General features: G+C 35.2%; 2 protein-coding genes across 2 annotated transcripts; both read right to left on the bottom strand.

Moving 5' to 3' along the window:
* Positions 1–41,835: 41,835 nt before the first annotated feature.
* Positions 41,836–49,083, bottom strand: LOC138697762 (cuticle protein 2-like). Its single transcript, XM_069823250.1, has 2 exons — positions 49,000–49,083; positions 41,836–43,050 (listed from the first exon to the last, which is right to left on the bottom strand). The coding sequence occupies exons 1-2, from the start codon at positions 49,015–49,017 to the stop codon at positions 42,640–42,642; spliced, it is 429 nt and encodes a 142-aa protein (XP_069679351.1). The 5' UTR covers positions 49,018–49,083; the 3' UTR covers positions 41,836–42,639.
* Positions 49,084–57,590: 8,507 nt separating this feature from the next.
* On the bottom strand, positions 57,591–60,557 carry LOC138697761 (cuticle protein 2-like). The gene is made up of 2 exons (XM_069823249.1): positions 60,420–60,557; positions 57,591–58,367 (listed from the first exon to the last, which is right to left on the bottom strand). The coding sequence occupies exons 1-2, from the start codon at positions 60,432–60,434 to the stop codon at positions 57,957–57,959; spliced, it is 426 nt and encodes a 141-aa protein (XP_069679350.1). The 5' UTR covers positions 60,435–60,557; the 3' UTR covers positions 57,591–57,956.
* Positions 60,558–72,089: the final 11,532 nt, after the last annotated feature.

The raw sequence follows: 72,089 nt of genomic DNA, 5'->3' as shown, positions 1-72,089 counted from the left end.
GTTAGGTAACCTTCTTTACAGAAAACGTTGACAGTACATCCTTCTTGCAGCACTAGAATTACGACGACTTTCTCCATAGATTAATAACATATCATAATATTCCCGAATTGTGAATGACATTGTAAGTTATTTATCGAATACCCTGTACTGAACTGCCGTCCGCTCGGGAGGAGACCTATGGACAGGGAGCTTGAACTCAGCTGAGCTGTACGTCTGTGCAGAGTACTGTCAGCTGCGTGAGCTCTGCTGAACATGTTGCCACGCCTCTCACGCCAAAATATTAACAAATTTAAGCATGCATTATTATTTAATTTCACGAAAACGCAGTAGAACACACAAATATTTATTTAAACTAATATTAACTCTTTGCTAGATATACTTACTGATGTAATTGTTTTTGTAATTTTATAATGATATAAGCAATATAACGCAAATGAAATAAGGAAAGAAATATTTTTTTTCTGGAAAAACTATCAAGTTTTGACTCTACAGTATGTTATATGAACATTTTTTGATCCTATAGACCGTCCCCGAAGACTGTGAAAAGGACAGCACTTACATCCCTTACATTCTGTATATACAGAAGAGTTTTGCAATATACTAATACAACACAAGGGGTTAGTACCTATACTTAATACAGGACAGAAATATTCATGCAACGTTGTTTAATGTCATAAATTCAACTACAGAATAGAAGACGTGAGAAATTAGGTACTTCTTTAATTTGGCGCCAAATAATCTCATGTTTTCTGTTTGATTTTTTATATCCATAGGAAGGCTATTAAAATTTTTTACTGCCATATAACGCACTCCTTTTTGATAGTACAATAAGGGTGCAATGTAAAGATGTTTTGGTTGTGGAATTCACTGAAAATCAAATTCATTTTGTATATAACGAATTAATTAGGTAAAGAATTTATCACAATCAATTAAACATTTCGCAACCGTTCCTATAATGTAATAGATATTTACGACACGTGACTCAAATTGTAATTTAAGTAGTTAAAAATCAATTCTAGTGTCCCTTGTCATTAGTTTACTTCTTTTATGTATAATTTTAATTTCAGTATATGAAGAATAGCTTGTTTAATCTAATACCTTCGTAGCTTATACTCTTATTATCATTATTTTGATTCTAGTTAAGTGTAAAATAGCTACAACTTTTGAGATTTGAATCTACCATGTCATTTATTCCTACCTGATAAGACAGACTTTCAAAACACCAGATTAAATTCCGCTCTCTTCAGAAGTCATACACCTGATGGTATTACAGATAAAGACTAACTAAGGAAATATAGCTTATACTAAAACGATCTGTAAACAACACCGACAAATATTCCAAAAATGTCATTAAATTAACACTTGAATAATCTCTCATAAGTAGGGCTAAGAATTGTATGCCGTTACATCGCGCTTCATGCGGCTCTGACTTTAGGTACCAGTACGTAATTGCGTTGGGGTGGGGGGTTTCAGTGTGTTTCGTTCAGCAGTGAACTTTAGTTGATCGGTTACATTACGACCGAATACTGCTATTCGTAACAGGCAACATTCAACGTCTTGTAAAGAAGAATAACAGCAAGATGCCGAGGACGAAATTTGTGACTTGATTTCAAATGGGGAAATGTTTAATAATGATACATATTTTGAGATAAATAATGCTTGTGAAAAATATTTCAAATATGCACCCATTGTTTCTGCAGAAGTGGAACGAACTTTCTCTAGATATAAGGCTGTGTTTTCTAGCAACAGGCAATCATTCTCCTTTGAAAATTGGAAAATATGGTTTGTTATTCACTGCAACAATATATGAAATGAAAAATTATGTAAAACAAAAACGTAATAATAATAATAATAATAATAACAACAATAATAATAATAATAATAATAATAATAATAATAATAATAATAATAATTTATTTAACCTGGCAGAGTTAAGGTCATACGGCCTTCTCTAACACTCGACCAAGAGTAAAACTGCGTTACAAAAAACACTACAAATTTACAAAGTACACTACAATTTTACACACAAAACTGAATAAGATAATAATAATAAAATGTAAACAAAAAGTAAGTAGAAATCAGACATAATATAACATACAGAAAGAAAGAAAAAAAGCATAATAAAATGTGAACAGCAGGTCAAAATAAATGAGACATACAAAGTATAAAAAATAAGACAATTATTGATAATAATAATAATAATGATAAAAATAAGAATAATAATGATAATAATAATAATAATAATAATAATAATAATAATAGTAATAAAATAGTGCAGTACAAAGCATACAATGAATACAATATTTTAATGTGCACACAATAAGGAAAATTATGATTATATATAGCTCAACTTATTACATTATATACAGAGTGTTTAAAAAATACGGGGCATAATTTCAGGGTTGTATTCCCCACATGTAGACAATCAAAATAGTTCATTACAACATGTGTCCGGAAATGCTTTATTTTCGAGTTATGGCCTTCACAACATTTAAATTCACCGGAACGTTTTTCTTTCCGCAGGTCGTTGCCGTCAAACGAGACATTAAGAGGGCGCTCTGACAGTTCATTCCGAGGCGAAGGTTACATTCAGTGTTGTGTAGGCGTTAGACTGTGCGACATGTATTCAAATCAAGAGCTGGCAGAGATACACTTCATGTATGGTAAGGCGGACGGCAATGCTGCGCTGGCTCGTCGTTTGTACCAGGAGAGGTACCCACAGCGACAATGTCCAGATCGGAAGACATTTGTACGTCTCCATTACCGTCTGTGCGAGTATGGAAAATTTAACTCTCCTGGTTTGGGAAGGGGACGACCAAGATCTACAACTCCAGAAGTACAGGAGGAGATTCTGGAGGCTGTGAACATGACTCCTTCTATCAGCACACGAAGGGTAGCGTTGCAAGTCAATGTTCCTCATACGACTGTCTGGAAACTGTTGAAAGACTATCAATTGTATCCTTATCATTTGCAACGTGTACAGGCCCTGTCACCAGCAGATTACCCTGCACGAGTTAGGTTGTGTCAGTGGTTCTTGCAGCAGGTGTGGTGTAAATCCGAACTTTCCTGCCTTAGTATTATTTACAGATGAAGTACAGTTCACACGAGATGGCATAACAAATTTCCACAATCAGCATGTATGGGCGTATGAAAACCCACGTGCATCTGTTCCATCTCATCACCAGGTGCGGTTCTCCCTCAACATGTGGGCCGGTATCATTGGTGATCGATTAGTTGGACCCCATGTACTTGTAAACAGACTTACGGGGCAGGCGTACACAAACTTCCTGGAAAACACCATACCTCATGTTTTAGAAGACACTCCACTGATCAATCGTCAACACATTCACTTCTTGCATGATGGCGCTCCTGCACACTTCGCCGGTACTTGGATCGAAGGTTTCCTGATCGATGGATAGGTAGAGGTGGCCCAATTGCTTGGCCTCCACGCTCACCTGATCTGAACCCTCTCGATTTCTACTTGTGGGGCCATTTAAAATCATTGGTTTATTCGTCTCCGGTGCCTGATTTGGAATCCCTTCGGAATCGAATTGTGGCATGTTCTGAGGACATACGCAATACTCCTGGAGTTTGGGATCGTGTTCGCAGGCCAATGAGACATCGATGTGAGGTCTGTATTCAAGCAGGAGGTGGACATTTTGAACATCTTCTGTAATGACAACGACCTGCGGAAAGAAAAACGTTCCGGTGAATTTCAATGTTGTGAAGGCCATAACTCGGAAATGAAGCATTTCCGGACACATGTTGTAATGAAATATTTTGATTGTCTACATGTGGGAAATACATACCTGAAATTATGCCCCGTATTTTTTAAACACTCTGTATATACCATTATCGGAAAATATGAAAACAAAAATATAAAATAAGTTAAATATCACTAGAACGTAAAAAAAATGTGAATACGTGGAAATATGCAATACATTACTTGTCATAATAGTAAGTTAGTTTGGCAACTCGTCGCAACACAATCATATTAATTTAGTGAAATAATAAGGCTTATATGTCTAGTCAATATTATATTAGGTGTGTTTGTACAGACAGAAAATAACATATAGTCAATGATATTGTGACGAAACTGAATAGTTGAAACACGAAATAGGAAAAAAAATGTAGCAAACAAGATGAAAAAGATACTGTATAAACATTATGGATATTTAGCTCTATGTAAAACTTTTGACAATTTCAAATGAGGAAATTTATAATAATGTGTCAGATTTTGAGATACACAATGCTTGTGTAAAATATGTCAAATATGTCCTCATTGTTTCTGCAGAAGTGGAACGAAGTTTTTCTAGATATAAGGCTGTGTTTTATAGCAACAGGCAAACATTCTTATTTGAAAAATTTGAAAATGTGGTTTGTTATTCACTGCAACAATATATGAAATGAAAAATTATGTAAAACAAAAACGTAATATATCATCATATTAACATAGTGAAATAAAAAGGCTGATAGGCCTATATATTAGGTGTATTTTGTACAGACAGAAAATAAAATGTCTTTAAAATAGTGAAATTTTTCTATAACAAAGAAAATGAAGTCTTTATATGTTTCTTTACCAGATAGTTGCATTTCAAAGTCAAAGGAGAGGCTTTCAACCACTCAAACGCTGAGGACTAACTTACCGTGATGATAAGCATGAGTTCAAACGAACGAAAGACACTGCGTTAACTCACCCCAACTCTGAGACGTACTCAAAGTTAGAGGCGCACGAAGCGCACTGGTAGTATAACGGCATATACTTCTCAGGCTTACTCATAAGTCTTGATGGATCACAAATGCTTGGTGTGGTTCTACATATTCTTTCACTTATCGTCAGTTAGAATTGTATACCAACTATAAACTCTTTGTCTTTAACCATCTTTTACATAATGGAGATAATAGGTGGAGAGGATGAGGAATTCTTCAAAAGTATCGAAAAATTAAAACAACACACTGTTGTTAATAGTACACATAGATTTTATTAAATTCTGATTTATAACTAGACCTCGGGTTTTAGACACTTTAAAACTAACATTTAGGCACCTAAAATAAGCCCTGAATAATTCATCGCAATAGGCATTAAAAACATAGATTTAGGCCCTAAAAGTACAATTCCAAGCAGCTAAAAATACTATTTAATGTAGCTAAAATGTAATTTCTATCCACACAAACTATAGTAACTATAATAATACAATTAATTAGTTAATAATAAGCATTACGGTATACAGTGACAAAAACAGTAACAAATATTGCGGTTAGGGACTTCCTTTTTGTTTTCTTAAATTATGAATACCGATAGGCTACGTAATTTTTAATTAATTCATCGGCCTCATTGCTCTAAGGCTGCTAATACATAAATGCTCATAAGATAATTAAATTAATTAATTTACTAATGAATTTACAGTAAACACATTATTCAGAATCGACATTCCAATACATAACAACATTTTTTTTTCTAATTTGCTATTGTGAAACTATGTCTTTTCTTAGACAGAACCATTTTATAAGTAAAAAAAAAATTCTCCACAACGATACCGAAGCAATGCATACATACAGTCTTTAAATCTAGCAACATTTGCCATGCTGATTTCTTTAGGGAGAACTATATCCTCCAGATTAATCACATTCTTACTGTCTGCTCAAGTGCTGCACAAAACCAGACTACAGTACTTCCAGGAATTACTTTATTCCTACAAGCAAACTATTATAGGATTATGGAATAATAAAAATAGACAATTTTAGGGACCATAAAACCATTTTGAAACGTTCATATTTTACCAATCTTGTGTAAGAGAAGATGCGTATGGCCTGACTTCCTTAACGGTATGCACAAATGACCCTCAAATACTGGAATAAATTCATATTTCTTGCAGTGTTTCATTCTGTCACTTGAAATTTATAATTTGTATTGTCAACAACATTTACATAATGTCAATTAACTTAAACTGTCTTTAACCCGTAGTAATTTTAAGAAGGTTATTGACTTAATATTATGAATAATTTTCTTTTGTGGACGAAGTTCCATTTTTACTTTGATTAAAAGTGGAAAAATTCAAACCGAAGTACTTCTGAAAAGCGCACTATTGATTTTTATTTTCCTTTTAAAATAAATTTATCGAGATTATGCTTTGAATTAAAGTTCAATTGCACATTAAATATTTTGATATAGGAGTATTTATGCATTGAAATGGTTACATTATGTCTCAGGTTGTGCATTTGAGGAGCTTATTTTTAAAATGACCTTATGGGAAATCATGAAAAAAGTTTTTAGGTTTAAAATAATTTCTCACCAGCTAGCCAAGAGACATTTATGAAACCAAAGAGGTTAAGTGCATTTAGAGCATGAGACTCTTTGATTCCAAAACTGGAACTAATATTTTATCGCTATTTTACTATGGACAAGACTCAGTTTGATTACAATAATCACTTTTAACGCAAAATGAAGTAGTTCAGTGGTTGTTCTGAAGCCAAATCATGACAGTTGTATGTAGAGTTATAGTTGAAGGATGCATGGATACCTGAAAGCTCAATTTCGTTATCAGGTGGACAAATAAATGTTTTGAAAATGAGCTCCTCATTTAATTGTCTGAGTGGATGAATACATATCGTTTTACGTCTAACTGAATTGAATTAAAATGATAACGTATGTAGTAACAGCTGCCAAAAACTTGTAGAGTAATGCTAAATTCACGTCGAACATACCCACAGCGGAAAATTTGATTATGTTGCACATTAGTTGACCCGAAAATATCTGAAGCTCAATTCTTGTTTTGTCGTCAAGACGACGCTGTAGTAACGCTTTCTGCACGTTGTCCGATAGCCTTTTGGTCTCCAGCGAAATTGATTCACATGAAAAAGTAATAGCAAATTCCTTAACTAGAGAGAACATGGACCATCCTACCCAAGAGAAGAAAACGCCTTCATACTCTGCATCTTTGAACACAATGTTTATAATACAGTGAAAACTAAAAACACATGAGAGGAATGTTTGTATCAGAACTACCAAAATTGGAATTCCATACACTGAACTCCAGATATTTGATATGTTACATATCTTATTATATATACATCTGCAGTCATGAATAAGAATCCATTTATTGATTTTCAATGATATACTTTCTACTGAAGAGTGGAGTTCTTCGTCTGAACATGTAGTGCATTTCCATGTAACGATATTTGAGTTATGTTCTTCATTTCTGTAATTTACTCGTGAATTGATAGATGCGCATTGCTGTTGTTTTTTCTTGTTTCTTTCCAGAACAGTTTCAAATTTTGAGTTTAACATTCTGAGTTTATATTTTATGAAATATGCAAAGCTCAGAAACTGTAGGATCATTATACCTATAATTGTATCTGCTGTTCTGCGGATGATTTCGTTGACATAAGATTGCATTATCCCCCAAAATAATATTTCTCTAATGAAGAAACCCAGAACAATAGCTGATATCACAGTTGAAGTGACAAAAACAGAAATATATAGTTTCTTGTACGATAATTTTAGTGCACTGGTCACCATAAGCATATCATCAACTTCTTGCATCTTTCTGAGTGCTTTTATTATGTTGTTCCTGGATAAAAAGATACATGCTAATGTAATCAGGGACGAATAGAAAGCCATTGGTACCACCAATGTAAAAACGACGAAATCGTCAGGAGAATTGGATTGATGTTCATACATTTCTTTAAAGTGAATAATTGAATTTAAAAAAATAGCAACAAATATAATTAATTTCCAAGAAATTGTCACATATGATAACAAATTTGGCAGTATCCGGTTTTCTTCACTTGGTTTGTCTTCTTCTAATCGGAATGGAGCCATGCCAAATATTTTGGATACACAGTATAGAGGTGTAATTGCGTAGAATAGTTTATCCCATGTTGCCATATTGAATAATCGATTGTACTGAACACCTTTTCTGCTGTTTTGGTACGATATTCCTTTGTGTAATTTTCCTAATGGTTGACAATCGTATTGCGTTTCTTCGTGCGCCGTTTTATTTCGTAATGGTGGTTTATAACTATTAAGACGGCTACTTGACAGATGTGAAGCAAAGCGTTCATGCACGACAGATAAAGGAAGAAAATTAATTTGTAGATATTTATTGCGGCATTGAAATTCTCTCCTTCCAATTACACAAATGCAATGTATGAGGTCATTTTTTAGTAAGATTGCTTTGACAACTGGTGACACAAAGTTATACATGTCCACCGCTGTGGAGTAATGGTTACCATGTCTTATCGTGAAACGAGTTGGTCCGAGTTCAAATCCTGATAGGAGCAAGTTGCATGGTTGAGGTTTCTCCCATAAAGAGAAAAATATTGGGTGACTTTCGGCGCTGGACCCTGGACTCATTTCGCTGGTATTATCACCTTCATTTCACACAGATTCTAGTTGATAAACAGGCATTTCCCATATTTATTCAGTGTTTAATTTTCTCCAGAGTATCATTTATATTTTTTTACTGTTGCTCCCAGGTTTTTGAATTTTACCACCTCTTCAAAGAATAAATTTCCAATTTTTATATTTCCATTTCGTACAATATTCTGGTCACGAGACATAATCATATACTTTGTATTTTCGGGATTTACTTCCAAACCTATCTCTTTACTTGCTTCAAGTAAAATTCCCGTATTGTCTCTAATCGTCTGCGGTTATTCTCCTAACATATTCACGTCATCCACATAGACAAGCAGCTGATGTAACTCGTTCAATTCCAAAACCTCTCTGTTATCCTGGAATTTCCTAATGGCATACTCTAGAGCAGAGTTAAAAATTAAAGGTGATAGTGCATCTCCTTGCTTTAGCCCACAGTAAATTGGAAACGCATCTGACAGAAACTGACCTATACGGATTCTGCTGTACGTTTCACTGGAACACATTTTAATTAATCGAACTAGTTTCTTGGGAATACCAAATTCAATAAGAATATCATATAAAACATCTCTCAAACCGAGTCATATGAATAACTGATACACTGTACCCTTATACTTCCACTTTTTTCTCCATTATCTGCCGAATAAAAAATATCTGATCAATAGTTGATCTATTACGCCTAAAACCACACTGATGATCCCCAATAATTTCATCTACAAATGTAGTTAATCTTCTCGAAAGAATATTGGATAAAATTTTGTACGACGTCAACAAAAGTGATATTCCTCGAAAGTTACTACAGTTAAGGCCCATTCACAATAAAAATTAAACATAACCGTAACATAAACACAGAAGTTTGCGCCCAGGCTACCAAATGGGATCATTCACAATGATTCACATAAGCATTGACATAAACATTACCGTAAGACGTTAACATGAAAATTTGCAAACTCCAAACTTTCATGGTTATGCTTACGTGATTTGCAAACAGAACACAATCGTGGAGCGCTGAAGTATAAGACAGAATATGAGGAAATGGCGTCGTTGTTATTTCCATGGTTACCAAGTATGTTTGCTGTTATGTTTATATTCCTATCATGAATGATCTTGATTTTACCGTAACGTTTATAGTCTTAAATTAACGCTTATGTTATATTTAATTTTCCTTGTGAATGAGCCTTTAGTGTCATTGGGAGCGCATCCAGACTCTAAACGGAGACGCTTAATATTCATCAGTCACGGAATCAGCGCTGCGCGGTGTTCGGCGGGGAAGAAAGGGGATGAAGAGAAATCATATGGCTCCCCGTGAGAGAGTAGAATCCGCCCTTGCTGACCAGCCCTGGTCTAGTATATAGGTACAGTCATGAAGCTCAATATGTAGGAAATATTCATCCATAGATAGTTGCTAACCACTAGGATCACTACTGTCGCCCCATTACAGATAATGCGAAATAGTACAGGCACAGTCTATTGTTCCTAGGACCCTCAACAACTCAAGCTTCGTGACTGTATATACTAGACTGTGGTATAACGGTGTATATTGCTCAGGCCTACTCAAGTCTTGATGGATCACATGTGCTTTGTGTGGTTCTACATATTCTTTCACTTATCGTCAGCTAAAATCGTATACCAGCTATAAAAACTCTTTGTCTTTAAGCCTCTTTTACGTAATGGATTACTATTGGTGGAGAGGATGAGGAATTCTTCAATAGTATCGAAAAACTAAAACAACACACTGCTGTTAGTAGTACATATAGATTTCATTAAATTGTGATTTATAACTAGACCTCGGGCTTTAGAAACTTAGGGCCCTACTCATAGACATTCTTATTGCGGGATTCCGGTGGATGATCAGCGAACTAACGTTTTTCGTATTCATAAACCAGTGTTAGCGATATGATAAGATATGAATCCTGTACAAGTAATCAGTCGATAGCCGGGGCTAGGTTAGCACGCTCGTAGCGCGGGCTAGCGAAATGTCTATGAATAGCACTGTTTAAAACTAATCTTTAGGCACCTAAAATAGGCCCTGAATTGATCGCAATAGGCACTAAAAACATAGATTTAATTAGGCACCTAAAAATACAACTTCAAGCAGCAAAAAAAAAACTGTATTTTATGCAGGTAAAATGTAATTTCAATCCACACAAACTACAATAACTATAATAATACAATTAATTAGTGAATAATACGAATTACGGTATGCAGTGACAAAAACAGTAACAAATATTGGGGTTAGGGGCTTCCTTTTTGTTGTCTTAAATTATGAATACCGGTACGTAATTTTTAATGAATTCATCGGTCTCTAAGGCTCCCAATACATAAATGTTCATATTACAATTAAATTAATTAATTTACCAATGAATTTACAGTTAGCACATTATTCATAATCGACACTGCAATACATAACAGAATTTTTTTCTAATTTGCTATTGTGAAACGTTATGTTCTTTTAGACAGAACCATTTTATAAGTGAAAAAAATTCTCCCCAATGATACCGAAGCAATGGATACATACAGTATTTAAATCTAGCAAAATTTGCTATGCTCATTTCTTTAGCGAGAATTACATCCTCCAGATTCATCACATTCCTACTGCCTGCTCAAGTGCTCAACAAAACAAGACATCTTCCAGGAAAGTCTTCATTCTTACAATCAAACAATTACAGGATATAGGATAATAAAAATGGACAATTTTAGGCACCATAAAACCATTTTTAAACGTTCATATTTTACCAATCTTGTGTAAGAGAAGATGCGTATGGCCTGACTTTCTTAACGGCATGCAGAAATGACCCTCAAATACTGGAATAAATTCATATTTCTTGCAGTGTTTCATTCTGTCACTTGAAATTTATAATTTGTATTGTCAACAACATTTTTTTAATGTCAATAATTTAAAGTGTGTTTACCCCGTAGTAATTTTAAGAAGGTTATTGACTTAATATTATGAATGATTTTCTTTTGAAGACGAAGTTCCATTTTTTACTTTAATTAGAAGTGGAAAAATTCAAACCAAATTACTTCTGAAAAACGCACTCTTGATTTTTCCTTTCTTTTAAAATAAATCCATTGAGATATTATGCTTTGAATTAAAGTTCAATTGCATATTAAATATTTTTGTATAGGAGTTGTGCATTTGAGGAGCTTCTTTTTAAAACTACCTTTGTCTATTCCCATGACTTTGTGGGAAATCATGAAAAACGTTTTTAGGTTTAAAGTTTCTCATCAGCTAGGCAAGAGATATTTATGAAACCAAGGAGGTTGGGCGCATTTAGAACCAAATGGGAGCATTAGACTCTTTGATTCCAAAACTGGAACTAATATTTTGTCGCAATTTTGCTGTGAACAAGACTCAGTTTGATTTCAATAGTCACTTTTAACGCAATATTTTAATGGTTTAGAGGGCGTTCTAAAGCCAAATCAGGACAGTTGTAAGTAGAGTTATAGTTGAAGGATGCATGGATATAGAAAGATGAATTTCGTTATCAGGTGGACAAGAGACGTTTGGAAAATGCGCTCCTCAACTAATTGTCTGAGTGGATGGATAAAATCGTTTTACGTCTAACTGAATTGAATTAAAATGATAACGTATGTAGTAACAGCTGCCAAAAACTTGTAGAGTAATGCTAAATTCACGTCGAACATACCCACAGCGGAAAATTTGATTGTGTTGCACATCAGCTGACCCGAAAACATCTGAAGCTCAATTCTTGTTTTGTCGTCAAGACGACGCTGTAGTAACGCTTTCTGCACGTTGTCCGATAGCCTTTTGGTCTCCAGCGAAATTGATTCACATGAAAATGTAATAGCAAATTCCTTAACTAGAGCGTATATGGACCATCCTATCCGAGAGAAGAAAATGTCTCCATAAACTGCATCCTTGAACACAATGTTTATAATACAGTGAAAAATAAAAACAGATGAGAGGAATGTTTGTGTCAAAACTACCAAAATTGGAATTCCGTACACTGAACTCCAGATGTTTGATATGTTGTAGATCTTATTATATATGCATCTGCAGTCATGAATAAGAGTCCAGTCATTGATTTTCAACGAAATCCTTTCTACTGAAGAGTGGAGTTCTTCGTCTGAACATGTAGTGCATTTCCATGTAACGATATTTGAGTTATGTTCTTCATTTCTGTAATTGACTCGTAAATTGATAGATGCGCATCGCTGTTGATCTTTCTTGTTTCTTTCCAGAACAGTTTCAAATTTTGAGTTTAACATTCTGAGTTTATATTTTATGAAATATGCAAAGCTCAGAAACTGTAGGATTATTATACCTATAATTGTATCTGCTGTTCTGCGGATGATTTCGTTGACGTAAGACTGCATTCTTCCCCACAAGAATATTTCTCTGACGAAGAAACACATAACAATAGCCGCTATCACACTTGAAGTGACAAAAACGGAAAAACATAGTTTCTTATATGATAATTTTAGTGCACTGTTCACCATAAGCATATCATCAATTTCTTGCATCTTTCTGAGTGCTTTTAATATGTTGTTCCTGGATAAAAAAATACAAGCTAATGTAATCAGCGACGAACAGTACGTCATTGGTAGCACCATTGTAAAAACAACGAAGTCGTCAGGAGAATTGGGTTGATGTTCATACACGTCTTTAAAGTGAAGAATTGAACTCGAAAAAATAGCAACAAATATAATTAAATTCCAAGAAATTGTCACATACGATAATAAATTTGGCAGGTACCGTCTTTCTTCATTTGACTTATATTCTTCTAATCGGAATGGAGCCATGCCAAATATTTTGGATACATAGTATAGAGGTGTAACTGCGTAGAATAGTTTTTCCCATGTTGCCATATTGGATAATCGATTGTACTGAGCACCTTTTCTGCTGTTTTGGTACGGTATTCCTTTGTGTAATTTTCCTAATGGTTGACAATCGTATTGCGTCTCTTCTTGCGTCGTTTTATTTTGTAATGGTGGTTTATAACTATTATTGAAACCCATTAAGACGGGAACTTGACAGATGTGAAGTAATGCGTTCATACGACAGATAAAGAGAAGAAACTAATTTCTAGATATTTATTGTAGCATTGAAATTATCTTCTCCCAATTACACAAATACAATGTATGAAGTCATTTTTAGTAAGAATGCTTAGAAACCTGCTGACACAAATATATACATGTCCACCACTGTGGAGTAATGGTTAGCATGTCTTATCGTGAAACAAGTAGGCCCGGGTTCATATCCTGATTGGGACAAGTTGCATAAAGAGAAAAATATTGGGTGAGTTTCGGCTCTGGACCCTGAAGTCATTTCGCTGGTATTATCACCTTCATTTCACACAGATTCTAGTTGATAAAGCGTCGTAAAATAAACCAATTTAAAAAGTTTCTGTTACATATGAGCTCTTCAGAGCAGAAGTGGTGTAAGTTAGAAATGGGTAATCAGGGTTAAAGTAAACATTCTGTAAAATACAGCGCAAAGTAGCAATTAATATTCAATTTATTTAAACTATTAGTAGTCAGTGGATAGTAGGAAGGATATATTTTCAATCTTTATGGTTTAGCTCAACAAACAAAACCAAGTTCCATATCACTGTCTTGTATATTTACATTTGTATGAACGTTTTCACCCTCCAAAGGGATCATCAGGTAAAATAATATTAAAATATCATGGGCCATAATCATAGACATTCTTAGCGTGGGCTTCCGGTGGATGATCGGCGAACTAACATTTTTCGTATTCATAAACCAGTGTTAGCGATATGATATGATATGATATGATATGATATGATATTATATGATATGATATGATATGATATGATATGATATGATATGATATGATATATGATATGATATGATATGATATGATATGATATGATATGACATGATATATGATATGATATGATATGATATGATATGATATGATATGATATGATATGATATATGATATGATATGATATGATATGATATGATATGATATGATATGATATATAATATGATATGATATGAATCCTGTACAAGTAATCAGTCAATAACCGGGGCTAGTTTAGCACGCTCGTAGCGCGGGCTAGCGAAATCTCTATGAATAGCACCCCGTATGTCTAAAATCAAATCTATAAACATGTGCAAGACTATTTATCATGACCAGGGAAAGGATTTATATGTAAATACATATTTACTTATAAAGCTAATATAATTTATATTTTGCATTATCTTTATGTTTCACAATGTGTAGGGTTGAAAAATCCTACTTTTATTTTCCATTTTTTTCCATATTTTAGAGTTTAGTACATATTTTCGTTAATTTCCATATATTTTCCATATTTCATATAAAACAGTCCATATTATATTAGGTTTAACAATAAAACAAAACAAAATTCCATTAACTTTTAAAAATACATTTCAACAATAGAGATTTAAACACATGTTCAGTAATCCCTTTAACATCAGAGTTATTTGAAAATTAGCAGTCCTATCAACAATGGGAAAGTAAGTTACAAAACTGTATTAATTTAATTTAAAATTTTTAACAGACTTCAGTTGTGCAGCTCAACAGTTAAATGCCAGTCAGAGTACACATAGGTTCAGTTTTGTAAATCATACTATAAAGACGGTAAATATGCCAAAAGTACGTCATTCAGTCAATTTAAAATCAAAACTAACAAGTTACATTTCAGAATTTAAAGAAGATGGTTTATCAACTGACAATAAAATATTATTTTGTAATTTGTGTCAGTGTGCAGTATCATCTACACAAAAGTTCCTGGTGCAACAACACATTACAACTAGTAAACATCAGGCCAACAAACAACTAAATTCCAAGCAGAGACAATTGTTTTTAACACAACCAACAACATCGAATGTAAGATCTGAGTTTAACATCGACCTGTGCCGTTCTCTCATCTCTGCTGATATTCCTCTCTACAAACTAAAGAATAAGGTCTTCAGGGAATTCCTTGAAAAATATACTCAACATACAATCCCGGATGAGTCAACACTTAGGAAGACGTATGCTCCATCCATCTACGATGAGACAATACAGAAGATAAGAGATGAAATTAAAGATAGTTCAATTTGGGTTTCCATTGATGAGACTCCCGACAAAGAAGGTAGACTTGTTGGTAATGTAGTTATCGGTTTGTTAAGTGAACAATATTCTGAACGAATTCTTTTACATTGTGATGTTCTAGAAAAGTGCAATAACAAAACTATAGTTAAACTGTTCAACGAAGCTATGGGTATCCTGTGGCCAAAGGGTATTATGTACGATAATGTGTTATTCTTTATTAGCGATGCTGCCCCTTATATGGTCAAAGCTGGACAAGCATTATCTGTTGTATATCCTAAATTGACTCATTTTACTTGTGTGGCGCATGCATTTCATCGTGTGGCAGAAGTGGTCAGAGACAATTTCCCTAAAGTAGATTTGTTGATTTCATCAGTGAAAAAAGTATTTCTCAAAGCTCCCAGTAGAGTTAACGTGTTGAAAGAAATGTACCCTGAAATTCCATTGCCACCAAAGCCAATTTTAACTAGATGGGGTACATGGCTAGAAGCAGTTGAATATTATGCCGAACATATAGACTCTATTAACAATGTTCTCCTTGCATTGGACTCTGAAGATGCAGTCTCAATTGATACTGCGAAAACAGTTACCTGTGACATAAGTGTGAAGAATGACTTAGCTCACATTCAGCATACATTTTCATGCATCATAAAAACGCTCAAAAGTCTCCAAAATAGGCACCTTTCACTATCTGAAAGTTTTGAAATTATAAATAGTACTGTGGAACAACTGAATCGTGGTAGAGGTAAAGTTGCAGATGCAGTAAGAGCTAAGGTGGACACTGTACTTTCAAAAAACCCTGGATATGAAGAACTACAAAAGGTTGTTGCTGTGATGAGTGGTGAATCAACAGTGAAGATTAACTTGGACTTATCCCCAGCAGACATTGTGAAATTGAATTATGTACCAGTTACTTCTTGTGACGTCGAACGCTCTTTTAGTCAGTATAAATCTATCCTCAGAGACAATAGAAGAAGATTCACTTTTCAGCACTTGAAAGAAATGTTTGTAACCTATTGTTATGGTAACAGACAATAAAAATTGTGTTTTGTTGAAACTACATTGGAAGATAAGGTACGTCCATTATATTTTTTGTTTAGTTTGATTAAAATGTACCAATATTTAACGTACATAGTCATTTTTTTATAATTTTAAGTCCATATTTAATTCCATATTTTGGTAAAAATCTATATTTAATTCCATATTTTGGTAAAAATAACTACATATATATTTACATATTTCATATATTTTTAGTCCATATAAATCCGTTCCCTGATCATGACATATGTCATATGAAGAAAATCTCGTGTTATAGTATGCACAAATGAACATGTTAAAATGGACTTGTACAAATGTATATTAAAACGTATCGTGAAGAATCAGTATTAACATGCCTGAATGACTGTATCTTGTATGCTATGTACGATATCAAGAAAATGCATTAGTTAATGCTTAGTATACTTTGCGTACAAAGACGTATATTGCTGCTAAGTAATACAAAATTGTTGCAATTTGTTAATATGTAATGTAAATGACATTGTCATAGAAGATTAATAAATGTCCCATTCAATGGGTATATAATGATAAGGATAGAAAGATACAGGTTGGCAATATTCAGTTTTCAAACTTTTATAAACTTTCTATTTTATATGTACTAAAATGTAAGTTTCAAAATAATGAGAGTTTGTTATATAATATTTGCTGTACATGACGCAGAAGTATCACCAAATGTTGAGTGAAGATTGTTCAACTGTAGTCAAATGTTCGATGTAACGATGGGTTGGATAAGTTGTTTTACAATGGTCATCTGAGCCGTTCAGAGCAAAAATGGTGTATGTCAAAATTTGGTAATGATGATTAAAGTAAAATTTCTGAAAAATACAGCGCAAAGTAGCAATTAATATGGCCTTCTTGCTATCCACTGACTACTAATAGTTTAAATAAATCGAATATTAATTGCTACTTTGCGCTGTATGTTACAGAATGTTTACTTTAACCCTCATTTAAAAAATTTTTGACTTACACCACTTCTGCTCTGAACTGCTCATATAATTACCATCATATGCTCAAAATCGTAATATATTGGTGATCGTAGCTGGATGTAGGTGTCTGTTCGTGCGTTTGTATACTGTTTTAGGTTTAATTTGTGATATACGTATGTATATCTTACCAATTTAATATATTATGAATTTGTTTAATTCCATCAAATCAGTTCATATTTTGTTCGTAATGGTAGACCCTATTTAACTCTGCTTTTTTACAAATGTTGAGTTGCAGCCTTGTTTCTCCCTCATCTCTGCCACACGCTACACTAAAAAGAGTCCTCAACTACTAGATTCACAGCGATATTTGGAACCTCATTTTAATAACTTGCATATTATTTTAGCAATTTTTTTTAGACACATCATCTTATACTAATAAAACGTATCAGTGTGCAAAATTTGAAAGTCCTATACAACCTTCCAGTGTTGACCGTTCCCTTGTAAGTACAAATGTAGTAGTATTCATGTCATAATACGTCGTATTTACTAGGATTGCGTGTTTGAATACACAGCTCTATCAAGTGTGTGCAATAACAGTCGATTGTTCTGTTGTTTGTTATCTCTCGTACAACTAACTCGTGATAATATATTACCTACTGCATCACGTTTACATGTCAATGTGAAACGTATAGCTCGGGCTGTCCACATTGAACACAGCCCGACGTTTTAATTATTTCCGACTGCCACGTCAGAAGGGGCTGTTATTGTCTCCTTTGAAGTAGTCAGCTCATGGGCTATACTGCTGGACGTGCAGTATATTAAACAGTGTGAAAAATGTTGGCGGACAGCACTCTGTCAAGTGATGCTTTGATTTGAAGGAAATCAAGTTACTTTTCAACTTTCTGTAGACTACATAAATATTAAACCTTATGTTCCTCTTTCCAGAAAACAGGGGATTGAAATACCGGGAAATGTTGCATCACTGTAAATATATTAAAATGTTGCCTGTGGAAGCATAAGTTTTCCGTAAATAAAAACAAAATCTAGCCAAAAAATATAATTTCATTTTTTTCATTTCATTTATTATATTCCATAGATCTTGCATGAGCAGTGACGCTTTAAGATGTAGAACAAGTCAAAATTTTACAATATTACAGTTACAATTTTTACAAATTTTTACAATTTTTACAATTATTTTACAATTTTTACACAGTTTTGTAATTTTCTACAATTTGTTTTACAATATTTTGGCGAGATGTAGTGAGGTAAGGTGAGGTGAGGTCCGTGGATTCGCCAAAAGATTACCCGACATTTGCCTTTTGGTTGGGAAAAATCTCGGAAAAAACCCAACCAGGTAATCAGAGCAAAGGGGGTGAAATGAAGTGAGGCCGAGGACTCGCCATAGACCATCCGGCATCACTCCTACGGCTGGGGAAAACCTCGGAAGAAACCAATGAGACCAAAGGGGGATGCAACCCACTCCCGAGCGCAGCTCCGGATCAGCAACCCAGCGAGTCTGCCGACTGAGCTACATCGTTGGCTCTACTAAAAATATACAGTATATATCCAATCACATTATTAAATTTACAAACGCAAACGATTATTCGTCAGTTGAGCTATAAAATATAATACAAAACAAGTAAGTTAATTCAATTTAAGGCATAAACAATTCAATCAGTTGTGATATACAGAAACTGATAATACATATCATGCAAATTACTTCAAATTACAAACAGAAACAATTCATCAATAGAGTTATACGTTTATATCATAACGTTTATAAGGAAACAAATCTAAATAAAATTACAAGGGTGATCCCAGAAATAATGCACAGACTTACTTCATTCGAGCGAATTTTATTTTTTCAAACCACATCAAGATCGTTTAAAATAGTCCCCTTGGAGTAAGCCTATTACGACTGCTTCCCAGTGGAGTGGTGACTTTTGAATGCCGCTTAACTCTCCTTTGAAGTTTAGGTCTCGGGTGCGTTGTATCACAGATGTATTTAGATCCTGTAACATTGCAAAATGTTGACATCGAAGTGGATTTTTCATTTTCGGGAAAAAATAATAGTGAGATGGATTCATGTCCGGACTGTAGGCTGGCTGCGGGAGTTTTTTCACTTGTAATCTGTCATATGGCATTCACTACCTCGGGTCGACCTGGTTGGCAAGTTGGTATAGCGCTGGCCTTCTATGCCCAAGGTTGCGGGTTCGATCCCGGGCCAGGTCGATGGCATTTAAGTGTGCTTAAATGCGACAAGCTCATGTCAGTAGATTTACTGGCATGTAAAAGAACTCCTGCGGGACAAAATTCCGGCACATGCGGCGACGCTGATATAACCTCTGCAGTTGCGAGCGTCGTTAAATAAAAAACATAACATTTTCACTACCTCGGCATTTGCGGCTTTGCATTATCGTAGAGAAGCATCACACAAGACTCCAGTAGCTGGAGTCGGCTGGCGAATTTTGAGCGCAATTTCGTACGGGCTATATCTGCACATGTCATTCATCTGTCTTCTTCCAAAACATTGACAACAATTACCTCTGTACTGAACAATTGATATTAGAGGAGAAAAATTCGCTCCGGTGCCAGGGATCGAACCCGGGTTCTTGGTTGTACGTACCAAGCGCTCTAACCATTGAGCTATCCCGAAATTCAATCCACAGCACCGGACCGAATCCCTCTCCTCCAATGTTTTCCCTTTGTGGCCTGACTCCAAGTTAGACATGTAAGTTGACATTAAGGAGAGCACTCAATTGACTGACTTGGTGGCCGGGATTCCACATTAATACGCAATGTTGGGCGAAGAGTCTACGTAAAGATTAATTTTTGGTCCTACAGAATATATCTGTTATGGTAACAATTGATATTAGAAGAGGACCAGGTTTCGAACAGGCAATTCTCCTCGTTTCTAGGCCAGCCCCCTCCTTGCGTCGCCAGCCGGCGCTTAATAGGGATACTTCTTGACTAGCCAACACTGCAGACCTACTCCTTTGATTAACGAGGGCCATAATGCCATTGAAGGTCAAATGCTGGAGGTTTGCCGCGAAGTACACACTCTAAAAAGTCTACAAAATATATTTGATCAAAATATAGCAGCAAATAAAAAAATAATTGTGTTGAATAGTAATTTTTACTGTACATTATTTATATTTAGTATTTACTTATGCAATTTGAAGTGTATAAATGCATGCATATTTTCAGATTTTTAGTGCACAGACCTCTGTTTATCAGTTAAAGAAATATTGTTCTAACTTCTTTGCAGTTGTCTTCAAAGCCTGTACATGGTACGTATTTGCACTTTCCAATATAATTACTTGAAAAACAATAAGTCTTTATAGCAGGTATGCATTGTCTGTTGTGCTTGGAGGTTGTCTTCGTATTGATCTCATTTACTTCAGAGGTAGAGATGCAAGGTTACGGGACGGGTGTGGTCATTATTTATTGGACAGGAGTGATGTAAAGGAATGAAAAGAATATAAAGTCGACCTTGATCTTTTAGATCACACGAGTCTTTCGCTTTATTTGAAAAAGAATGCAGAAGCTTGTTATACTTGGTAATGTGGCGCTTGACATATATGTAAATTGCAGAGCGACGCTAAGAGGAAAATATTGATACTTTAGATATTAGATATAATTACTGTTTATGGATTGTAATTACTATTTCAGCATACGAGACAAATTTAATCAAGTTATCGCTTGGTTTTTACAGTTACGTCGCTATCAGTGCATGGAATTGCTGTTTATAGCAACGGAATCGTGAAATGCACATACCGCCTTAATGATTTTACTGGAGCTAATCTATATCAACCGAGATAGCAATTTTAATCAATTGTGTATTCATGCGTACAAAGAAGGATTTGGCGTGGTAAACATTTTAAATTAGAATTAAGGCTACTTTAATAATAGTTAGTCTGAAATGAGGCAATAAAATCAACCTCCAGTTTAGATTCTTGTTGTAAAAATATTTGGTTGATGCAAAAGTTCACATCGTTTTTTCGCTGTCACAAAAGTTTTATTTGAGATTATTACACTTTTACTACGTCATAATACTTTCGATCAATAAAACGGTACGAAAGGACGTTTTTCAACCAATCATGGCTGTTTATCGCACAATTTTATCGCTTCCCTAGCATTTGTTTAATTTTATCGCTTCCCTAGCATTTGTTTGTTTTTATCGCTACCCTAGCATTTGTTTCTTTGTTTGCCAACATTTCAAACTGTAAATTCTTTACGGTACTACAAAACATGCTTTGCGATCGTGATTTGTTTATAGCATAGGCAGTGAACTGAAAATGACGGCTCCGTTCAAACGTTTTGATTAGTGAAATAGAATTTCAGTAAGTCAATTAATATTTTATTGTATTCGAGTACTTTATTTCTTCTAATCTTTATATACTTACTTCTAATCGTATAATAGTCAATTAAATCCCACTCGAGTTTTGATTTTCTCTAGATAAATCAAGGCAGAAATTAATCAGTAATACTAGGGCATTCGATAAGTAATGGCAAAAATACTATAAATCAGCGCTCCTAGCGGTGAGCAACTGAATCTTTTAGTACGTAATAGGGGAGCGAAGTTGCATAAATGTGGAATATTGAAAGTCTCGAAGTAACCATATTTTGTGAGTACAGGGACTGTTTCTGATTTGTAGCACATAATACAACCCTAACAAATGTTCAGTAGGTGCTCCATAAAAATCCAAGTTGCAAGATGAAAAAATGCAACTCATTGCTTTAGAGTATTAAGAAAAGCTTATGGGAGTTAAGTTCTACCACAGTGAACTATTGCAAGATAGGTGGAAGCGAGGCATTCACTTTCAATCAACGGCTGACAACCAAAGAGCTTTAGATCAATTAATGAGAGAGACATCCAGAAATGCTACTGCAGATGGAGTCCGACATCGCCCAAGGATTTGGGAAGGAATTGTTGACATGATAGGGTACTATATTTGAATTATGTAATGCCAGAAGTAACGTAAATAAATTTAGTGTGAAATAGTAATTATGTTGCCGATACTTTTCGAATGCCCTGGTATATTCTCCTACATTATCTATGATCTCTGCTAACGCTGGGGTAGTTTTTTTCGATTCTGCGTCTGAAGAAACATGCTGGTTTGGAATTAAAAGACGTCGTAAAGCCAAGTTTGTAAAGCATCTTCGTGTTGGATAGAGAACGGAAAGTCCTGAGAAATCTCAGAACATCCAATTGGAATTTGCGGTGACAAAAAACATGTACAGTAGTGGAAAAAAAAACCAGACCGACCATTGTAGCTGATTTCAAAGCCTTGTTCACTCCAGAGTATGATAGACTGGTAACTAAGACTTTCGTGGTTCGAATCCTTCCTGAGAAGGAAACTTTTTTTTTGTTCTTTATTCAAATTTATTCCCACAATTTTTCGATTGCTGGTAAAATTCATATTCTGGGAATAATAAGTTAATTAAGTAGTAAAATATCGCTGCAATCGAAAAGTATTGGAAATAAATTTCAGTAAGGAATAAAAAAAAGTTTCCTTCCCAGGCAGGGTTCGAACCACGAAAGTCTTAGTTATCAGTATATTGTGCTCTGGAGTGAACAAGGCTCTGAAATCAGTTAAAAGGGTCGGTCCGGGTTTTTTTGCCAATACTGTACATGCAGATATTTCTAAACTGTTCAAGTCGAAAGAGTTCCATATTTCAAAGGATTGACAATGAATTTTGGAGAGTAAATGCATGACCTCCTGTAATTAAAATTGTCTGGGGCTGATACACAGAAGCACAGAGTAATTGTTGTTATGGCTTATGCTGCTACCTGTTGTGTACATGAGAAACTATAATATGTAATGCACAGTAGGACTATTGGAATAGCCTTCACGCTGCAAGCTACAACTATAGTTTTTGTTGCTGTAAGACAATTTCATATTACCAATTTATACCGCAATATGTAATTACATTTACATTAAGACTCTGCGTTATAAATTCCTTGTAACCTGTAATTGAGGGAACGACTGAAATACGAACCGAAATTATGAACTGTAATGTTGGCGGAAGAAAAAGATATAGTGAGAAGGAGAAGCTTTTAACTTCCTAACTACCACCATTATTAAAATAACCTTGAACATACCATCTAGAAAGGATAGTACACGCCTTACTACCTGCCGACGATCAAATAGTATTGACAAAAGTTCATGATGATGTGAAATACAGATGACAAATAAATTGATTGAAATTTATAAGAAGTAGATTGAAATAGATGTGGAGAATTACAAAACATAATTTCATGCAAATATTTGAGAGTCAATTTTACGATGGTACTGATCTTGATGATATAATCGACAAAATTAATAAAGGAATTGCCTATACAGAGAAACTACTTTCTGTTCTGTGGAATAATAATAATAATAATAATAATAATAATAATAATAATACTTACATACTTACTAGCTTTTAAGGAACCCGGAGGTATATTGCCGCCCTCACATAAGCCCGCCATTGATCCCTATCCTGAGCAAGACCAATCCAGTCCCTAACATCGCATCCCACTTCCCTCAAATCCAGTTTAATAGTATCCTCCCATCTACGTCTCGGCCTCCCCAAAGGTCTTTTTCCCTCTGGCTAATAATAATAATAATAATAATAATAATAATAGTAATAATAATTCATTAGATGATAAAACGGATTTTTAAGACGATGATTGAAAGCTGTGTGACCCGTGAGGCAGGAATTTGAACATTGAATGGAAGAATGTAGAAAATATTTATTTCTCTAGAAATGAATTTTTGGAGAAGGTACTTTAAATTAAATACGTTACATAGAATAAAAATGTGAGAATAAAGGAGGAGAAGCCACCGGCGTGGCTCAGTCGGTTAAGGCGCTTGCCTGCCGGTCTGAAGTTGCGCTCGGGCGCAGGCTCGATTCCTGCTTGGGCTGATTACCTGGTTGGGCTTTTTCCGAGGTTTTCTCCAACCGTAAGTTGAATGCCTGGTAATCTATGGCGAATCCTCGGCCTCATCTCACCAAATACCATCTCGCTGTCACCAATCTCATCTACGCTAAATAATCTCGTAGTTGATACAGCGTCGTTATATAACCAACTTAAAAAAAAAAGAGGAGGAGTAAATATAAAACAACCATTGTAGCAACTGTTGAGAAAAAGAATTATACCTTTATGGGCATATGAAGCGTATGGACTGAAGCAGATAGCCTAAGCAAATATGAGAGAGAATAAAATGGGTTCGAGGTCCGGTGCCTGAGACGATTTTTCTATGTCCTATCCTTATGGTAACGCAGAATTCCTGCTCGGAAATATATGTACTTCGGTACAATATAATAATATGTTATGCCTAAGTAATCACTTAGTGATTCAAGACGGCGCTCATCCCGTCGGATCCCAGCCACTTAGTCACTCGTAATGAGTGCATCTCTGTACATAGTGCGATGGACATTGTACCACTGTCACATATCTGTGACACTGAATGAGGGTAGGCCACCAAAGAGAAAACTGAAAGATAGAACTTAAACTGAAGGGATTCGATCCGGCATCGGAACTGGAATCCGGTGTGGCTTAGTGGATAAAGCGTCAGCACGTAGAGCTGAAAACCCGCATTCAAGTCCCGGTGTCGGAGACAATTTTTCTCTGTTCTATCCATCCTTCACCAAATTTTTAAAACCAGTGTTCGTCGTACCATGTTTTTATGATATTTCTAAGAATCCTAGTCATGATTAGAAATGACTCTTTGACGCCAGGGATGCTGAAAATGTGTATTTCAGCAAAAATCTAGAAATCAATATTTGAAGGAAACAATACAGGGTGAGTTTTAAGTCTACCGACAAACTTTGGGGGGTGATTCCTGACTGAAAATGGAGCACAAAAGTTCATATCACCTTGTGTCCGGAAATGCATAGTTTCCAAGGTAGATGGCACTGAAGAACGACGCAAATAAAGAGCCCTGGCACACAGTACATGGCCTTAATCCCATCCATGTCACGACAGATGTTCAAGGTAGCCTCCATGGGATGCAATGCACGCGTTCACACGTCGCATCATGGATTGCCTCACTCGTCTGAATGTTCCAGCCTGTGTCCGAATAGCAACACAGGCTATGTGGACACGCTGTTCAAGGGTCTCAACATCACCGTACACAAAGCCTTTCAGATGCCACCACAAGTAAAAATCCAGGGAGTTTAAGTCCGGTGATCGAGCAGGCCATGAACCTTTCGACCGTTTCCACATGCTTGGCCGTACACGGATACTATCTCGGCTTGTTCCTGAAATGAATATCGGACCATTGTGCTTCTAAGTTGCTTAAATCACACTATCTGCAACACACAAAACGCACACTGCAAGTTATGAGAGAACGTCGTCTACCGTGGAAACTATGCATTTCCGGACACAATGTGATATGAACTTTTGTGCTCCATTTTCAGTTAGGAATCACCCCCTGAAGTTTGTCGGTGGACTTAAAACTCACTCTGTAGATTACTTTCCCCAATGACAAAGCAAAAGGATAAAATAGAAGAAGATCCAAAGGAAGTAGGAGGGAAAAAGAAAACAAGTAGAAATGTTTGAATGTTCCGGCCTGTGTCCGAATAGCATCACAGGCTATGTGGACACGCTGTTCAAGGGTCTCAACATCAGGAACAGACTCACCGTACACAAAGCCTTTCAGATTCCCCCACAAGTAAAAATCCAGGGGGTTAAGTCCGGTGATCGAGCAGGTCATACATCTCTCGACCGTTTCCACCTGCTTGGCCATACACGAACACTATCTCGGCTTGTTCCCGGAATGCATATCGGACCATTGTGCTTCCAAGTTGCTTAAATCATACTGTCCACATCTGTGGAGTAACGGTCAGCGCGTCTGGCTGCGAAACCAGGTGGCCCGGGTTCGAATCCCGGTCGGGGCTAGTTACCTGGTTGAGGTTTTTTCCGGGGTTTTCCCTCAACCTAACACGAGTAAATGCTGAGTAACTTTCGGTGTTGGACCCCGGACTCATTTCACCGGCATTACCACCTTCATATCATCCAGACGCTAAATAATCTAGATGTTGATACAGCGTCGTAAAATAACCCAATAAAATAAAATAAAAATAAATCATACTATCTGCAACACACAAAACGCACACTACAAGTTATGAGAGAACGTCGTCAGTTCCATTTACCATGGAAGCTATGCATTTCCGGACACAATGTGATATGAACTTTTGCGCTCCATTTTCAGTTAGGAATCACCCCGTGAAGTTTGTCGGTGGACTTAAAACTCACCCTATAGATTACTTTCTCCAATGACAAAGCAAAAGGATAAAATAGAAGAAGATCCAGTCAGTGCCATCTACCGTGGAAGCTATGCATTTCCGGACACAATGTGATATGAACTTTTGCGCTCCATTTTCAGTTAGGAATCACCCCGTGAAGTTTGTCGGTGGACTTAAAACTCACCCTATAGATTACTTTCTCCAATGACAAAGCAAAAGGATAAAATAGAAGAAGATCCAAAGGAAGTAGGAGGGAAAAAGAAAACTAGTAGAAATATAGAATGAGGATATAAAAGAATGAATGAGAAGAGATGGAGAAGATGAAGAGGAACCGGAACCAGAAGAAAGATGAGCAAGAAGATAATAACGGGAAGGAAGAGATAGGGTAGCATATTGCCGATGATTCAGCAGATTGCAGCTGGGCGTGTCATGCTATTGTACTGCTCACTCTATTTACGTAAAGCTGCAAGACACTCCCTGCCATGTGCAGTCCTTGAGCAGCGTGCGATTACCGTTAAAGCTGGATCAGACATTCCTCTGAAAATGACCACTTTATCTCGCGCCTTTGTGAAAACAAGTTTTTGCTGTTACACCGATGATGGAGGAGGACCTGTGAACACGACAAATAACTAACATCCGACGTGACTCAACACTTGAGAATGGACCTTGTCTCCCAAGGTCTCGGTGCAAAAACTTTTACGGTATTATGGACCGTAATGCCTTTGTTTTTAGATACACTCCCTGCGGGCAGAATGAATTGATCTGAGGAATGTAATTGTGTGTTTTATTGTTTGTACACAGGTGTTTAAAATATAGGGTGGGTACATTTGCCAGTATAAAAAGTAATTGTAATTATTATAGTGCATTTTTTCCAAGTACATAAAGTAGAGAGCAGATTAATGGAATCGGAATTGGAGCAATGGTGAAATGAAAGTGATGGGGGGAACGAAAGTACTCGGATTAAAATATTCCGCTCTCACTTTAAAATTCAAGTCAATTTATGTGCCCATGTGATCTCAATAGTGATTAAAATTGTCCGTAAAATTTTAACAGTCTTACTAATAAACCGTGTAAACTTCTTATATGAGACTTATGCAGAGTTGAGGCAGAAAACGTTACTAATAAACCGTGAATAAGCTATGGACGTATAAACAGGCTGTAACTATACAATGGGAATTGCTTTGCAGTAGTTATATACACGAAACCCCTTGTACAAGCGTTGTATATAGAGAAAAAATGGCCGCCCCTATAACAGCTGTTCGTATCGACTGTCATTTTATGATGATGGTTACCTTGTAACCACAGAAGAACAAACCAAAGATCATAGAATTATTAGAATAATATTGCTGTACCTTGTACTCTTTGACCAAAATGTAGTGTGGTAATCGATTAGAGCCAGTTGTACTATTGATATTTAACACGCCACACTAGAGCGCTCTACCGGATGCAGTAGAGAACCTCAGATATTCTATTACCTTTCGTAACAAAGTAATGACGAAACTATGACGTAGCTGTGTAACAGTTATACTGTTATACACGACGTATATAGTGGTTATTAGTAAGGAATTTACACACGACTTATAAACGAGCTACTCATTGTATAAGTATAAGACAGTTAAACGTCTGTGTATAGAGTTTTTATTAGTAAGACCGTAAATCTAAAAATGTCTCCTTTTTACCCATATTTAAGCTTATTGATTTTGCTAAGTTTTATAGTAGTACCGGTTCTGGCATCATTAAAATAAGTTTTGCTGAAAATTTTGTCCTTATTAAGGAAATTTTAACTCATTGATTTTACTAAGTTTTATAATTGGAAACTTAGCAGTAAAAAGATGCTAAGTGCCAAAATTAAAAAAAAAAGTGATATTTCACTAGAATGGTGCAAATTTCCAAGGGGTATTATCCTAGATCACATATATAACAGATTGCTCATCCCTATGTTAAAATCGATAGCACTTTGAAGAGAACAACCGCCAGGATCGCCACCCGTCCACCGTTAACGAACACGAGATGGCAGTACCGTCGCTAATGCAATTCAAATGAGAATTATGACGTGACTTCTTATGTAACCACTAGATGGCAGCATAGTAAACCTGAAGAAAGTTGTTACCGTCAAAGTTTATCAGGCCGAGCAATTTGAGTATATGTGATCTAGGGTATTATATATCAACGGGGTTAGGTCCGAAGAAGATTGTAGAGTGTTATTAAGACCACCAAAAATGACAGTAATGCAAAGTTACCGGTCTCTTTCCTAAAACAGGTGCAATGTGCCATTCGTTTTGATTTCCCTCCGTTGTTTATTTGTCGTGTTAATAGTGAAGTTATGGCAAAATGCATTATTGATTATACCGGTATATACCGTGGTGTTTTCTACAAACAGGAAGATCAGCGTAGGTAAATCTTATATACAACATAATACATATTATGACTACGAATCACATAGAAACATGATGTATTACCTCTAGATGATATAGCTGGTTTGTTTTAAATTTTTCAATTCCTAGTGTTAAAAATCCAGAAAATGGGGGAAATGTCTTTAAATTAGCACTTTTTTCTCTATTGTAAGAAGCATGAAAATGCAGTGAACTGACACCCGAGTAGAAAATAGCTTCATTATGACCATTGGGTGTCTTTACTGTCATACCAGTACAACGACGTCAACATAGAACGTATGATAATCATGATGAAAGTCGGCGATATTCAGTTCCAAATGGTGAGGGTGATTTGCTTCTAGTAATTTACAATATACAATGAGCAAATCGATATTTTACCAGATGACACATGCATGTACGTACAGTTTTTCGAATCTGTACAGTATGTGCGAGTACAATCGTTTTATTTTATATCATATTTATCATAGCAATCAATATGTATGAATAGAATTAGCCTATTTTCACAATTGCGTTGTCAATTTTAGTTTTCAATGTATTTTCCACGTGTTTAACTGTAGTACTTAAAACATATGATGCTAGTGTTTTTCAATGGTCATTGGCGCTTTTGTAATACGGTTATTGACGCCTTTGTAAACGGAGACGGTAAATTGCCTCCCTAGATGTATTAAAATGCCTCCTATTTGCATGAGCTGGATTACATAAATTACCTCCTCTTTATCTGAGGTGGAGAACATGCCTCCCGTTTCAAAATCCTCTACATGAACCAACAATTTTCCCATTTATAGACTTAGCACCGTCAATAATATGCATGCTTACGTACTGGAACGTAAGAAAATCAAATATCGTTAATACAAAATAACAAGTTAATTTTTTGTTGTGTAATAGACCTAGTATAGAGTTTGCTGAAGTGGTGTGTCTTATTCATATTACATATTACAAGTGTGGTTAAATGTGAGGTTAGGTTCAGTTAGGAACACTTCGTCATAAAATCTGACAATGAGTGTAAAATATTAAATACTGACCTCTTTGATCAGGGCGGAATTTAAAACAAACAGCCCTAAGAAACTGAAGTTCTGTACTATTGTTTTTGAAGAACAAGCATTTTATTTAATAAAAATAGTTATTTTCGCAAAACAGTCTCATTTCTTTTGTTCTGGATTCTAAGAGACATATATAGGTGTCGTTCTGTATTTATTTTAGAACTTCAGTGAAATTATAAAATATTTGGATGGCTGACTTTGAAAAGGCTGTTGAGTTTACTGTGGTAAGATTCACAGTTTCTTGTGGTGCGTCTAATTGATGATTATTATGCCCACATCGCTAGAGAGAAAATACCGTCTTCTGAGATGTAAGCGGCCAGAATGTAGTCTGAAGTTCCTTATTCCTCCGTTGTTTGGTTGCAAAGACATTATATAGACCTATCTATGAAGCATTCATCATTATTTTCGCGTTGCACAAAATAAGTCCGAGAAATAACTTAAAAAATTAGCTCTTATTATCATCCTCCTCGATACACATTGCTTAGTCCTAGAAGTTGAATTTTGCGATACATTACTTTTGCTGTTGAGTAAAGAGTACCTTGTGAACCACTGTCAGAAAATGGCGACTTCTTACACAAATGAGAGTAAATTTAAGTATCAAATCTCCAGCAACCAGGAAAAAATTTAAGTATCACTATCTACAGTAAATAGGAGGAAATTTACGTAAAATATCTCTGGTAAACAGGAGACAATTTACATATCACATCTGTAGTAAATGGGAGAAAATTTACGTGTCACAATCTACAGTAAAGAGGAGGAAATTTGCGTACAATATCTCTAATAAACAGGAGACAATTTGTATATCACATCTCTAGTAAACAGGAGAATATTTACGTATCACAATCTACAGTAAATAGGAGAAAATTTACTTACAATATCTCTAGTAACCAGGAGACAATTTACATATCACAGCTCTAGTAAACAGGAGAAAATTTACCTGTCACAATCTACAGTAAATAGAAGGAAATTTATATACAGTATCTCTTGTAAACAGGAGACAATTTACATATCACGTCTCTAGTAAACAGGAGGAAAGTTGCATATCAAATCTCTAGTAAACAGGAGAATATTTACGTATCACAATCTACAGTAAATTGGAGGAAATTTACGTACAATATCTCTAGTAAACAAGAGACAATTTACATGTCACATCTCTAGTAAACAGAAGAAAATTAACATATCATAATCTACAGTAAATTGAAGGAAATTTACGTAAAATATCTTTAGTAAACAGGAGACAATTTACATATCACATCTCTAGTAAACAGGAGACAATTTACATGTCACATCTCTAGTAAACAGGAAAAAATTTACATATCACGTCTCTAGTAAACAGGAGACAATTTACATATCACATCTCTAGTAAGCAGGAGACAATTTACATATCACATCTCTAGTAAACAGGAAAAAAATTACGTATCACAATCTACAGTAAATAGAAGGAAAGTTACGTACAATATCTCTAATAAACAGAAAAAATTTGCATATCACATCTCTAGTAAACAAGAGAAAATTTACTTATCACAATCAACAATAAAAAGGAGGAAATTTACGTACAATATCTCTAGTAAACAGGAGACAATTTACATATCACATCTCTACTAAACAGGAGAAAATTTACGTATCACAATCTACAGAAAATAGGAGAAAATTTACGTACAATATCTCTAGTAAACAGGAGATAATTTACATATCACATCTCTAGTAAACAGGAGACAATTTACATACCACATCTCTAGTAAACAGGAGGCAATTTACGTGTCACATCTCTAGTGAAAGGCGGCAATTTACGTATCACTTCCTCAGTAAAGGGGAGGTAATTTACGTATTATAATCTCTAATAAACAGGAGGTAATTTACGTACCACATCTCTAGTAAACAGGAGACAATTTACGTACTTGAAAATGTACACGGCCTCCTCGGAGGAAATTTACATCATCCCTTTGTAATATTGGCGCTTATGCATTCGTTTCTTCCACAAATTGGTACTTATGATCGACAGATCTTTACAAGTGCTCTTCTAATTGATTTAAATTAGCGCTTTTGAATCATAATAAGGATAAGATGTGCACTTACGACGATCACTGGGTATGTGCAATGTAACTGAGAGTAAAAAAAAGTAGCAGGTAATGCGACATTGAGGCTCTTTCAGAGGCGTGGGTAAATGTCAAATAATCGAAACAAGCATTGGACGACGATGAAGTGCGCACAGTTGGAAAATAGAACAAACCCAGGGTGAACCACGTGAGGACGGGTGCATGTGGGAGGGACGCAAGTGGGAGATGGGGAACAGAGACGGAGATAGACAAAGAAAGGTGTGTCGTCTGAAGCAGTGATGTCTAACCTTTCTGTGGCTTAACGGTGCATTTCCGGCTTGTCAATATTACCAAATAAATGGAGCAGTGAAAAAACCGCATACTTTCTTGTTAGCGATCAATATGAAACAATTCTTCTAAGAAAAATTTCGCCCGTCTCTTATGAACAAGGTTAGTGGGAGTGGCGCTTGACAAACACTTCATTATAAGGTGCTTCTAGAGAGCAGGCCATGCGTAAAAAAGCGTATTATATATCACCCAAGAATTATAAGCACTTTTGACTTTTTTATTTCGGTGTGTATTTTAAGTTTAGCAGAATATAATTGAGTACTGAATATGGTAAACGATGAAAGCGTCAAAAATTTAATTTTCTGTTTCTTTACATGGAATGAGAGTATATGCCATGCTTCATAATTTGGTAAACGTAAAAAATGCGAGAACAATGTGGTTTAGCTATGCAGTTTGTTCAAAGGTTTCGCTTGTGTCGAAAGTACCAGCGCAGTGACCTGAGAAACGCTGAAAGTTGCTCTGCTAGGCATGAAACCAGTTTAATCGATACTGGCAACCAGATTTTTATTATGTGATTGGTTTGAAAAATGTTTCTGTTTACTTCCTTTTACTTCAATACACTATTTCGTGCCTAATAATATTATTTATTTCAATTTTAGAATTTAAAAAGTAAATTAAAAGTTTATTAAAGTAAAAGAAACATTTTCTTCTGAAAAAAAAAGGTGAGAAGAGGCTATAATTTTATTCATTCTTAACTCCAATGATGTTTCTCATTACAATACTGTTGCAATCTAATCCTATAAGATACATAATATATGATTTTATTACAATAAATAGGCATAAGATTTGTCTTAATAATAATATGTGGAAATGGTGAACAATAAAAGTATCAGCTTTATGGGAAAATAGAACTATTTGGCAAAATTCCTACAAGTTTCGTTTGTGATAATTTCATCATTTTACCACATTCAGTCCTCAATAATTATGAGTAAATTATATTTTAATCAAGGAGAAAGTGAAGTGAGAATGGAATTTGAATCACCTCTTTAGAAAATGTCTTCGAAGAAAAAAATTATGCCTTAAAGATTAAGTATTTATAATTGTTACAAAAAAAAAAAAGATAAATTTTCTGCAAAAAAAAAAGTTTGGCTGTGTTGAGGAAACGCCCGTGAGTTTCACGTGAACACTTCTGAGTTAACTCGAAAGATCTAGACGAGATCTTTCGTTTGGCACCAAAATCAGCACGGTAGTACATCGGAGTCACGAGATATACTTCCCAGAAATTTTCGCTCGCGACCAAAATGGCCGCCATTCGCCGCGGGTTCCACGCGCGCCTCGCGCATGCGCTGTGTAACTCAATGTCATGCTTCTATCGTATTCGTATACTCGACCGAACGAGAACACATTTATTGCAATCGCGATATTAAAGGCATCCGACAAGGAAAACTCATTGCGCAGAAACCAGCGGGCGCGACTGTCTCGCGCAGATAACGTATGCTCCTGTTCCCAACATGCTCTCACGCCTACTGCAGGGAGGTAAGAGGGAAATAGCATGCGGGCAGCGAGGAGTCCGAGCTGAGTTTTGCTTGTAGGATACCTATAGTGACGAAGTTACTGTGTTGTAATGGTTTACCCTGTAAAGTTACGCCCCCGTTGGTACCTCATGTGTTGGTTTGATTTTTAAAGCTGTATCCAAGTCAAAACGTTACGAATACAGATGGCAGGAAGGGATGTTGTAGTAGGTCCGCCGGAACCGTGAAGACATGCTAGCTGAATCGACAGATGACATCACACAGCTGAGATACGAGATCATGGTCTTTCAGATGATAGGAGTGGAAATCTTAATAATCCTACTGGAGACTGCAGTGCAAACTATCCGGCCCCTCCTCCATATCAAAGAAGAATATAGTCTATCCCCAACTTATACATACATACATACATACATACATACATACATACATACATACATACATACATACATACATACATACATACATACATACATACATACATGCATACATACATACATACATACATACAGTCGCCCTCGGAAGCGTAGTTGGTATAGCGCCCTGCTTTCTATGCTCGAAGTTGCGGGTTCGATCCCGGCTGAGGTCGATGGCATTTAAGTGTGTTTAAATGCGACAGGCTCATGTCAGTAGATTTAGTGGCATGTAAAAGAACTCCTGCGGGACAAAATTCCGGCACACCGGCGATGCTGATATAACCTCTGCAGTTACGAGAGTCGTTAAATAAACCATAATTTTAAAGTTACATACATACATACATACATACTTACAGTCGACGTCGGTAGCGCAGTGGGTATAGCCCTGGCCTTGTGCGCTCGAGTTTGCGGGTTCGATCCCGGCCCAGGTCGATTGCATTTAAGTGTGCTTAAATGCGACAAGCTCATGTCAGTAGATTTACTGGCATGTAAAAGAACTCCTGCGCGACAAAATTCCGGCACACCGGCGACACTGATATAACCTCTGCAGTTGCGAGCGTCGTTAAATAAACCATAATTAATTGAATTAATTACGTACATACATAGGTCTACATACAGCTTTGTATATACGGATAAATATTCACGTACCATTAACATCATTATCGTCATCATTATGCGTAGCGATGCAGTTGAGTTTGGACTCTGGTCTCTTCAATTAAGTGTCGCCATTTTTTCCTGTCTTTAGGTAATCTTGTCTTATCCAATATAAAGATTATTCATTTTTTAGTCCTACAGAATTCTCTGTTATGTTTATTATTTGTTAATCACGAAGAAAAATTAGCTCTGGCGCCGGGATCGAACCCAGGACTCCCAGTTCTACGCACTGGGTGCCCTACTATTGAGCTACGCCGAGTCTCAATCCACAACACCGGATTAAATTTTTCGAAGGCCATAACACGAAAAAAACCAAAGGAGAGAAATTCCTATCCGGTGCTATGGATTGAGCCTCAGCGTAGCTCAGTGGTAGAGCACCCAGTGAGTAGAACTGGAGGTCCTGGGTTTGATCTCCGGCGCCGGAGCGAATTCTTCTCCGTCATTAACAAATTTTATCCAAGTTTTTTTCTCAGAATCCTCACAACTTCTTCGACTCCTTATAGCAGTATTAATTTGTGTTGTCTTCGTCCTCTGTGTCCTCCAGGCTATAAAATAATACCTTTTGTGTGTGTTTACGAGTAGTTTTACTCATACGAAGTACAAACCCTTTCATCTTAATTTGACTGCTTTATCATATTGATAACTCTTCACCACGTATCATATGAATTTACGTCCAAACTTGTGGAGTAACGGTCAGGGCGTCTGGCCGCGAAACCAGGTGGCCCGGGTTCGAATCCCGGTCGGGGCAAGTTACCTGGTTGGGGTTTTTTCCGGGGTTTTCCCTTAACCCAATACGAGCAAAGGCTGGGTAACTTTCGGTGCTGGACCCCGGACTCATTTCACCGGCATTATCACCTTCATCTCATTCAGACGCTAAATAACCTAGATGTTGATACAGAGTCGTAAAATAACCCAATAAAATAAAAATAAATGAAATATGAATTTACAATATTACATTTAATTTTATAGATTAATGTAAAACAAATTAAAAAGCAGAGAGAGATTTTTAACATGGGAATGGTAGGGTTAAGAGGTTAGGTACAGTATACAGCAGTAAAATTTTGGGAATATTCAACATTTTTCTTCCATTACTGTATCTTGTACAATAATGAAAATTAGTAGGTGTAAAACACTGTTCTTCTGCTATATAATTAAATAATTTTACGACTTAAAAAAAATATATATATTTTTTTAATTCAAAATTGTGGGAGTTCACTGTGCAGTGATGAAGCGTTTCCCTCATAACTCAAAAACTAACCAAAATTCTGTGATGAATTTTTTGTGCATTTAAGCATGTCATGTCTACAGTATGATGCAAAATCACTTTTCTACTTTTAGTAGATTGTCTGATAAAAAATAAATTCATTTAAAAAATAGTCAAATATTTTTTTTCTTCTAACACAAAATTTAAAAAAAAAGATATTGTTTATTAAGGAATATAGTTGAAAGAGCATGATATTGTAAACATGAGTTTCAGCAATAAAACAAAAGAGAGAGAATATGAAAAAGTTAAGAAGTTTATGAGTTATGAGGGAAACGCTTCATCACTGCACAGTGAACTGCCACCGTTTTGAATTTTGAATATATATATATATATATATATATATATATATATATATATATATATAGAAATAAGTTTTTCAAATCGTAAAAGTATTTTTTTTTCATATAGCAGAAGGACAGTGTTTTACACATACCAATTTTCATTATTGTACACGATACAGTAATGGAGGGAAAAAATGTTGAATATTTCCAAAAATTTTACTGCAGTAAGCTGTACATAACCCCTTAAGAATGTGAAGAATTTCACAGAAGTTATTTGGTGATTAAAACCGGTTTAAGATGTAAGAATTTAATGAGAAAGTGCTTACAAGTCATTTTATTCATGGCCAAACTTTTTATGTTGATTGTACAACTCACACATCGTTACAACAGTCTTATTTTATTCAGTACAAATAACGAGAAGATCAAAACGGAAATGCATAGCCAAAAAAAAAAAAAAAAGTCCTTTAACGTGAAAATACATTTGTGAGAAATAAACTTGACACATTATTTAAGCGAAATGGATGTCGACACATGAAGGTCTGCAGAATAAAAAAAAATACGGATGACGCGAGGTTAACGGGATGTCTTGGAAGTTTGTGACAACATTTTAGTTGGTCCAGTTTTGAGGACAACTGGATTGCATATTGGTAAGACTTCAATACGGGCCTTCTGAGTACAAGGACAGCAGTAACCAGTTGGGAGAGGCTATCTGAAAATTACGAATATCAATAACTTGTCAGCCCGGTTGCTTTGGCGACATCTGTCCAACACTTTCCCTTTAACATTAACAAAACATTTAAATTGCGTCATCTGATAAAATTAGCTATTGCCAAAATTTTTTATACGTCTGGACTTCGAAATGTAATCTCAGATCTTCCAAATGTTCGAAGAAAAATTACTTGAAATCTTAAAAAATGTTAATTTTCCCCGAAATAGATTATCTTCTTATAGGCTTTCGAAATAACTACAAGAAACAGTTTATTAATTCTCAATTTCATCGTAATTAAAACAAAAAAGAGTAACACGAAAATGTTATATTTTTTCGCCATATATCTTAAGAGTTTTGCAACAATTCAGTTCCTTAATCACGTTACGAATTAATTCATCGTTTAACTCCTTGAATTGTCATTCGAAAGATATAAATAAGCCTTTCCCACGGCATTCGAAAAGTAATGGCAACATAGTTACTGTTTCACACAACATTTATTTAGATTATTTTTAGCATTACAAACTTCAAGTATAGTCCCTTGCCATGTCAATAATATGTTGCCAAATCCTTGCAAGAAGGCGGACTTCATCTGCAGCATCATTTCTGAATCTCTATCTCACTGATCAATCTGAAGCTCTTTGGATGTCAACTCTTGATTGAAAGCGAATCCTCGTCTCCAGTTATCTTGAAATAGTTCGTTATGGTTATACTTCTCTCTCACAAGCTTTTTGTAATGCCGTAAAGCACTGGGTTGCATTATTTCTTCTTGCAACTTACATTATCATGAAGCGTCTTTGTTCATACCTACTGAACATTTTTAGGATGGTATTACTTAATACAAAATCACAAACAGTCCCTGTACTCACAAAGTATGGTAATTTAAATACTTTTAATACTACATTTATACAACAATCGCTCCTCTATTAAGTACTAAAAGATTTCGATGCTCACCGCTAGGAGCGCTGATTTACATTATCGTTGCCATGCCCTAATATAAATGAAGTAATTTATAAAATAATTGACTTCATTTGTGAGACACTAGGACTGAGTATTGAAATTTTTACAATTTTAAATCGGTTTATTATATTTTTTAATTGTTTGTTATATACATTAGGAATAAAATGTGTGCAAATAACTCAGTCGGACTGCTAGTTACAAAGTTAATTTGATTTTAATTATGAAAATTAGTAATATGTTGTTGTTTTCTAATGCCAGCCGTTTGACAATGAAGTCATTTGACCTCTTGAACTCCAATATTTTTCAAAGATATTTTCATGGTCAACCACTGAAGCACAAATTTTGAGGTATTCCGAATCCATTTCTTGGTTTGAGTTGCACAATGGGCAGTTAGGGGACTGATATATTCCAATTCTAAGCAGGTGCTTAGCCAAACAGTCATGGCCTGTTGTCAATCTAAATGCAGCTACAGACAATTTGCGTGGTAAATCGGGAATTAACTGTGGATTATGATGCAGAGAGTTCCATTTTTTTCCCTTGAGATTGTGTTATCAAATTTTGTTTGTTGAAGTCTAAGTATGTAGAGATAATTAACCTTTTCACAGAATAATATGTAGATTTAGTAACAGGTCTGTAAGTAGCAGTGCTGCCCTTCTTTGCTAAAGCATCCGCATTCTCGTTTCCCAGGATTCCACTAAATTAGTAATATAATCAAAATGTTCATACGCATTGCATTTAAATACGGCGAGTCAATTTGTTTCATACGAACTCTGATTCACGGCAATATCTAGGCTAATTTAGGCTCAATAAACTTTTGAAAACCAGACATTTATTTATTCACATTTTTTTATTAACATAATACCGTAATTTTTAACTTCCATTTTTGAAGGTATAGTAACAGGGGGTAGGCCTCCCTAAACAGACGCGATACGGAATGCGTTACGATAGCGTTACGATTTTGCGATAAATGTTTTCATTGCGTTCAGTGTTTGTGTTCACACACACGCGATTATCGCAATATGCGTTATTATCGCAGCAAGTAGAACGCGACGATTTTGCGATCTATTCTCCCGGAGATGTAGATCGCGCGAACGCCAGGCGTTTATTTTGATGCTGGGTTGAAGTGTGTCTGTCATGGATTCATCTTCAGGGGAGGAGGAGCTTCTGCTTCTAGTCGCGCAAGCTGAGGATGAGGAAGAAAATCGTCGCAGACGCAGGTAAGTCCATGTATGTATGTATGTATGGTTAAGATAAACGATATAAAAGGTATAAAGTTATGATTTGAGCTTTTTTTTGCCAAGAACTTGAAAAAAATTAGTCCATTATAAACTTTTGTTTTAATTTGCTCATTTCATTGCAGGAGGTTGTGGATTCACAACATAAATACAACAAGGGAAGAACAAGGCGAATTTTATACCTTAGTTCCACAATTAATTAGAGATGAAAAACGTTTTTATATATACTTCCGGATGACAATTCAGTGCTTTGACGAGATTCTGGGTAAAGTAAGGGGAGACATAACGAAGCAGCATACCGATCATAAAGGCACGGATTTTCCTTTATGAAATCAATCAAAAGTTCCACGTTCATTTTCAAGCAAAAGAAATCAATCTGTAAGCACAAGTGATGTACGCCTGCTAAAGATAACTGTTCTCTACGGCTGTGGTTGGAAAACAACAATCCGCGGATGTGTCACCCTCTATGGCAATCTGATTGGCTGGGGACGTTACGATATCGTATATCGCGGACGCGCCAGTTTGGGCACCTCTTCGCGATAATGCGATATTGCGTTATCGCGAAATCGTAACGCTATCGTAACGCATTCCATATCGCGTCTGTTTGGGGGAGCCTTAGATCCAATCCTAAATATTTTGTTTCTCTGAATCTCCAGGTGGCTACATTGTTGAGATAACGTTTGTCATGTTAGAAGCTGTGTTTATACAAAATTTGGTGTTTCTCCGCCTAATGTACTGGAAATAATTAGTTATTTTCAATTTGTCTCTATTTTTATATAATATCGGAATTGTATATTAGTAGTAGGGTCTAATAGTCGTTAAAATATTAATAGCAACTACATTTCTTTGTTTGTGTTTTATTTCATTGTCTATGACGAACGTAATGCGTAGTTTCTTAGTTTCACAATTTCTTTTCTAAATGACAGCACTAACTTGAGTCCTTTAACCTGCCTTATGGAGTAAAGATCCGCATGATAAATGGGACAAAGATCAAATGCAGAACTTTGCCCCATGGGTCAACTGCAATATTTAGTGTATTGCTATGATAAAATAGTACTCTAACTTCGATACTAAATCTGTTTTTTTAACAATTACTATAAATTCTAAAATATTTTGCAGAAATTACTAAAGTAGAACGGATTCTAAGCCATTAATATACGAGTATGTGATGGAACAAGTAAGACAACTTTTCGATGAGGGTGTATCAAAAAGAAAATCTGGCAAAATGTCAAATGTAGAAGATCCACCGTAAGGAAATGTTTCTAAAATAATTACGACTTTCTTCACTTGGTTCCTTCAAGCGTACATTTAACGACAGATAAGAAAATGAATTGACAGAGCACTGCAGAAATTAAAGTTTGTGATTTTATGATCTGATACTTAAAACACGTTGTAAGTTTGCACACTAGTACATACTTTTTTTCCATGTTGAATCTAACTTTTAACACTTAAATATAAATAATTGATTAAATGGCGATCTTACTCGTGTTAATTATGTAAGCATGTGCGGCTTACAGCTGTTTCGGTGCTACTTGACACCATCCTCAGAACCTTCTGTGTCTCGGCGCCATCTCAACTTCGCTGCCTGTTGTGTGGGTGCGTTCGTGTGATGAAGAGTTGTGTCAAATAGTGTGTGTGTTCTGAAATTGATCTGTGTGTTGAGAATTTGATTAGGGTGTGTTTTAGTGTGTCTGTATATTTCATATTGTTCTAATGTGTTGAGTTTTTGGTTTTTGGGTTGTAGGTGTAGGATTTCCATGTCTGTATTTATGTTTTTGTATGTGTGGTTAGCATTAGTTATGTGTTCGGCATATGTAGATGTATTATGTCCTCTGGTTGTTGCTTTAATGTGTTCTTTGTATCGAGTTTGGAATGATCTGCCTGTCTGTCCAATGTAGAAACTGTCGCAATAATTGCATGTGAGTTTGTATACGCCTGTGTGGTTGTATTTATTTGTTTGTGTTGTTTGTGTGTTGAGATGTCATTGTAGTGTGTTTTCTGTTCTGTATCCTATGTTGTATTTCTGTTTTCTGAATGAGGATCGCAGTTTGGAAGATAGACAGATTGGGTTTGCAGGAAAAACTTCACTTTTCACAGGCATTTGGTCCCTGTATAAACATCAGAGTGTTTCACATAAGTATAAGGGCAGGAGTGAAGTGTCACTTATGGAGAGGTGACCTTAAACTTTTGGTAAGGGCTGTAAACTTTAGGACTGTGAAACAGTTGTCCGTGTCCGTAAACGAGAGTTGATTTTATTATTACTTCTATATTATTTAAGTTCGGACATAAAAGTCGATCCTTATTTTACGACTGCCCGTATCTTGGGAGTGTCCAAAAGGAGAGGTAAGAGAACAGGAGTTTCGTCACTGATATTAAAATACAGAGAATGTTTCTGGTTATGGCAACTTTATTTCAACCTGTTTATAGGTTTACAAATCCACATGTGACTCAATGTTACAGACTTGTACTACAGCGACGGTGCCGTGAAGTTCTTATCACTAGGTGTAACAAACGAGGAATAATTAACATTCATTTAATCACAAAAATATGTTTGATTTCATCATAACCACAGTTTGATCAGTTGCTATGCATTTGTCTACGTCCATCGATTCCCTTTTTTTATGTTTTAAAGAACAGTCAGAAAGAAATTTTGAAAAGCGTGGCGTTAGAAAAAGAGTAGGATATTTACAAAGGAAATAAAAGAAAATAAATATGTATAAAAATTACATTTATCTTAAAAAAATAAAACGACAGCCATGTAAAGTTTTCATATACAATATAGAATGCCTTAGAATTGTTAGTTACAAGTTTCTTAACATCATTTCCGATTGGGAGCGAGGTATGCTTCTCTGTTGTACAGTATAATTCTGAATGGACCTCGAAGTCATAGATGTCGTTTTGGTACAAATTTCATGACGTTTAAATAAATACCAGTCACTTCAGGTAATATCAGCTATATATTGCATCAGAGTGTAAAGGACTAGACTGATCGTCAAATACGAAGGCCATCCGATTCTGAACACTTCTGCGCAGGAGAAATCACGTGAAGTTGCTAGTGATCAAAGACATGTTTTAGAATAATTTCATTTAATTAAATTGACGTGTAGATAAATGAATAATAAAACATAATATAACCTTGACTATGCGCAGAAGGGGGTCGCATTCATACCTGACGATCACTATAGCAATTTATTTAACCGTGGTGGGCAGCATGGGCGTGGGCTGCGAAGTGAGCAGCCTTAGCAGCAGCTACTTCGGGTGTGTCAGCAGGAACTCCGTTCACGATGGCGGGCACTCCAGCGTAGTGGGCTCCGTAGTGTCCAGCGTAACCAGGAACACCGGCTACGGCGTAAGGGCCGGCGTAGTGGGCACCATCGTAAGCTCCATAGACACCGTGGTCTGGGGCGGCGGCAGCGGCAGCGGCGGCGGCGTTGTAGGCGGCGAAGTGTGCGGCCTTAGCGGCGGCGACTTCTGGGGTGTCGTGTACGGGGGCGGGGAGTCCGTGGGCGTAGCCGTAGGCGTGGGGGACTGGCACCCCGGCGTAGGGATAGCCGACGATTCCTGCAGAGACGGCGCTCACAGCCACCAGGAAAACGCACGCGACCTAAAAATATACATTGATATACATTAAAGTAGTTAATAAGATCATTTCCTTTCACGAATATTTTATGTCTATATGGCCTGTTTCCAAACGAATTTCATTGCTGGTCTCTCCTGAAGTGATGCATTTCTTATTTTCCCTTCTTACCCAGCACTGAGGTCTAGAAAATCTATTGCGCTAACCCTCAAGCTAGATGCATTCCCAACCCACACTGGCTGACTACACTAAGGTTCGCTGCGTGCCCAGGCTTCGAGCAGGCAATCCCACTTGTCCCTAGATGAAGCGTCGCGAGCAGGAGTTCGGGGAATGCTTGTGAACTACATTTGTCACCGAAAGGTCGCGGTCTTGTATTCATTCATTCATTCATTCATTCATTCATTCATTCATTCATTCATTCATTCATTCATTCATTCATTTCATTCATTCATTTATTATCTTTCATAGATCTTACATGAGCAATGAAGCTTTAAGATGTGGAACAAATCAAAATTTTACAATATTACAATTGAATCGGTTATTGTTGAAAGGAAATAAGTCCACTTTTTAAAGTTTTGAGATAATCGAAAAAAAAAACTGATTTGTGAATAATCTATCGAAGATTAAACCAAAATATATTGTACACATGAAATATATGTGTACAATATATTTTGGTTTAATCTTCGATAGATAATATAATAGATAAAATATATTGTACACATGAAATATATGTGTACAATATATTTTGGTTTAATCTTCGATAGATTATCCAAAAAACAGTTTTTTTCGATTATCTCAAAACTTTAAAAAGTGGACTTAGTTCCTTTCAACAATAACCGATTCAATTACAATTTTTACAGATTTTTACAATATTTTACAATTTTTACAGTTTTACAATGTAGTAATTTTCTACAATGATAAGGTGAGGTCCGAGGATTCGCCAAAAGATTACCCGGAATTTGCCTTTTGGTTGTGGAAAACCTCGGAAAACCCCAACCAGGTAATCAAATCAAAGGGGGAAATGAAGTGATGCCGAGGACTCGCCACAGACCATCCGGCTTCAGTCCCACGACTGGGGAAAACCTCGGAAGAAACCATTCATTGAGAATACAAAGCGTTGCAGTGAACGTAATCCGGGCAATGATAATGATGACAATGACATAAGAAGGAATTATGGCGAAATGAGTCCGAAGCCAAACGTCAAATGTTACCCAGCAATTGTGCTTCAATTGGTCGGAGAAAATTCCAGCCAGGTAAATTTCCTATCATGGACTTGAAGCCGGATCCACTCGTTTTACAGTCACCACATTAACTCTTAAACCAGAGCGGTGGACTTCTGGGAACCGATCCGTAGTTATTTTGATCTGGGACTCCTGTGATGCAGGGTTTGCACTATGTTGAGACATTTCATTTACAATGTGGCGTTCGAGCCCACTAGCACAGGCGCGTGAATTGTTCAGTTATTATTGAAATAAAATCCCGAAGTTTGCTTAAACATTTCTGCATTATCTCAATTTGTGTTGTTTAGGCTACTATGCGAAATTTTGAAGCCATGTTAATTCAGTTTTTACAGTTACAAATCTATTCAAAAGTTTCTAGATGAGATACTAGATGAGAAGAAATGCGATTTACAATTAATGTACGACACAGAAGACACAATCATTTTTCGTAAACAGTTACATGTCATCTAATAGTACATTATGCAACGAGCCTATAATGATAGTAATTAAGAATCGAGTATGGATATTTATGAAACGAGCGCAAGCGAGTTTCATAATTTTCATACGAGCTTCTTAATTACCATTATAGGCGAGTTTCATACGACTTTTCATGCTCGACCATATTTCTAACTTGAAATTACCGGTATTCAGATGTATACATTTTATTTGTAACTGACAAGATCGGAAGTGACCTTGTTCTAGGTCGTGAATTGTGAGATGTGCGCAGACGCGAAAGTACTGATTTTTTTCCGAGGAACAATAATGTCATTGACCTCGACATAGTCCCGTTAAACTTGATAATATTATAATATTATAACCTTGATTATTGAATTCGACATTGAAAAACGAGATGACAAATTGAATTTATTTGAATGTTATTTACAATTAACGCTAATTATTATAGTAACAGAACATAACCTTCTGCGACAGTATTGGATTTCCAGCCTCCGTGACTTTTCGCTAATTCTCTTTCGATTGCATATCCGAGAATAATCGATACTTGCGGTTTTATAGCGGTACAAAGCTGACCTGTCATTGGCTGAACAGTTGTAATCTGAGTCGTCATTGGCTGAAAGACCTGACCTTTAATGAGTAGGTGTACTTTAATGAGGTCCATTAAAGGTCTGCTACCAGGTGTATAATTACTACATTTCGGCATGGTCGAGCATAAACTTATTTACGACACTGCAGCACAGAAGAGTCACTTTTGTTAGGTGGGACAATATCCACGCAACTGAAATTGCTAACTTTACAGTGCTCGCAATTACCGTACATTCTCGCACAATATTACCTTATGTGCTATAATCGAATTAAACGTTTCGTTCCTGCAGATAGAAAATTGTTAAACTACATTTATATTGAAACATTTAATGTGATTATAAACTTTTTACTTTTTTTTTATTGATGGAACCAACACAAATCTGAATAAATACATCTTCAATACATATAAAAAAAACATCGTAGCATTGATTGTCTTTAATGAGGAAAAATTATCCAATTAATTAATTGTCCTCCGCTCTGAGCTGTCAGAAGTCTGCACGAAACGTTAAAAGTGTCTCTGTGTGTTTACTAACACTAGGAGATTTATAGATATTTATAAATTTCACAATACTGCGACTATTCTACAGCAAATATATCGTTTAGGAAAATGTTTATTTCCCTCTACAATTAAATATTTATCATGTCGTATCTCCTATGATAATCAATCGCGCTGTTTTTTTAATTGATAGCTCAATGTCTAAGGAAAGCATAGAAAGAAATTCGAAATAAAAATATTTCTTGAAAAGTGAGGGGAAAAAAATACTAAGTTCAACGTGATCTGTTCAGAATAGACATTTACACCAACTTTTGAAGGTGTAAAGGTCTTTTTTATTTTTCACTTTAGATGGGTGGTCAAAACGATAGGAATGTTGAGAAAGAACGGAAATTACTTTTAAAAATGATGGTTACTCAAAATCTTTACTTGTTTCCGAGTTACGGGGAGTTAAACAAAGGAGCGTTTCCGCTTGACGGAGTACTCACGACTCAACCTTTTGTCTGTTAGAATCTCAACGAAAAATTTTTCCTGAGCCTTTTTGTACTTCAACCTGAATAATTGTACAATTTCAAGCTGTTCTAAGTAGTTGGTTATCATGCACAGTGGTAAATCTCAAACGAGATGCCATGTTTTAACACCGAATTAGGCCTACGGTAGACTTCATTCACGTCCATTTTATCCGGCTAGAGATAGCGGGTCCATATTGAAATAACGTGTGGTGAATGGCTCTGATTGGGTCTTTCATCAAAATTGACAACATAACGTCAACAGTTTAACGTACCTGTAGAGTGTGAAAAGTCTGTAGTATTGGTGAGAGAGACTTTTTGGCTTTTATGTCATGTCTTGTATGTGGAAAATCCAACGTTTTGGACTTACGTGTTAGTTCTATCATCACGGAAGACAGACAAAGGAGAATCTATTCGTTATACCCGTTACAAAGACCTATTATTCAGAAAGGACGGTATAGTCTTCTCTGCCTCCTCTAATGATAGATACGACATTTACTTAGCTCAAAACAGTGAATGTTTGTGAATCTTCAATACAATACAAAAGTCCAAAATTCACGAACAATACCTAACACCAGTGCTATACATTTTGCGACGAACATTGTTTCGAAATGCATAAAACGTATAATAAGGTACTGTAATAGCAGTATCCACCTTCTTCTTGTAAACACTCCAGTGATTTAACAACATGGGTTTAAATTCTGCACCTATTGCTCGACTGAGACAATCTCTTCATTTATCAGACGGAGTCGACAGTGGTATAGAATTACTATGCTGCGTATATTTACGCATAGCTATATGTGAGTGTAATCAGACAAGGAGAACGAGCAAAATACAAGGAGAACAAGGGAAATAGAAGGATAACAGCGAGATTATAAGAAGAATAAGGAAAATACAAAGAGAATACAAGGAGAACAAGGGGAATACAAGAAGAACAAGGGGTGCACGAAGACAAAGGGATTATTAAGAGAAAGACTGCAAAATACAAGGAGAACAATAAGAAGATAGAGAAGAAGGTTATTATAAGAGGAACCACGAAAATACAAGGGGAGCAAGGGGAATACATAGAGAACCAATGGAATACAAAGAGAACAAGAGGAATACAAAGAGAACAAGGGGTATACAAATGGAACAAGGAGAATACAAAGAGAACAAGGGGAGTACAAATACAAAAAGAGAAATACGAGGAGAACAAGGGGAATAGAAAGAATACAAAGAAAACACAAAAGGAGCAAAGGGAATGAAAAGAGAAGAAGGAGAACAAGAGGAATGCAAAGAGAAAAAGGAGAATATAAGGAAAATAAGCGAAATACAAAGATAACAAGGGGAATACAAGGTAAACAAGGGGAATACAAAGAGAAAAGGAGAATATAAGGCGAATAAGGGGAATACAAACACAAAACATGTCGATATGAGGAGAACAAGATGAATACAAAGAGAACAAGGGCAAAACAAAGAGAAAAAGGAAAATACAAGGAGAACAAGAGAAATACAAGGAGAACAAGGGGAATAGAAAGAGAAAAAGGAGAATACAAGGAGAACAAAGGAAATACAAAGATAAGAAGGGGAATACAAGGAGAGCAAGGGGAATACAAAGACAAAGAAGAAATACGAGGAAAACAAGGAAAAATACTAGGTCAATAAGGAAAATACTAGGAGAATAAGGGAAATACTAAGTGAATAAGGAAAATACGAGAAGAATAATAGAAATATTAGGAGAACAAAGAAAGTATTTGAAGAAAAAGGGGAATATAAGGATAACGAAGGGAATACACGGAGAAGAGAAGGATTACGGTACTAGAAGAACCAGGAAAACTATGAGAACAAGACAAATATTAAGAGAAAAAAAGAGAATAAAGGAAATATATTGAGAACAAGGGGATGCAAAGAGACCAGTGGGAATTATAGGAGAACAAGAGAAATACTAGGAGGACAATAGGAATTCTAGGAAAGCAAATGGAATTCTAGGAAAGCAATGGAAATATTAGGAGAATAAAGATAATACAAGAAGGGCAATGGGGAATATATGGAGAACATTGGTAACGGAAGAAGAACGATGGGAATAGAAGGACAATGGGAATATAAGAAGAGCACTGGAAATACAAAGAGAATAAAGGGAATACAAGGAGAATAATGCAAATACCAGGATACAAAGGAGAGTAAGACAAGAGGGGGAAATACAGGGAGAGTAATGGAAAGCCAAGAAGGGTAGGGAGAGAGGTTTGCATTTGAATGTTATGGTCAGTTACCAAGTTACCCCATACCTAATGAGAAGAAAGACGTAGCTGTAAGTCAAAGTCGCTAGTACAGTTATATCGCTTTAGGACCAAATGCGAGTTACCAAGATTTTGTTCCAACATCTCGCTTTTTATTTTTTTAAGTTTAAGTGATACTTGCGTCCAGATATATATATATATATATATATATATATATATATATATATATATATATATATCGTTCTCCGTAGTACGAGAATTCAAAAATGTTTCCTAACCATCATTAAAACCATGTACCATGAATTTATAATAATAATAATAATAATAATAATAATAATAATAATAATAATAATAAATTAATGTGCTTATATTTATACAGTTAGACCTACATGTAATATATTTTCTTGTTATCAATGATTTACAGTCATCGAAATTATTGCATATAATATTATATTTTATGTAATGGATAAACAATATTCTTAGATTTATTTTCTCACCTGAATGAGCTTGTTCATTGTGGAGTGATGTTAGATGCTTGGGGTTGCCTTTGGTTGTAGTTGACTGTGTTGTCGCCATCGGAATGGTCTCTTTATATACCCTCATTCGACGTATGTTACAAAAGAAATGTGTCCTTCACATTGGTTTGTGCAGCATTTTTAGAAACAATCTCTGTAACACACGCGTTTCTGGACACACCTCTTCACCTTCAGAGTTACGCCTTACGGAAAGCAAGTCCCCGTCTGCGTGTAGGAATATTGCAATTAGAAGCAAGTCTCCTGCCGTGTAAGTCAAGCGGAAGGGATATGCTGTCAAATATCATGTACAGCAAAGTGTTTCAAACAGATAGCTACTATACAGTAAACTGAATTAATGATGATAATGATAATGATCATATTTATTGTCATCAACATCTATACCAGTTATTGTGTACCACCACATTTCATTAAACCGAATTAATAGAATAATAAATTGTTATAATTCTAGAGCCCGGAAATTAGGCAAAATGCCTTTTTCACAGGGTAGATACACGAAAGAGTTCAGTAGAGAAAAACATGATTCCGGGATAGTAGGGCCAGTTTTTATTTTGAATTTTTTTTCCTATTTTAGCTTACGTTGTCTATTTTCAGGTTTAATGTCATATTTTATCTTTTTTTTTTCATTTGATGGACATTTTTTGCTAGTATGCACTTATGCCATTAGGAAAGTTCAGGATAACAGACAGGGTTTGGAATTGAACGGGTTACATCAGCTTCTCGTCTAAGCGGATGATGTCAATATGTTAAGAGAAAATCCACAACGATTAGGGAAAACACGGAAATTTTACTTGAAGCTAGTAAAGCGATCGGTTTGGAAGTAAATCCCGAAAAGACAAAGTATATGATTATGTCTCGTGATCAGAATATTGTACGAAATGGAAACATAAAAATTGGAGATTTATCCTTCGAAGAGGTGGAAAAATTCAAATATCTTGGAGCAACAGTAACAAATATAAATGACACTCGGGAGGAAATTAAACGCAGAATAAATAAGGGAAATGCCTGTTATTATTCGGTTGAGAAACTTTTGTCATCTAGTCTGCTGTCAAAAAATCTGAAAGTTAGAATTTATAAAACAGTTATATTACCGGTTGTTCTGTATGGTTGTGAAATTTGGGCTCTCACTTCGAGAGAGGAACAGAGATTAAGGGTGTTTGAGAACAAGATTCTTAGGAAAATATTTGGGGCTAAGAGAGATGAAGTTACAGGAGAATGGAGAAAGTTACACAACACAGAATTGCTTGCATTGCATTCTTCACCTGACATAATTAGGAACATTAAATCCAGACCTTTGAGATGGCCAGGGCATGTAGCACTTATGGGCGAATCTAGAAATTAATAATATGCATATAGAGTACTAATTGGAAGGCCGGAGGAAAAAGACCTTTGGGGAGGCCGAGACGTAGATGGGAGGATAATATTAAAATGGATTTGAGGGAGATGGGATATGATGACAGAGACTGGATTAATCTTGCACAGGATAGGGATCGATGACGGGCGTATGTGAGGGCGACAGTGAACCTCCGGGTTCCTTAAAAGCTATTTGTAAGTAAATAAGTATGCACATATTAAAAAATCAGTACAAGGAAAAAATTGTACGAATTCCGAATATATGAGGGTCGTTCCGAAAGTAATACCTTCTATTTTTTTGTGTTGAGCTGTGTCGCCTGAGCCGAATGTTAGTGGCGTTGTAGTAAAAATTGAACCTTCACGCTAATGTCCTGTTAGTTTGGTTGTCGTACGACAGATAGTGACCGCAGAGCAATCTACCAAAATGGCATCTGGTATTAGAGGTGCGTAAGAAACAGAATTGGTTACTGAATTCCTCACTGTCGAACAAATTTCACCTATTGACATCCATCGACGTTTGCTGAAGGTGTACGGAGACCATACAGTGTACGCGAGCAAAGTAAAGCCATGGGTGGTGCGTTTCAACAGTGGGATAGATGGGGTGTGATTCTTTTGGATGCCCTGGAGCCTGTAGAAACTGTCAATTCTGGCTAAGCTGAAAGCCTGAATTTCCAGAATCAGGCCAGAGAAGAAAACCTTTCGCTTGCAACGCGATAAGGCCAGGCCTCACGCCAGTTTCCCGACCACTGAGCACGTTGCAAAATTTGGTTGGACTGTCCTAGCATATCCGCCGTATAGTCCGGACTTGGCGTCTTTGGACTCCTATCTCTTTGAGCCTATGAAAAATGGACTACTTGGCCAGCAACATTTTCCAGACAAGGATGCTTTTATCGCACCTCTAACAAAGTGACTTGCCTCTGCTGGTTCAGATTTTTACGAGCGCGGCTTGCAGGCTCTTGTTCATCGCTGGCAAAAATGCTTAACGGATGGTGGTGACTATGTGAACAAATAATTGTATGCAGCTGAAACCTTGCTCTTTTTAACTGTGTTATTATGCTCTATGTATATCTTGTAGTTTCTGTGAAAATAAATAGGAGACATTATTTTCGTAACGAACCTTGTATTAAAATATAAATGAAAACAATTTTTTATTTTATAAATGAAGCACCTGTTACAAAAATTAAACAATATTATTTTTTTAATAATGGGATTCTCTGAGAACCTCAGTCCACATAAATACATTTCAAACATTTGTGGCGCCATGCCTACAAAACAGCTCTAAGCTGATCAATCAACCGAGAGGATTGGTGGGATCAGTTACTGTGATTGTACCCGTATCTCTCACCCCGAGGCAGATGGTTTCCCTCGTCTGATACGTTCAATTTTACAGATTACAGGAAAACAGTGCAGAGAACGAAAAATAATTAATTCTCTCGAATCATAGTGAAAGCGATTAGCAAGATTGATACTTTAATTTGCGTTATCGTTACCGATATGAGTTCATCCACAATTCATTCATTCATTCATTCATTCATTCATTCATTCATTCATTCATTCATAATGTTCTTTCACTGCAAATTCAGCTTTCTTTAATATTTTCTATTTTCTGCCTTCCTCTTTGTCTCCTCATATTTATTGTTGTTTACTGTTTATTGTTAGTAAAGTAACATGTACAAAAATAGTCTTAATTTTTTCCTGAAGGAGTAAAAACTCGTGCTCAGGGAGTAATCTAAACACACACTTAACACAAGCAAAGATAATTATTTGACACAAAGTGGGTCAAGAAAAAAACATTATAGAAATAAATTAATTTAAAAATACAATTTCAATTTTAACAATTTAAATCATACAAATATATATATATATATATATATATTTATATTTATATATATATACATATACATACATATTAAATCAATATATATATATATATATATATATATATATATATATATATATATATATATATTCTTTAAAAATTAAATTCCTAACGCTATTTTTTTAATTACTGATACTCAAATTCTAGCCGTACAAAAGAAGGCCAAAAAATTTTAACTGAACGAGGAATTCATCAGGTGGGTGCAATATCAAGTGGTGAAAAGGGCGTTAATACAACAAGTGTGTGTTGTACAAGCGCACCAGATATTTTGTGCCACCAATGAAAATTTTTAAACGTCAAACAGTGCATCCTACGTTATCAGCTTGTGTTCTTCCAGGATGGTTATTTGTCTGCTCTGATTCAGGTTACATCAACAGTGAACTATTTGTGGAATAGCTGAAACATTTTATTTGCCACTCAAACCTGCCACAGAAAAAAGTGTTGCTTCTGTATATCCACCTATACGAACGATTCCAAAAATTTAGAAGCTAGATTATCTCGGGAAAATGATGTGCTCCTATTTCAGCTTCCTCGCCATAATACTCAGAGGCTCAGCCTTTAGATGTTTCTATCTTCAAACCATTTCAGACAGCTAAATCATGAAGCAGTTCTTAGGTGGCTTCGAGATAATCGTGGAGAAAAGGTGACGCAGTTTACAGTTTGAATTGCCTTGTGAAGCACATGGCAAATGTGTAACAATAAAAAACGCATTCAGGAAGTTTAAATGTTATGTAATTTATGCTCTATTTTTTCAATTTCATTTGAAGATGCATTACTCTCTTTCATTAATTACAATAAACTTGTAATTTGCATTTATTACATTATTCATATTAAATACTGTTCAATATGTTCAATATTAAAAGCTTTCCATCATCCTGTTCCCTGGATTTAAAGAGGTGCGATTTAAGAAACCGCAGGTGCTATTTAGGAAACTAGTTGCCTAAATGGCACCATTGACAAGTGTTTCGAAAATGCCATTCTACTTCAAAAATATTAAATCAAATTCAAGGATTCTTTTTTACATGAAAGGTAAATGTTCTGGGAATGTATTTCTGTAAAGGAATGCAGAAAATAAAAATTGTATTGTTCAATAAAAATTATAAATGCTAAAGTGGTGCGATATACGCAACCTTGCCCTATAATCTCCAACATGATAAAAGAACTTGTTTCGAAACACGTAAAACGCATAAGAAAGTATATGTATCTTTCGTGACACTCAACTATTCTGTTTTTATTATGATTTGATTCCATTTACAGTATTACATAATTATATGTTGAGGGTTTCAATTTCCTTTTTTCTCCTATAGCTAAGTTGTCATTGTAGATCTGTTATTGCATTTAATAGCATAAAATAAATTAATTTCCTAACTATTTCCTTCCTTAGAGTTGACACGTAAATGTATTACTGTCTGGTATGCCACGTTCATTCTTCCATTGAAATCTATAGCAGTCACCTGAGTTCCGTGACCGTATTTCACCCTAAGGCAGGATTACCTTGAGAACCGCTTGAATACAGTTGTGTGATCCTACATATGTTTAAATCTCACCTTGAAACAAACATTTTTCCACATCATGTACTATTAAGTTTCATGAAATTTCCGTTCTGTTATTTCCTAGACGAATTCCACATTTATGCGGTCTCATTCACTGCAGCCAGGTTAAATGCCAACAAGTCAATGCCCGCTTACGGAACAATGAAGTAATATTTCCTTTATCAGCCGGAAGCAAGTTGTACGATCCTTATAAATTCTTGATGTTGGATTCCTTAACGCCAACTTTATGCGTATGTTAATAGGAACGAAAGCAGTTAACATGTCAACTTGTAATTAACATTACAAGTAAGAGAATAGACTATACTACATGGCAACTATTTGATTAGATTTAATACAACAGCTCATAGTTACGATAGTCGATGGCAATTTAGTCTGTGTTGAAGATGACAGTGATGACGATTATAATAGGAATAATGGAGATGAAGATAATAATAATAATAATAATAATAATAATAATAATAATAATAATAATAATAATACTTGCTTACTTACTTACTGGCTTTTAAGGAACCCGGAGGTTCATTGCCGCCCTCACATAAGCCCGCCATTGGTCCCTATCCTGAGCAAGATTAATCCAGTCTCTATCGTCATATCCCACCTCCCTCAAATCCACTTTAATATTATCTTCCCATCTACGTCTCGGCCTCCCCAAAGGTCTTTTTCCTTCCGGCCTCCAAACTAACACTCTATGTGCATTTCTGGATTCGCCCATACGTGCTACATGCCCTGTCCGTCTCAATTTAATGTTCCTGATTATGTTAGGTGAAGAATAAAATGCGTGCAGTTCTGTGTTGTGTAACTTTCTCTATTCTCCTGTAACTTCATCCCTCTTAGCCCCAAATATTTTCCTAAGCACCGTCCACACTTGTGGAGTAACGGGTCAGCGCGTCTGGCCGCGAAACCAGGTGGCCCGGGTTCGAGTCCCGGTCGGGGCAAGTTACCTAGTCGAGGTTTTTTCCGGGGTTTTCCCTTAACCCAGTAAGAGGAGATGCTGGGTAACTTTCGGTGCTGCACCCCGGACTCATTTCACCGGCATTATCACCTTCATATCATTCAGACGCTAAATAACCTAGATGTTGATACAGCGTCGTAAAATAATCCAATAAAAAATTTCCTAAGCACCTTAATAATAATAATAATAATAATAATAATAATAATAATAATAGTAATAATAATAATAATTCCTTGTTAGTTCTCTGCCCAAGGGCATGTCTTTCACTGCAAACCCAACATTCTCGAATCTTTCCCATTTTCTGCCTTCATCTTAGACTCCTCATATGATTCATATATGCTGATAATAATAATAATAATAATAATAATAATAATAATAATAATAATAATAATAATAATAATAATAATAATAATAATAATAATAATAATAATACTTTATTGCCAGAACAAAGATACATATTGTTTTTTTTTATATAAGAACACTCTAGCACCCCCAGAAAGAGTAAGTTACATACTCGTGCTCAGGGGGCATTCCACATAATGTTATCTCATTTTAATAAATAATAGAGTAAAAAGTAAAAAATAAATAAATAAATAAAAATAAGAAGAAAAAACACAGATGTCACAATAATTTAACTTTAAATTTTCTCTCTAAACAACAATCTTTGAATTGATTTTTTAAAAATAAGGAGCATTGTATGTTTGGTAATTTAGCTATTATCTTGTTATAAAAGCTTAAACCGAAGTTGCAGATGAAAAGGTGCAAATTGTCAAGAGCCATTACATGTCAACAGGGCTAGGTCCACAAAAGATTGTACATAGAGAGTTATTAAGACTACGAAAAGTTGGCAATGGTGTTTAGTTACCAGGGCTCTCTCATAAAAAGGTACAATGTACCATGCGTTTTGATTTCCCTTCGTTGTTTATTTGCCGTGTTAATAGTGAAGTTGTGACAAAAGGCTTTATTGATTGTATACCGTGGTTTTTTTCTGTAAACAGGATGATCAGCGCAGGTATTTCTTATATACAACATAATACGTAGAAAATGGAGGGCTGTGAATCAGATAGAAACATAATGTATAATCTGTAGATGAAACAGTTCTTTGTTTTAAACTTTTCAATTCCTAATGTTAAAAATCTAGAAAATTGGGAAAATATGATTAAATTAGCACGTTTTTCTTATTGTAAGTGACATGAAAATACAGAATAAAATACAATGAACTGACCACTAGTGGAAAATAGCTTTATTTTCTAAGTTATATGACCAAAATTTTTCAACACTATCAATATTTCTGTCGGGTCTTTTTACTGTCATACCAGTACAATGACGATAATATAGAACATAGAAAAAATATGATGATAGCCGGCGATATTCAGTCCAGTCTACATAACCACTTTAATAGAAGCATTTGCAGAAATTAACAGATCTTTGGATAATAAATGGATCATAGTATGTAATACCATCCATAAATTGTGAACTTTGTTTTTTTCTCAGTATATTAATTTTATTAGTATCTTCAAACTGTTGATAAAGATTGGTGAAAAGTTGTCGTAAGTACTATCAATTCAGTTCTAAAAGTATATATAATTATTCTTAAAATTGTTCAAGAGCGAAAGTTATTTATTAACAAAATACTATTAATAAATTTGGCACTTTGCACCTTTCTACTGTTAAGTATCTAATTATGTCTCTATTATTATAAGAGTCTGCTTTTAAGTTACAATTTTAACCAGTTTTAGAAGTTTTCTGGATTTGGAATAATCCTATGCATTGTAAATGATTTTCCATTAAAAAAATACCTAGAGTGTCAGCGGTAATGCAATTAGAAAATTTCATCTCCGTGTAGTGAAAATAAGCATGAAATAGAGGAAATAATGACTTGGGCAGGAAAATAAATGTGGAATATATTGGTTTATAATGTTATAACTTCTAACTACCGTAATATTTGTAGAAGTTGCAAATTTGTCTTCTTCGGTAGTATTTTAATTTAATGCTAAGTAAATGATTTGAGATGTGGATCTTGTAATTTGCCTTCACACCAGAAGGTTTATGAAATATTGCAGGCATATTTTGATATTTTGTTAATTAATTTTTACGTGAAGATACCTCATTCTTCTGTGAGTTAAATTATTTTTGATAATTATTGTAAGAGTCTCGTTTAAAGTTAATATTTTAACCGGTTTAAAAGAGTTCTGAATTTAGAATATTCCTACATATTGAAAAGTACTTCACATAAAAATATCTAAAGTTTCAGCGACAATGTTATTAGAGAATTTTATCTTTATGTAATGGCAATTACATTTGAAATAGAGGAAATAATGGCTTGAGCAGATAAAGAAATGTAGAATTCATTGATTTATAATATAATATAAGTAATGTTATAATCTTTAACTACCGTAATTTTGGTAGAAGTTACATAATTTGTTTTTTTCAGTAGTATTTTGAATTTAATACTAAGCAAATGATTTGAGACGTGGGTCTTGCAATTTGCCTTCACACCAAAAGGTTTACGGAAAATTGTAGCCATATTTGAATATTTTATTACATAAATATACCTTATTCTTCTGTGAGTTAAATTATGTTTCTATTTTTATGAAGAGTTTATTTTTTAGTTAAAATTTTAACAGGCACTAAAATTGTTTTAAGTTTGGAATAATCCAATTGCAATATATTGGAAATTACTTCGCATAACAACACTTGAAGTTTCTACAATAATTGAATTGGACAATTTTGTCCTAGACACCTAGAATAATGAAAATTACGTTTGAAATAGAGGAAATAATGATTTGAGCAGGTAAATAAATGTAGAATGCATTAGTTTATAGTAATAATGATATTATTTTATCACTTTTAATTCTCACTACAGAAGTCATGATCACAGTCTTGTCATGTGAAAACAATTTTCTACAATCATGCGCTGGTTTGTTTCCCTGTTAAAAGTTTTCATATTATACATAATATTACAATGCTTACAAAAATGAAGTACTTCCAAAACTATTTAGTACAAGTAAAATTGTACTTATTGACTTAATAGTCACATTAATTATACATTTGTACTATTTCTGAGGCAATCTCGAATTATAAGAAAGTCTAAAATTCATATTACATTTCGTGCCATGGGCTATTTTGAAATTTATTACGTATTTCTCAGAAGCTTTGTGGGCTAAACCGATATGATAGAAGCTTATCCGTGGTGGGCAGCATGGTTGTAAGCTGCGAAGTGGGCAGCCTTAGCAGCGGCCACTTCGGGGGTGTCAGCAGGAACTCCGTTCACGATGGCGGGCACTCCAGCGTAGTGGGCTCCGTAGTGTCCGCCGTAGCCTGGAACAGCGGCGGCGGCGTAGGGGCCGGCGTAGTGGCCACCATCGTAAGCTCCATGGTAACCGTGGTCGGGGGCGGCGGCGGCTGCAGCTGCGGCGGTGTTGTAGGCGGCGAAGTGTGCGGCCTTAGCGGCGGCGACCTCTGGGGTGTCGTGTACGGGGGCGGGGACCCCGTGAGCGTGACCGTAGGCGTAAGGTGCAGGCACTCCAGCGTAAGGATATCCTGCGTATCCTGCAGAGACGGCGCTCACGGCCACCAGGCAAACGTACAAGATCTGTAATTCACACAGAAAATAAATTAATAAATTCAGAAAGAACTTATGTGAATCTTTTAGATTTAATTTGTCTAATTTGAAGCTTTCTTCTCCTATTTCTACACCAAGATTTCGATTCTTAAGTGTGTTGTGGTTCCATTTGAAAAAAAACCATCGTTTCGCCGTCAACCACCACTTATTTTGCCAGTTGGTTGACTTTATCATTGTATTTAGGAAGCATCTTCTGATTCATTCTTTGTACGAGGTCCCAACAATTCTTCCGGTAGTCGTCAATGTTTTGAAGGACATTCGAAAAGAGTGGGTGAAGAAAGAATGATGCTGAAACTGTTCAGGAAGAGAAAAAGGAATTGGTTGGGTCACTGGTTGAGAAGAAACTGCCTACTGAAGGATTCACTGGAAGGAATGGTGAACGAGAGAAGAGTTTGGGACAGAAGAAGATAATTATCAGGTGATAGACAACACTAAGATTATATGGATCACATGCGGAGAGTATGAGGAAGACAGAATACAGGAAAGATTAGAGAATGCTGGTTTGCTACATCTCTTCTGAAATGAACTATAGATTTTTAACATTACAAAATATTATTATATTTGTTGCAAGTGTTAAGATATATTTTGAACCTACTCATTATACTCTCGTGTGCTAAACGTTACTAGTATCTTAATTTCATAACTGGTATTGAAATGTAATTTTAAATTGTACAGTACATCTTTTCTATGCAATGTGTTGTTTGTAAGAAGTTATAAATGAATGAATATAGGAACTTATCATTTTTATACATCTTGATTACACAACTTTTTTTTAACACTATATTACTTCGGAATATATATTATATGTCTTTCTAATGTTAAATTTTACCGCACCTGCTTTACATAGCACGCCGAAACATTTAAACCATGTGCAGTAAAATTTAATACGAGAAAGACATATTATAATACATATTCCGAATATAATTTTTAGTTTGTTACGGCAAAATAGCTTTCAATTCATATTTATCTGTTCATTCAGTATTAGTAACGTCTCTCTTTTCACCAAAATTGTCATATCTTATTTACAATAATTTTGATCTGCTTCTGACATTATTTATTGTCATTGCGGAAGTTTCTAAATAGTCTTAAATGACCAAGTTGTTATTTCTTTTCTCCTCTCTCTTCTTCTTCATTTTTTTTCTCTTTTCTTTTTTATTATCTTGATATATTACTTAATCATTTGTGTTTGTATGCCATTTAGTACGACTTTGCTAATCAACATTTTATGTCTTGTAACCCATATGTATTCTCCTATTAGTATATTAACTGTATAATATATCTCAAGTAAATTAATCGTCGAATTTATCTCGGACATTTTAGGTTTTAAAAATTGTGTGTTTCTGTGTGTGTATTCCCCTTATGTTATGTAACTGATTTTGATTATGTGTAATTTTCTACTTTATTTTATATATTATGTAACCGATCTTGATTATTTGTAATTTTATATTATGTAACTGATCTTGACTATTGCAATTTTCTACTATATTTTATGTAATTTCTAAGGTATTTTCTTTTGTGTTATTTTGTAATCTAATTTTGTATTTCATGTATATTATTGAAACCTGGTTGAGTGGAAGAGAAGGCCTTATGGCTTTAACTCTGCCAGGCAAAATAAACCTACTACTACTACTACTATATTTGCAAAGAAATGCATTGTTACTTGAAATTTATGACACTAATTGAGGTTATTTTTATGAATAAAACTAAGGGAGAGACTAATGAAGTACTTTGTATGGAGTGTGACATTTTGTGGAGCAGAACCATGGACATTACGACGAAGTGAAGAGAAGCGAATAGAAGCATTTTAAATGTGGATATGGAGAAGAATGGAATGTGTTAAGTGGCCAGACAGAATAAGAAATGAGGAGACAAAGAGGAAGTCAGAAAATAGGAAAGATTGGAGAAAGCTGGGTTTGCAGCGAAAGACCTGCCCTTGGGTAGAACACTGAATGAATAAATTATTTCATTCGATACTTTTCTTAACTCAAGAATTTATAGCTATAACGTTATGAATCACCTTACCTGGAACTTCTGCATGTTTAGTTCGTTGAGAGCTGTTGTTGGTATTTCAATAGTAGCCGAAACTCTGAATGTGGAAACTTTAATTTCTCCTTATATACCTACTCCGATCGCCGTTACAAAGACATGTCCTTCGCTGTCTGTGGTGTACAGATTTTTCAGAAAGCATTTGTACCATTCTTGTCTCGAGACACACCCCCTTCACCTTCCGTGGATCATTTCACGAACCCGCCCTACACACAGCAAGTCCCTTCTCTGGTCACACTAGACATAGAAACTGCTAAATGTGGAACCAGGAAGTGAGTGAGACGTTTAAAATAATATAAAAATAACGGATGACTTAATGACTCGATAAAAATTTAGTGTATGTATGTTTTAGGATGTCTTCAGCTCTGATTTAAACGGTAACGTGTTTAGTTACCAATCTGACTCCTGTTAGATAGTCGAGATCTTGTTTTCCTCCCATCGGAACTAGTTATCTACAGAATAACTTTGCTTTCCGCTGGGGATTATACATTATATGAACGTAGACCAGGCCAGTTTGAGAAAATTTTGTAAAATATTTAGCTATCGTTAAACTAGGAATTCTTTTAGATTTGTAAATTTTATCTTGAAAACGGGACTAAGGGTTTTGATAAAATAATGTGAATCTATCATTTTCGTGTCAGAAAAAAATATTTATCTAGGTCTTGACTTTGGGCAAACTCATTTAGGGGTTACCGGATTGATTTCCACGAACTAATAATCTGCTACTAATAAAATAAATCTAAGAGACTTATTTATAACTCTAATAAAAAGCGATTTTCGAAGCATTAATACATGAATAAATATACGAGATGAACCGTAAGTAATGCCATTAATTTCAGCGGTTTTGTTCTGTATTTGTATTTATTAACATTCCATGGTATTCATACATTGCTTCACAGCTGGAATATGGAACAAGTCAAAAAACTTAATACTGTTATGAAGTCTTAATTTATAGCCACAGTCTAGATGAAATATATACAGAAGAGATTTACAATATAGTCTACTAGTACAACACAAAGTTTTAGTATCAATTTCATGAAGCGTTATTGAATGTCATGAATTCACCTACAGAATAGAAGGCGTGAGAAATTAGGCCCTGAATAATCTTATGTTTTGAGTTTCATTTTTTATATCCATAGGGAGGCTATTAAAAATGTTTACTGCCATATAACGCACTCCTTTTTGATAGCATGATAACTTGCCGATGGAGTATGAAAGTCATTTTTTGACGTGTATTTATGCTATGAACTGTTCAATTAGTTACAAAGTTTTCACGATTACATTTCAAACAAAATAGTTACATACAATTTTGCTTATTTTTTATTCCTTTTCGAGAAAAAATATGTTTTAAATGAAGCATTTCATAGCGTGTTTTGGGAAAGTCATTTAATCTACGTAAAGATCATTATTTTTGGTCCTACAGAATGCATCTGTTAAGGTAACAATTAATATTACAGGAGAAAAATTCGTTCCGGCGCCGGGGATCGAACCGGAGTCCTTGGTTTTACGTACCAAACGCTCTCATCATTGAGCTACGCCGGCAAACCACAGTACTGGATCAACCCCCCTCCTCCATGTTATTCCCTTTGTGGCCTGACTCCAAGTTTGGCATGTATGCTGACATTTTATATTAAATCAACTGTCATTATACAAGGAGCGCACTCAGTTGAATGACTTGTTGGCCGAGATTCCACAGTAATATGCTCAATAATCTGTACAGTAATATGCACTGTTGCTCGAAGAATCTACGAAAAGATTATTATTTTTTGATCCTACAGAATAGCTACATCTGTTATAGTCAGGCCTCAAAGGGAAAAAAACACCGGAGAAGAGGAGTTCGATCCGGTGGTGTGGATTGAACTTCGGGGCGTAGCTCAATGGTGGAAGCGCTTGGTACATAGAACCAAGGACCCGGGTTCGATCCCCAGCGCCAGAGCGAATTTTTCTCCACTAATATTAAAAGTAATTTAATTCCCAATATTCTCAGTCAATTTAAGAGAGTAGTGTATTGTGATAATACGTAATTGAAAGAATTTTATTTGTGTCCTTTAAATGTGCAGCAATTTTATTCGAACAAAAGTGACATTGAAAAATTCCTTCGTAGAACGTAAAGTTATATTTTGGTAATAACATTGCAAAATACAAAAGTTGTGTTAATATTTAATATTAGAGGAGAAAAATTCGCTCCGGCGAAAAAAAAAATCTTTACGTAAAATGTTGTATGTTTTGAGCCTGCCTTTACTAAGCGATGGTCGGTTTTCTAGATATGTATTTTAGGCCTATAATTATCATTATATTTTGCATGTACTATGTTTTATATTCAGAAAAGAATTCTTTTCAAAGGTTCTCACTATAATGCAAACAAAATAATACTGATCATTCAGCTTTGTTTCGAACCTGGTTGTTAATTAATTTCTGTTTGAGTCATCTTAAGTTATTAATCTTTATATTCGACCATGCCGAAATGTAGTAATTATACACCTGATAGCAGACCTTTAAAGCATTTCATTAAAGTATACCTACTCATTAAAGGTCAGGTCTTTCAGCCAATGACGACTCAGGTTACAACTGTTCAGCCAATGACAGGTCAGCTTTCTACCGTTATAAAACCGCAAGTATCGATTATTCTCGGATATGCAAACGAAAGAGAATTAGCGAAAAGTCACGGAGGCTGGAAATCCAATACTGTCGCAGAAGGTTATGTTCTGTTACTATAATAATTAGCGCTAATTGTAAATAATATTCAAATAAACTCAATTTGTCATCTCGTTTTTCAATGTCTAATTTTATTTCAATGTTATCTCTGTAGGTTCTTATGGCCTAGCAAGGTCAATGTGGACATCTGTTCCTCGGAAAAAAATCAATACTTTCGCGTCTGCGCACATCTTACAACATACGGGACATTGCTCCAGGTCAGATACAATAAAATTAATAATATCAAGTTAGAAATATGGTCGAGCATAAAACGTCGTATGAAACTCGCCTATAATGGTAATTAAGAAGCTCGTATGAAAATTATGAAACTCGCTTGCGCTCGTTTCATAAATATTCATACTCACTTCTTAATTACCTTCATTATAGGCTCGTTGCATAATGTACTATTATGATTTTTGCGTAGTATTAAAATATTTGGGAGCCACATAGAAAAATATATTTTATGGTATAAATTTCCCTTTAGCGACCGATGGTCGGTCTTTCAGACATTGTTTCTGGTACGACCAATAATCTGTTAAGAATTTGAGTTTCTTGAGAAAATTAATTGCAACTTTCAGCAACGGTGAAAAGAATTATTGCTAAAAGTGTACGGTGTACGTTCTCCTTCAATGTACTGACTTCCAGAGAGATGCGTGTTATTCTGAGGTACCCTGTTTGTAGTGTTGCCGGCTTTCCACAGCCACGTTACTAAGTTTGCGAGTGAAATTTGCAATTACCTGTAGGCGATTAATTGAAACCTAAAGTTTTTATGACTAAATTACTAGTAAAACAATCATAAATAGCTTACGCATAGCCACCGGCGTGGCTCAGTCATTTAAGGCGCTTGCCTGCCGGTATAAAGTTGCGTTCGGGCGCGGGTTCGATCCCGCTTGGGCTGATTACCTTTTTGGGTTTTTTTCCCGAGGTTTTCCTCAACCGTAAGGTGAATGCCAGGTAATCTATGGCGAATCCTCGGCCTCATCTCGCCAAATACTATCTCGCTATCACCAATGTCATCGACGCTAATTAACCTCGTAGTTGATACAGCGTCGTTAAATAGCCCAGTAAAAAAAAAGCTTACGCTTATTCTATATTACTCGCACTGTTCTACAACGAATCTCGAATTTTTAAACAATTTTAGATAGTCCGCAATCAAATTCGTAGCACATTTTTTCTCCCTGGAACCGTTCGCAAAGAAACAAAATGTTATAATTTTTGTTCGTCATGGGTGAGAAGAAATGAAGATCTAACTTTCTAAAGGAGTTAAGTACTAAAAACAAGCTTCTGAGATATCAGTGGAAAAAACACTGCTAAAAACATGGTGAGATACCTTCAACAGCATCTTTCGGCGCTCCATTTCATTATCACTAGGGTAACAAGGTAAGATGTTTGTGAAAACTCAGAACTTAGACATTTCATTATGGTCGAACAGAAACATTGGTATGCATCTTGCCAGTAATGGTAATTAAGACGTTCGAATGAAAATTATGAAACTCACACGCACATTTCATAAATAAACTCGCGTTCCTGATAGGCTCGTTGTATAATATTAACCTACTGTTATGAAGATTTCCTTTTCTCGGTTTGATGGTTCGCGTTTTCGTTGTCGCGAACCATAATTTGCAACGCCCGCAAAGCCCAATTTTATTCCTCTATTTATGTTGCGATTAGATCCGCCACACTCCACCACCGCAAATGATGTACACTGCGTGTAGCAGCTCACTCTGTAATAAAACATGCTTCTCCATGTCTTACCTCTACAGTACTAATGTACAGTACAGATGTACGTAAACACATTTTGCCAGATGGTTATGAACCTCAAGGAATGGTTTTGGAACTAAACTCTTATATATTGTATTTTTTTATTTGCTGATTTTGTATCATTCATCCTGATAAACGACATAAAAATTCCAATTCACATCTAACTATATTTCCTATAGTGTTTTTAAACATATGCCACATTTTGTTAACATTTAAATTTGATACATTTAAATTTATGATATCTTGCAAATCATGTTTTAAATGGTAGATTTCTCTCAGGAGAAGTCGATGTTCCATAATGACCACATTTTCATTTTTTTTCCATTTCATTTATTGTATTCCATAGATCTTACATTAACAATGAAGCTTTAAGATGTAGAACAAGTCAAAATTTTAGAAGATTACAATTACAATTTTTACATTTTTTTTACAATTTCAATTTCAATTTTTTTACAATTTTTTGGCGAGATGTAGTGAGATGAGGTGAGGTCGTGGATTCGCCAACAGATTACCTGGCATTTGCCTTATGGTTGGGGAAAACCTTGGAGAAAACCCAACCAGGTATTCAGACCAAACGTGGGTGAAGTGAAGTGATGCGGAGGACTTGCCATAGACCACCTCGCATCAGTCCCATGGCTGGGGAAAACCTCGGAAGAAACCAACCAATCAGACCAAACGGGGGATCCAACCCAAGCCTGAGCGCAGCTCCGAATCAGCAGCCCAGCGAGTCTGCCGACTGAGCTACATCGATGGCTCTACTAAAATATACAGTACATAGCCAATCAGATTATTATATTTACAAACCTAAACGATTATTCATCAGTTGAGCTATAAAATATAATACATAGCAAGTAAGTTAATTCAATTTAAAGGCATAAACAATTCAATCAGTTGAGATACACAGAAATAGATAATACATATGAAGAAAATTACTTCAAATTACAAGCATAAACAATTCATCAGTAGAGCTATACAGATTACTATTCAGTTTAAAGCATATACAATTTATAAGCCAAACTATACAAACGTATACAATGCAAAGTAAACAGATTAATTCAATTTACAAGCATACTTCATCAGTAGAGCTATACAGATTACTATTCATTTTAAAACATATACAATTTATCAACCAAACTATACAAACATATACAATACAAAGTAAACAGATTAATTCAATATACAAGCATACTTTCGTTAAGCTATATAAAATTGTACAATTTATATCAAGTATATTAATTCAATTTATAATCATAAACATTTCATCAGTTGAGCTATACAGAATACTATTCAATTTACTTACTTACTTACTTCCTTACTTACTTACTTTTAAAGAACCCGGAGGTTCATTGCCGCCCTCACATAACCCCGCCATTGGTCCCTATCCTGAGCAAGATTAATCCAGTCTCTATCATCATATCCCACCTCCCTCAAATCCATGTTCATATTATCTTCTCATCTACGTCTCGGCCTCCCCAAAGGTATTTTTCCCTCCTGCCTTCCAATTAACACTCTATATGCATTTCTGGATTCGCCCATACGTGCTACATGTCCTGCCCATCTCAAACATCTGGATTTAATGTTCCTAATTATGCCAGGTGAAGAATACAATGCGTGCAGTTCTGTGTTGTGTAACTTTCTCCATTCTCCTGTAACTTCATCCCTCTTAGCCCCAAATATTTTTTCCTAAGCACCTTATTCTCAAACACCCTTAACCTATGTTCCTCTCTCAAAGTGAGAGTCCGAGTTTTACAACCACAAAGAACAACCGGTAATATAACTGTTTTATAAATTCTAACTTTCAGATTTTTTGACAGCAGACTGGATGATAAAAGCTTCTCAACCGAATAATAACAGATATTTCCCATATTTATCCTGTGTTTAATTTTATTCAATTTACAGCATATAAAATTCTTTAGTTCAGCTATACAGACTACTATTCATTTTAAAAGCATATACAATTATTCATCAGCCAAACTATACAAACATATACAATACATAGTAAACAAATTAATTCAATTTACAAGCATATTTTCGTTAAGCTATACAAAATTGTATAATTCATATCAAGTAGATTAATTCAATTTATAAGCTTAAGCAATTCATCAGTTGACCTATACAGACTGATATTCAATTTACAGCACAGGCTATACAATTCTTCAGTCATTACATGACCAGGAGTCCCGTCACTTCTCATGAAGTGTCATAATCATTATAGAAATTCATGATGAGAAGGAGCAATCCTTAAAATAAATGATAATGATGAGTGTGCATTTTCTCTTTACAATGCCGTTTATACACGCATGCACACAAATTAGGAGTTGCATAATGAATGTGGCTTTGAAAAATTGTCGTCTATGAAAGCACTGCTTTTTGTAGATTACGCAATTGTCCTTGTTCGCCATAATATTCCATAATGAACCAACATTACAGTTCGATTGTGTGGAATTCCTTTCACTTTGTATTTACATGAAAACTTGACCAGCCCACCACATCCTATAATTTCCAATATAACTGGCTTAATAATTTAAAGTATCAAGTTCTGTATTGATTACTTTTATTATATATAACTAGTCTGTATTGAGTTTTACATTCTCAGGTTTCATAAATAGTCCTAGCAAAATCGTAACAAGACAAACATTCAAATTATAATCAGCAAATATATTTGATGTTGAAATATAATATTCGTTTTGCGAAGATAATATTTCAATAATAACAAAACTATCTGGGATCAGAAATCTGTGACTGTACTAACCTCCAGCAAGTTTCATTTTCAGTCACAATGGTCGAATGAGCTAAGGTTCCCTGCATATTCAGGATGGATGCAGACAACTCCATATGCTATTACTCTAGCCTACTCCGCCCTCTGAAATTTAAATACAGTTTTAATTTAAGACAAATCATTCAAAGAAAGAAAATATACGAGAAAAATTTAACAATGATCTACTTACACCTCGCATTGATATCAGTTCACAGAAGGTGTCCAAAATAGCCCCCACTTGCTGCCAAATAATGCACAAATCTGTTTTCTAAACTGTTCAATGTTTTCAGCAACACCGTACGGTTAATCTGTTGTATCTTATCCCTAATTATTCTTCGTTTTAACTCATCCAGATCTCGTTGTCAGTCCTGTTAGACTCTTCGCCTCAAACAAAAACACATGAAAAATCTAATAGGTTGAAGTCAGAAGGTCTTGGGGGCCATTCAAAAATCATTGTCATTCAGTTGTACATTTTATTAGCTTTTCTCTATAATTATTTAATTCATGATACCTTTATTCTTGAAAGTGACAAATAATTGATGTACTGCAGCTTTTCTCTTTAATGTCCACAAACAAGCAATGCAATAAAATGATGTCGAAAAACACGGGGTTTTAATGATCGATGTTTTTTTAAATAGGCCTACATCTTTTATAACAATCCTTGTGTTCCGACAATTTTTTTATTTTGTGGTAATAACATTTTTTGCTCAGGATAGGGACCAATGGCGGGCTTATGTGAGGGCGGCAATGAACCTCCGGGTTCCTTAAAAGCCAGTAAGTAAGTAAGGTAATAACATTTAAGGCGTGAATGGAATTGGATTTTGTGTGAAAATTTTATTTTATTTTTTCAAAATATTATTTGTTTTTCTCTCTTTAAAATGATAGTATATCACATTTATGACCACACTAGAATAACCATTTTAATTTTTGCAGAAGTTTTAATTTTAATCCTCATTCTTGATAAATGTACGGATTATGGGCGGGAAAATATTAATCTTTATTTTTTCCAATTTATTATTTTATTTTCCTGTTTAAAAAGACGTATCATATGTGATTATACTAAAATAAATCTATGTTAATTTTTAGAGTTTTCTGAGGAGGGTTGTAGTATATGTAAATAAGTTATATTTTAATGCCCATTTTCCGTAAATTTAATTTTTCCGTACAAAAAGAACGTCTTCTCTACTTATATTTAATCTAGGAAGGCGAAAGTCTCAGAAATGGTTAATTTGGATGTTTTACAAATGCTGAAACAAAGTTTTTTATTTTTTTAAATTTTGGAGATGTTACAGAGGTCAATGTACTGAAAATCATTGAAAAAATACGTAAATTAAAAAAAAAATTCTCAATAAGGAAATAAATTAAAGAAAAACTACTGTTTCAGCATGAAGTCAAGTTAGGTGTTCATGTGTTAGAAAAGAATCAGCTGTCTAGCTTCAACAATTTTCGAGAAAAAATTCCTTATGTAAAATACAATTTAACATTGTCAAGATAGGCAATTCCGTGTCCCCTTGAAATAGAGATATCTTACGTTAGATGGCGGGGGCGTTCATTCTGCATAATATATTTTGGGGCTATATTATGTCATATGCTACAATTCATTGCGTTCTCCCGCTTGTTGGTTTTCTGTGCGTGTCAAAATTATATTTATATTATTTTGTATAATCTAGTATAATTTAATTTTATTCAATATTTTATTACCTCACAATTTAATTCAATTTACAATAAATAATAGCGTAAATTTGTCTTAATACTAAGCGATTCCCTTTAAGAGATGGATGGGGAAATATGTAATATGCAGAATATACTATAGATAAGAGTAAATTGAATGTTTATGAACCTAAACGAGAACTTTGAGAACAAATAAAAAATAGGAACTTCGTCGAAGGTAAATATTGTCTCTTTAATCATTAGTATTGTAAGTACCGTACGCAAAAAAATATAATATGTAGCCACCAATGTGTTTTATGTATATATATAGGCCTATATCGGACTATCGGGCTTGAATTTCTCTTATTTTTCTCTAGTTCCAGAAAGATCAAATGCAATTTTAATAGGATGATAAAATACGATCGATGTATTATCAAAATTATTCGTGGGTTTTGTAAATTAAGAACATGCAGTTTTGAAAAATGTAGGATAATTTTGTAAATTTGAAATTAAAACATGATTTTTAATAGTTAATCAACATTAAACACATTATTCACGAAAAGAATTTTTGGAGTCAAGGTTCCCTTACTTACTTATCTTATACACAGACTATATTATTTATAGGCCTATATAGTTTTCCAGTATGGATCGTCCTGGATAATAATCATCCCAGATAGTCGAGAGTTTACTGTAGGCCTAGTATCGTCACATTGTAAAATGTAGGTGTAAACTTCAGAGACTTCTACAAGTATTGAATGTAATCTAAGCTAACATAACTTGCTATGAAGGTTCCATATGTTTTATTCAATTTTTCTTTGCACTTTTTCAAAATTAAACTGTAGTCAGCAATTTCTTACTTGAAGTAGTTATTTTTGTTTACTAGCTAGCACTTTTTAGGCATAACTTAATTAGTTATATATTTTTTAGGTTGAAAGCATATATTCAGAATTTTTCGGGACCTGTTTGAAAGCTAAAAACTTCACTGCTTATTAACATATAGGAACACAACAATAATTTTTCATTTTTAGTTGTTTTTAAGAGTATTTAATATACTAATACACTACATAAATCCTCAATGTTAATATACTGAAAAACAAATACACACGCAAGGCGCATCCCTCAAAGTATCTCTATTAACATAGTTTGTTCAGAAGAAATAGATGTAATCTTATGTAGACAGACAGACGGACAGACGGACAGATAAATAGATAGATTTTTTATTGGGTTACTTTACGACGCTGTATCAACATCTAGGTTATTTAGCGTGAAGGTGATAATGCCGGTGAAATGAGTCCGGGGCCCAGCACCGAAAATTACCCAGCATTTGCTCGTATCGGGTTGAGGGAAAACCAAGGAAAAAACCTCAACCAGGTAACTTGCCCCGACCGGGATTCGAAACCGGGCCACCTGGTTTCACGGCCAGACGCGCTGACCGTTACTCCACAGGTGTGGATAGATAGATAGATAGATAGATAGATAGATAGATAGATAGATAGATAGATAGATAGATAGATAGATAGATAGGTAGGTAGGTAGGTAGGTAGGTAGGTAGGTAGGTAGGTAGGTAGGTAGGTAGGTAGGTAGATAGATAGATAGATAGATAGATAGATAGATAGATAGATAGATAGATAGATAGATAGATAGATAGATAGATAGATAGATAGATAGATAGATAGATAGATAGATAGATAGATTTACGCATGTTAAATGTTAATTGTAAATAGAGTATGTAAGAAGATTTTCTGTGATGATACTGTTAAGAGTTAAAGGTTAAAGAAAGAAATTAAACAAAAATGTCGCTACTTATTCTGCGTGTAGGACATGAGTAACTAAGGAGCACGCTCGTTGTAACGTGATACAGGTGGCTTGGCAGCGGAAGCAATGGAACATGCGCTCTGTAGTGGACTGCTGCAGTCGTGAGTGTAGCCCCGGGCGAAATGCGTCCGACTACCGCTACACAAGTCGATTTCAATGTCAAGTAGGCGAGTGGCTCGAAGGTATGATTTGACTCGGCCTTGACTTGGACAATTCGTAACACGTTACATATCTTGCAATTACAAAGAAACTTTCTTTAATCGAATATTTATAGACTGCTGTCATTTCTAAGATAGACAAAGACTTGCTGCACTCCTCCCTGTGTGGCTATATTTCCGTCTTTCTATAATATTTCTAATTCATTGTAGTTAGAGAACAGAAAGAATAATGTTATAAAGATGAAACGTATGGTGTCATTATAAACTTTGCGGCAAATTGGCGATCATTAGAAATCTGGTAAATCTTCTTATCGAGCGATGAAAATTAATTATTTTAAAAAATTCCCGAAAAGTGACTGGATTGTATTCCAACTTAATTTTATTTCTTACTTTTCTCTTTTTTATATATTTTTATAATAAGGACTTCTTTTTGGCGCTAGAGGAACTTCATTTAAGTCAACCAAAACCATTCTCCTTTCTCTTAAATTTTCTAATGGGGACATTAACAAAATTTGTCTAATGGTATTGAGAGATTCATTATCCATTTTACACAATCACTTGTGTAACTCTACGTAATATTTTTTTTACTTCATTTCATTACTCTTCATTGTACTTTCATCTCATGTTTCTCCGAAATCAAATTGTACTTTATTTTTAAATTGATCATTATTCCGTATTCTCTCCGCAAATCATACTGTATCTTATTTTCAATTTAACCTCTGCTTTGTATTCTGGATCCTAGTGGTCGGCCGTAGATGTTGGCCAGATGTCCCAAATTGTAGAATTTGTTGTATCGTAACGTCGATATAT

This window comes from Periplaneta americana, chromosome 4 (assembly GCF_040183065.1).
Source record: "Periplaneta americana isolate PAMFEO1 chromosome 4, P.americana_PAMFEO1_priV1, whole genome shotgun sequence".
Taxonomy (NCBI): domain Eukaryota; kingdom Metazoa; phylum Arthropoda; class Insecta; order Blattodea; family Blattidae; genus Periplaneta; species Periplaneta americana.
The sequence above is the reverse complement of the archived record's forward strand: the minus strand, read 5'-3'. Positions and strand labels throughout refer to the sequence as shown.